The sequence below is a fragment of the Pistacia vera genome, unplaced genomic scaffold (assembly GCF_008641045.1).
Source record: "Pistacia vera cultivar Batoury unplaced genomic scaffold, PisVer_v2 Contig250, whole genome shotgun sequence".
Classification (NCBI taxonomy): Eukaryota; Viridiplantae; Streptophyta; class Magnoliopsida; order Sapindales; family Anacardiaceae; genus Pistacia; species Pistacia vera.
This window is the reverse complement of record NW_022196058.1, coordinates 780,643-852,731: the sequence shown is the minus strand read 5'-3', so window position 1 is coordinate 852,731 and position 72,089 is coordinate 780,643. Positions and strand designations below refer to the sequence as shown.

General features: G+C 35.0%; 4 protein-coding genes and 1 pseudogene across 4 annotated transcripts; all 5 read left to right on the top strand.

The window, feature by feature from the left end:
- The first annotated feature begins 19,283 nt into the window (after positions 1-19,283).
- On the top strand, positions 19,284-20,262 carry LOC116132299 (annotated as a pseudogene).
- Positions 20,263-30,211: 9,949 nt separating this feature from the next.
- Positions 30,212-32,332, top strand: LOC116132356 (adenylate isopentenyltransferase 5, chloroplastic-like). The gene is made up of 2 exons (XM_031417998.1): positions 30,212-30,604; positions 30,748-32,332. Exon 2 carries the CDS (start codon positions 30,759-30,761, stop codon positions 31,746-31,748), a length of 990 nt encoding a protein of 329 aa, XP_031273858.1. The 5' UTR covers positions 30,212-30,604; positions 30,748-30,758; the 3' UTR covers positions 31,749-32,332.
- A 9,182-nt stretch (positions 32,333-41,514) lies between these two features.
- Positions 41,515-43,342, top strand: LOC116132313 (organelle RRM domain-containing protein 1, chloroplastic-like). The gene is made up of 5 exons (XM_031417967.1): positions 41,515-41,522; positions 41,644-41,935; positions 42,044-42,112; positions 42,668-42,774; positions 42,868-43,342. The coding sequence occupies exons 2-5, from the start codon at positions 41,707-41,709 to the stop codon at positions 42,880-42,882; spliced, it is 420 nt and encodes a 139-aa protein (XP_031273827.1). The 5' UTR covers positions 41,515-41,522; positions 41,644-41,706; the 3' UTR covers positions 42,883-43,342.
- Positions 43,016-66,396, top strand: LOC116132311 (DUF21 domain-containing protein At4g14240-like). Its single transcript, XM_031417966.1, has 14 exons — positions 43,016-43,267; positions 60,715-61,134; positions 61,259-61,335; positions 62,262-62,345; positions 62,445-62,558; positions 62,708-62,791; positions 62,945-63,016; positions 63,416-63,483; positions 64,646-64,733; positions 64,853-64,926; positions 65,016-65,382; positions 65,478-65,524; positions 65,622-65,703; positions 66,173-66,396. Exons 2-14 carry the CDS (start codon positions 60,894-60,896, stop codon positions 66,257-66,259), a joined length of 1,485 nt encoding a protein of 494 aa, XP_031273826.1. The 5' UTR covers positions 43,016-43,267; positions 60,715-60,893; the 3' UTR covers positions 66,260-66,396.
- Positions 66,397-66,752: 356 nt separating this feature from the next.
- LOC116132333 (DUF21 domain-containing protein At4g14240-like) lies at positions 66,753-70,380 on the top strand. Its single transcript, XM_031417982.1, has 12 exons — positions 66,753-66,774; positions 66,881-66,999; positions 67,099-67,212; positions 67,362-67,445; positions 67,599-67,670; positions 68,070-68,137; positions 68,567-68,654; positions 68,774-68,847; positions 68,937-69,303; positions 69,399-69,445; positions 69,543-69,624; positions 70,094-70,380. The coding sequence occupies exons 1-12, from the start codon at positions 66,753-66,755 to the stop codon at positions 70,178-70,180; spliced, it is 1,224 nt and encodes a 407-aa protein (XP_031273842.1). The 3' UTR covers positions 70,181-70,380.
- Positions 70,381-72,089: the final 1,709 nt, after the last annotated feature.

The window sequence follows — 72,089 nt, the reverse complement described above, 5'->3', positions numbered from 1 at the left end:
TTTCATACTTTCTGTTTAACTCATACAACACACTCCTAGTTTTTCATTTTTGACAAAACTTGTCCAAAAACGTTTCCAAAATGGTTTCAACAATGGTTTAATTTTTTCGGTTTAAATGAAAAAATCTTTCCACCTTCGGTCTTGGAAGGATATCACTTGTTTATAAAAAATTTCAGCAACAGTGAAGACTCTTTACTAGCTTTTTCCAGCAATTTTTTAATTGCATGGATAATGAGTTGGCAGTTTCAAATCACTACTCCTCCTCCTCCAAAATTCCGAGAATTACAAAGAAAATTTCTTATTAAATGGTGGCCTAGTTTTTCCATCCAAAATATTAGTCCACCAGTTGTGCAGATGTGGATCTCTCAACACCCATAGTTATGTCAGCCTCAACAACAATCAACATTCTTAACGCAAAAATCAAGACTGCTTGCTGAGTTGGCTCAATGTCAAAACCCTCAAGATATGGACAAAATTATTATGGCCATTGGATCTTCAACATCTCAAAAAGCAGACTCGGACAGCACCAAATCACCAAGTGATCAAGATGAGGATGAATATTTTGTCATGTTCCAAAACCAAATCAATTATGACTTCAATAAAGGTTGATTCAGCATCATTTTTCAACACTTTCGGCGGATCCTCAAGATTTTTTAGCTTCTCTACAACACTTGTCAAGAAGAATTTCAATAAAGACTTTTACTACATGCTTGCATCACTTTCCTGCAGTAATAAATGCTTTTCAAGATAACCTGACTTTTTCAAGATTTTCAGCTAGCCTTCATCACGTGGTTTCTGCAAGAATTACAAATTTCAAGACTCCAAAGTTTGCAAGTTGCAATTGTCAATCTCCTCTGACAACAAGCAAGACTTTCAAGATATCCTTTAATGAGCCTTATCGCTTTGTCTGCCATTTTCAGAGCAGATCCTCAATAATTCAAGACACGTATCTAAGACAGCTCACCACTTATCAACAACTTTATCTTTTCCCTGTAATGTAATAATGTAACGGATTCAAATCTTTTTGAAATCCGGTATGTTGTAGTATAAATATAGATCACTTCCGTTGTAAGCGTCAAGTTTTTTCAAGTCACAAAAAAGTCATAAAAATTAAGTTTTAAGTTTTCAAACACTTTGAGAGAGAAAGTTTCCTCTCGTGTACAAATTATCAAAGCAATAAAGTTGTAAGTTTCTTCAACACATTCATTTGACTTAATTTACATTGCATTTATTTACAATAGTCTTTGCATTTACTTTTTGAACTTGACTTCAATTCATTTACTATTACTTTTTAATTCATTCATTTACATTATTTTGTTTCAATTACTTTGTTTTTAAAAGATCCTGCTTGATATGATATCAGAGCCAAGTTGTATCAATAGTAGTGATGATTAGAAATTAAAAACCGCACAAAACAACATCCATAACGTAGTTACTGTAGTACAGGATATTACTGTTCATCACTATTCACTATCACTGTTTATGCACTGTAGCAGTTACTGTAGATTACTGTTCATCAGTGCACTGTTCACAGCTTGATTGAATTAAGGGTTAGATAAATCTAGAGAGTTTTAATCTAGACGAACTCTAGAATTGATTCTAGGTTGCGCTTGGTCAGCCTGGAGGGTGCGTTGGTCAGCCTGTTAACCGTTGGGCATAATTTTTCTAATTTCCAATCCGTTTGTTTAATAATTTCATCCCAAGCTAATCTTTTTGGTGTAAAAGTTTTATCTTTAGCCATCAGCTTTTTTGGATCTGGCCAGAAAAGGCCAGATCGGTGAATTACCAGCCAGTTTCAATCGTTTGTAGGCTGTTGTGACAGATTCCGGCTACCATCGACAGTGGTTGTCGGAATATAGCAAGTATGGATGGGTGGGGGTGTTTTTGTTAATTTTTAAACTTTTTTCTGGGGGTATTTAATGAAATTAATAAACTTAGGGGGTCTAAAAATAATTAAAAAATATACTAATATTTCTCAAATAACAAAACAAACAATATTTTGGAAATAGGATTGAGAATATGGGTAGAACTAATGTGCCAAACAGAGCCTTTATTTTTTGTTAACAGGTGCCAGTTGGGGGCTATTTGTAAGTTTTTAAGGGTCTTTTGTCATTTTTAAACTTTTGGGGGGTAAAATGTAATTTTCCCATCTACTCGGAATTGGTGTTATAGGTTCCAGTTTCGATTCCAAATTTTAGGAATCGGCCGGTTCCGATTCCTTCCATACCCGCCCACCCCTAACACTAACGTTTACTCTTCCATATGATATGATGCTAATAAAATTTTCTAATGGATTGGGACTGTGTGGAAGTGAAAATATTGATTGGCTTTATGCATGATACCATGTTAAGTTGTCATCTCACCTAAAAGCTTAAGCTAGTTGGTGAGGGCTTAATATATATTAGACCAATAGTTCCCCTCACATCAAACTTGGATTTTTTTTTTCATTTTCTTTATCTAATTTGTATGTGTGGATTAGAACTTGAGACCTTTGACTCTAATTCAAATTTTATGAGCCTCACAAAAAATAATAGAGAAGAACACAAATTTAGAAGAGAATGAGCTATATTTGAGAATAGTATAACTCCTTACATAAAATAGTTGAGAAGATTACACTTTTTGCCTGCGCTTCATAGCTATTCTCCTCCTATTTAAATAAGTCCGGACTAACTAACTCCTATATTCCCGGAATTGACAGAAAACAAATTAGACAAAAATACAAATAACATAACCGAATGCCAAATGCAATAATGAAATGCAATAACGCGTACACCTCTACCCTGCCCTGTCCTTATACTATCATCACACTTGCCACCATTCTATTGTAGCGGTAAATTAATTTTGTGCCTAACAATTAGGAGATTCTTTAGGCTTAAGTATCACACTAGGTGAGTGTGAGATCTTGATGTGGGATCCTAACAGACAAAAGGGAAAAATTGAAAAGATTTTTATTTTCTTCTTTTTCTTCCTTCCAACCTCTTTTTTTTAGGGTATTTTTTGGTACCCAATTTGATTTTTGGTTGATTTGTGATTGTGTGTTAGTTCTAGGGTTTGGTTTGACTTTGACTAGGTTCTGATGTGGTTTGTGTTGCGGTTTTGATTATGTTTGTTGGTATAGAAAAAAAAGATTGATGAAAGGGAAGAAGTGTGTGGAAGAAGAGTGGGGAAGAAAATGAGACGGAAGAGAGAAGGGGAGGGGAAAAAGGAAAAGATACTCCCTTTGTTTCATTTTAATTGTCCCTTTTAGAAATTTTTCTGTTTCAAATTATTTGTCACTTTGTAAAGTTGAGGAAACATTAATTACGTTTTTACCAATTTTACCCTTATTTTATACTGAATAGTTGTACACATGATCTAGTAGTCAACCAATGTATTTTTTCTAGGTTCAATGAGTTCAAGGTAGTGTTTAATATTCTTTTCCTTTCCAAAATTTATTAATGACAATAGTCCACATATACACTATAAATTCAATTTCCAGAAAAAAACTTACGTATATCTCCAATAACAAAAAAAGGGACAAAGGTGAATAGTCCATGTATTTGGATTCTAAACCTTTACTTGATCCTACAATGATGTTTATAGAAAAGAAAAAAGTCGCACAAGGTTTCGACTTGAATGTATCTGCAAATCGTGAGTTTGATTTGAACAAGTTTCCTAATGAAGGAGAAGAAGCTTCTAAGGAAAAGGAATTTAATCAAGTGGTTAGACTTATGTCAAAAGTTTATATTCCTAATTTTATTAAGAGTATCATCTCTATTCATATGATTGGAGTACAAGAATAGATGCCATTTATTTTCAATTTTTTTTTTTTTTTTTAATATTGTAAGCCTTTTCAGTTTGGCTTATAGAAAATTCTACAATTCGTATGCAAAAGTTGTTTGTAAAAGATACTCTTCATCTGTAAAACATGCACCTCATCATCATAGGCATAATACCGAAAAAGAAAAACAAATTAAGTAGAGTAAATCTATAGAATTTTAAATGACAAGCAAAACTGCAAAAGTACAAATAAGTGGCTACTTTAATAGCCCGGCCACCATTGTAAGCTAAAAACAAATTTAACTTGAATAATTGAGAACTTCTTGTAACAATATAGGATCACATCTCATCTGAGTAGGAAGTTGGCCTTCACTTTCCAACATTGCTTTCTTAACATGCGGAATTTTATATTTACGGGAACCTTTTGCTCTCACGATTTCTATCAAACACATTTGCAATGTTAAAAATATGTAGTTAGACATCACTATAGAAAAAGCTTCAAATGAATTCACAACAGCATTAACTAGCTTGTCAACGGTTTTAGGTGACTCTTTAGACTGTAAGGATTGAATGGCACTAAAGAACCCAAGATCTAAAACATTCAAATCTGGAGAATTTGCAGGTTGACACATTAAACGAATATCAAATCCATCTTGTGTAGCTAATTGACAAAATTCATCATTGTTATGATTAATGTGTGTTCTTGCATTGTCTTGTTGAATAAATTTTGGATATTTGAAGTCTTCTCTTGGCCAGTTTGCCTTGATGGCAGGTAGGACTTTTTCAAGTAAGAATGATCTTATAACTTCTCTTTTGACTGAAGTTATTGGTTTTGTTTCTAATGTTCCTGGCTTCCTGCAACTCTATTAACATTTGTCCTTTTAGCTGGCTCTTGTGTGACAAAAGGAAACACGCCAATTTTTCCAGAGAAAAGTTCATTTCCTTGTGCATCAAACCTTGGACGAGCTAAAGCAACTAAAAACATAACTTTTCCCATAAAATTTTTGCTTTTACATGTGCGTAATGGATCTTCTTCATCTGGTAGCAAGTAGTAATTCTTAGATTTTTTTTGTCATGTAGAACCACTTCTCATCAATATTATGAACAATGTTATACATCCCCTCAAAAATTGGATCATGCGGTATGCTATTTTCATCAAGCATTGATATGCAAAATTGAAATCGAGATCTTTTATTTTCTTCCTTCAAAAAAGGCTTTATAGCATTTGAGTGTCGTCGTATAGCTCCTGACTTTAAAAGTCTAAATAATGTGGTCTTGGTCATGTTTATGGAACAAGCTAGAGAATCAAGAGTAGTCCATTGACGTAGAGGGATCTCAAGAAATTGAGTTAAGTCAATCTGAATTCTCTTACGACCACAATTTCCTGTCCTTTTATGAGACACATCAACATGCATACCACTGTTTTTTCCTTGTCTCCAAATACGATGAACAGTACGCACATCGTATATGTCTCTATGCTCATCATTGGACAAAATTTTCAATTTTCTTCTGTCACTTTGTGCTTGTGACGGTTGCACATTTACATTTCCATCACTTATATTTTCTCCTACTTAAAAAAAAAAAAAAAAAAAAAAAAAAAAAAAGCATATTCTTCACATGAGCATATTTATCGGCAGAAAACAAAATTAACAACCAATAAGTTTATGATGGTGGACTTTTCCATAATATTGCATTTGAACTTGCATGTGACATGCACATTCATGGAAAGAAATAAAATAAGAATTTAACAATATGAGAAATGAAATAAAAATATTCAAATCATAAACTAAATAAAATTACAAAAATATAAGAAGAAAATTTGGTACCAGTATTAAAGTGTGTATCATCTTCTACATATGGCTCATTGTTTAATTCCAAAAATAAATGGCTTGATGAAGATGTGTCAATTGTTGATTTGGACTGAGATTAAGGCCGAGAACAACATTTGCAGCATCAACATTAAGATCTGGCAAATGAATTTGTGACTCTTCTTGTAAATGAATTTTTGGCTCCTCTCGTCTATCTCCATCATCAACATCAGTATGTGTAAAATCCACATTTAAATCTGTTTCAAGTAAAGGTATTTGGTGGCTTTTCCTTGTAGCCATTTCAATTATATTATTTTAACATTCAAGAATTATTACTTCTTTTATAGAACAACTTTTGGTGGGAAATCACAAATATTTGTATTTTTCAGATTGAAATTTTTGGTGCAAAAAGAATAGAAAATTGAAAAAAAAAAAATGAAAAGTATTCCAAGATATGGAGGGGGGGATATAGAGAGAGAGTATTAAGGGATTAATGGAGGGAGAGAACGTTTCTGACTTTTGAGTAATTTAATAAAAGGGGAATTTAGTCATATGTACTAATTTTTTCCTAAAATTGATAAATTTCTTAATCTGTGTGCATTAGCTAAAAAGGACAATTAAAATGAAATGGAGGGAGTAAAAGCTAAAAAATAAAAAAATTATATTTTATATTCAGTCAGGCAAAATTTTGAAAAGACGATTTTAACCTTCACACCCTAACAGAGTTCAGATAGCGTCACAGTTTTGGTACTCGTTTGACGTATTTATGAAACTATGGGGGGCACTCTGATGAAAATCTGTATAAGCGACATAGGAATCTAGTGATTTAATCAGATTTCAATAGATAATAAGTTTCCGGTTCTTATAGGAACAAATGTGGCATCAACGAGCCACTGTTCATCGCTGTTGACCGATGGTTGACCACCCTCGATGATGGCAGCAGCCAGTCCTATTTCAATTTTTTTAAATTTACAAATAAACTATGAAATTATTTATGTAATAAAACAAATATTTATTTAATTAATTTTGTAATTTTAAATATTATACATGAGTATATTTGTCATTTTACACTATAAAATTAACTTTAGAAATAATCTGATTTTTAAAAGATACTTCTACTAGTTTTTGGAATCTTTTTATAAATCTGATTATAAACTTTAGAGTTTAGACAGTATTAAAAGTTATTTATCAAACACCTTTTTGTTGTAGTTTAAAACTTAATTGATTATTTATTAAGTTAGAACAATCCCAATACACTATTAGGATTTTGGTAGAATAATATTCTAAAGCTTTTTTTATGTTGGAACTGTTTTATGTCGTCCTACATGCAATTGTCCGGGTTAATTAATAACAATAATGTTATACTTACTCACGAGTTTACTAACCGCTTTACTACCTTTGTTAAAATTACATATGGTATCCGTATTATGCGTTATATTTACAAAGGATAGTAAGATGATAAATAAGATCGTGAGTAAATATAGCATTACTCAATTAATAAACCCACTATGCCCCAAATTAACAATTAAACCACGGTTATTTTAACATCTTTTATTATTATTATTTTTATAATGAATAAGTATAACGTTGGATTACAAAATCTCCTATTGCCATAAATTGAAGCTAGACAATATACATGATTTATCAAGGAAGTAAAGAATATTAAATTCATGTATTCAAATTCCCAAACTATTAAACTCCTAACATTATAATTTTAATATTTGCAAACTACACTGTTAGTGTGCAAATGATTTGTTCCTTTAAATTGAAATCCATTTGCAATATTGAAGTGGAGCTCGCTGTATGATACTCTTATACAGAATAACGTAACTATAAATATATGCGGTAATAGTGATATATACTCTTTGTGATTCTTTGCTAGAAGTGCAGAAAGGCCTCCTAGCTAGTACAGATGACTGTACCATAACAGGTAAGGTAAATTTGATTCCTATAGCTAAGTATTCTTGAGGAAGAAGCCAAACTCAGCTAATTAGCTAGAAGAATATTTATGAGGCTTGCTTTTCGATGGGATTGTTTCATGAGTGGCTGGCCACATGATTTAGAAAAACAAAAAAGAAAAAGAAAGAAGGGTTGGTAGCTCTTTTCATCCTTATATTCATGTATCTAGTTTAGAAAGTCTAAAAGGTAATTTCTGTGCACAAAGAATAGAATCTAAATGGAGATGTGACTAAACGAGAAAAATTAGAAACACTTAACTTTATTAAAAAAAAAAAAAAGAAAAAAAATTCCAGGTGAAAAGGGTTCCCAAGTGTTCGATCTCCAATTCGTGTCATTGTTTTAGTTGCTTTATAGCTAGACTTGATTGAATTTTCCCTTTCCCTTTCCTTCTAGAGAATATAGTAAAATTGTAGGTAGAGGGTGAGTCTGTGTTCATACTTCATTGAGATAGGAATTTACAGTTACTAGTAGTAAGGTTGATATAAAAAAATGAAGTGGGAACACAAAATTAAAAGGTTTTAGGTAGTAATATTAGTAGTAGGTTAAAAGGCTATAAGCATCCATAAAACGAATACAACAATAAAAACTACCAACTTTTAAAGGAAAACGACTTCATCAAATATTATAAATAATTCAAGGTGTGAAACAAACGTTTTCAACCCAAGTTTTGGATAAGTACATCAACAATTAAATTAATTACCTAATTAATTCATCGTTCAACACAAACACTCCCTACAAGAAAAACTACATTCTGCAATAAATTTTTTAGCAACTAACCAGAATTATTTGCAGAAAGGCTACATTTACCAACTAAACTGCTATTGGTCGGGCAAAGAGGATTAAAATTTTGGGGTCCACATGTTCCAACTTTTGCCGTCTAAAGTTAATTTGATTCCTATAGCTAAGCTTTAAGGGTTAGCTATAAGGGAGAAATGAGAGAGTTGCAGAAGTAGAGAGAATTTTGAGTTTAGGGAGAAGAGAAGTATTGAGAAGAGAGTTGAGGATTATTATTATTCACTGCCAAAATAAAAAATGACATCCCTTATAAATAGAGTCTCATCTATAAGCATCCCTTCTTACTTTAAGAAATAAAAATCAAGCATTGTCTTTACGTCAATCACATGGGAAATTAAAAATAAATCATCCTCTAATTAGTCTTCAATCTTCCTTTTAATCCAGCAAGCGAGCTGGCATCCTCAAATTGTGCTTGGTTCTTGTCGCAACACCATCCGAAACATCTGCTGGATGTTGAGAAGAATTGGCTTTAGGCTGTAGGTTTATTACACTCCCCGCCCCACGAGAAACAGCCTTGTCCTCAAGGCCATCAAGCAGAGCATCATCCCACGGTTCCCACGAAGCATCATCTAATGGTAAGTGTTCCCACTGAACCAAAACTTCACGAACAGGCACACCTTGACGCAAAATGGTCCTTTCCGATAAGAAGGCTAACAGCTTATGACAAGGCTTATTGGCATTAGAATCTTCCAGAAGTGGATGGATAGGTGTAGTTGATACTCCATAGAATGGTTTGAGAAGTGAACAGTGAAAAACAGGATGAATATGAGATTGAGCAAGTTACGGAAGTCGATATGCCACAGAACCAATTCGTTCCACCACCTCAAATGGCCCACAATATCAAAGACTCAATTTTTTGGATGACCAGTGTCCCATAGAAATTTGACGATATGGTTGTAGTTTGAGCAAAACTTTGCTGCCAACCTCAAAAGTAACCTCCTTGCGATGTTATCTGCTTGCATTTTCATTGCAGTTTGAGCTTTCAATAAATAATTACGAAAGTGGGAGAGAATTTCATCTCTACTACGCAAATCATGGTCCACCGCTGCAATGACACTCTCACTTGCACAATAATTGAACAAGGACGGAGGCTTCCTTCCACGTGTGATTTCAAAAGGAGACATACTTGCGGATGCCTGAAATGATGTATTATAATGATATTCAGCCCAACTCAAAATGTAAGACCAGCAGCCAGGTTGTTCATGCACAAAAGACCGAAGGTATTGCTCAAGACAACGATTCACCCTTTCAGTTTGGCCGTCAGTTTGCGGATGATAGGCCAAACTAAATTTTAATGTTGTCCCTTGTAATGTGAAAAGAGATCGCCAGAATTTACTGACATAGATTGGATCTCAGTCACTTATAATTGAACGTGGCATGCCATGCAACTTGCCCACCATATCCCAAAAATAACGAGCAATTGAAGCAGCAGTGTAATTAGTCAGAAGAGCAACAAAGTGAGCCCCTTTCGAAAAATGATCCACCACTATCAGGATTGCTGTGAAGCCATTAGATTTTGGAAGATGAGTGATAAAGTCCATAGAAAGATCTGTCTAAAGCATGTTGGGAGGAGTAATCGGCTGTAGCAAACCAAATGGAGAATGGTTTGTTGGTTTGCATTTTTGGCATATGGCACATTTTTTTACAAATTTTTTGACGTTCTTTTGCAATTTAGGCCAAGTGAAAGACATATTAATCCGTTTAATTGTGCGGCTAACACCCGAATGACCACCCTATAAGGAAGCATGTAATTCTCGCAAAATCTTCTGTATGAGTACAGAATTAGGAGGAATATATATTTTACCTTTGAGCAACAACAAATCACCAACGAGCTTCCAATTCGGGTGCCTACTGGGATTAAGTGGGAGTTTAGAGATCATTTTTTTTAGAGCTGCATTCTGAGATATTTCCTCCTTTAGTATAAGCAAGTCATCACTTGTTGGGTAGGAAAACACAAGGAACTTACTCGTTGAAGTAGATTCATTACACTCATGTGCCCTTGACAAAGCATCAGCAGTGTGATTTGAAATCCCAGGCTTGTACACAATAGTAAAACGAAACCCCAATAATTTGGAGAGAAACTGTTGTTGCTTTGGGGTCTGAATTGTTTGGGTCATCAGACTGTGCAAACTCTTATGATTAGTACGAATAACAAATTTTGTACCCAATAAATATTGACACCACTTTGCCACGGCAGACGTATTGGCAAACATCTCTCTAATATATGTTGATTTGCCTTGCATCATTTTTGATAATTTTTTGCTGTATAAGGCCATGGGGTGATGGTTTTGCATAAGAACTGCTCCAATACCAACCCCTGAAGCATCTGTTTCAAGTACAAAGGGTAAAGCAAAGTTTGGTAATGTTAAAACATGAGTGTTAACCATTGCTTCTTTGAGAGTTAGAAAAGCATTTCTTGTATCATCTGTCCAAATAAAATCATCCTTAGTCAGAAGGTCCGTAAGAGGGGTGGCAATTGTGGCATAATGCTTGACAAACCTTCTGTAATAGCCTGTAAGGCCCAAAAATCCCCTCACTTGGCGTTGTGTCCATGGTTTTGGACAATCTTTTATTGCCATTAGCTTCTCTGGATCTAGAGCGACTCCATTTTGAGAAATAAGATGGCCGTAGTTCGGGCAAATAAGCATTTGCTTAATTTTGCAAAGAGACAGTTAATACGGAGTACCCCAAATACAACCTTCAAATGTTCAATATGGTCACGAATGTCATGGCTATAAACTAGAATATCATCAAAAAAAATTACCACAAAATGGCACAAAAATGGTCGGAAGACTTCGTTCATTGTAGCTTGAAATGTTGCTGGTGCATTGGTGAGTCCAAAGGGCATCACAAGAAATTCAAAATGCCCATGATGAGTGCGAAATGCAATTTTCAGAATGTCAGCGTCATGCATCCTGATTTGATGATACCCTGATCTGAGATCCAATTTTGAAAAAATGGTAGCTCCATGCAATTCATCCAAGAGTTCATCAATTGGGGAATTGGAAACTAATCCCGAATAGTTGTGACATTAAGGGCGCGATAATCAACGCAAAATCTCCATGTGCCGTCTTTCTTCTTAACAAACATCCTTGGTGAACTAAATTCAGATTGACCTGGACAGATGATTCCCGAGTCTAACATCTCCTGTACCATTCGGTCAATTTCATTTTTCTGAAAATGGGGGTAACGGTAAGGCTTCACGTTAATGGCGAAAGTACCTTTAGTAAGCTGAATTCTATGACTAAAGGATCTGACTAGAGGTAACTGTGTAAGATCCTTGAAGATATCAGCAAATTCATGAAGAAGTGGTTGTACCTCAGACGTCACCTGCTCAGAGATATTCGTCACCTGTTCAAGCACCACATATAAGCACATAAAGCATGAAGAGACATTGTTATGGGCCATGAGCTTATGGAATTAAGAAGGAGAAACTGCCCTAGCACAAAGGTTTGGATCACCATGCAACACCACCTTACGATCTTCCCACTGAAATGCCATTGTCATCTCTGCATAATTTTTTATTATTGGTCCTAACATCTCTAGCCAGTGGACCCTCAATACAACATCTGCCCCTTGTAAATCCAGTACAAATAATCTAAGGAAAAGAAAGCAGACCGCAGCATCAATGACACTGATCGGCACACCTCGTGACACGTCAAAGAATCACAATTATCCACTGAACCTTGAATTCGATAATGACAGAGATTAGCAAGCTAATGAAATTAGTCATGCGACTAGTGATGAAGTTGTGGGTGCTACCACCATCAATTAAAACTTGTATCATAGTTGAGTTAATTGTACCTTGTAGCCTAAGAGATTTGGAAGAACGTTGTCCAAACAAAGCTTTGTAGCTAATTTCTGGATCTGAAAGAGGTGTATCTTTAGGTGGTTGATCACTCTCGATATCATCATCTAGTCTTTCCAGATAAAGCAATGTGGATTTTCCTTTGCAACGATGGCCAATGACAAATTTTTCGTCACAATTATAACATAATCCTTTCTCACGATGCAACTGAATTTCAGCTGGAGTAAGGCGACGAATGGGAAGCTTATCTGTCGTAGTGGAAGTAGGTAACTACCGATTCAGAGACACCGCAGAATTGAACGTAGGGGAATTCAATTTAGAATTCCATGGCCAGTTAACGAAACATTCTTCTGCGAATTGCTCTTTGAAAACACGAGCAAGAGCAAACACGACATGGAAATCTCTCGGACGTTGAGCCACCACTGCCCGACGAATGTGGGCTTTAAGTCCTAAGATAAAAGTACTATTCAAAAAACCTTCAAAAGCTGCTTGATATTCAAAAACCGATCCAGTTTGTGTAAGCTTTGTGAGACTACCAGCCGGATCATCATATTCAGAAGGCCCAAAACGACGATGTATCTCGGTCACGAATGTCTGCCAATCCCTTATAACACCATCATGTACTAAACCGTGATACCAACGAGATGTTGGGCTGTCCAGATGCATTGAGGCAATGAGCAAACGGTCATCATGTGGAGTTTCATAATAATTGAAATATTGCCCAACTGCGAGAAGCCAATCTATTGGATCTCCCGTAAAAAACCGCGGATATACCAATTTTAGAGATCGTGTAGGTTGGTAACCAGATTGTGTATTTTGAGTATGTGGAATGTGGTTCTGCTATGGCAAAGGAGCAGGTCTCAAAACGCCTGTTGACGTTGTATCGTGATGAGAGGAAGAAGCGGATAGTTAGTTGATCTGAGTAGCAATGGTGTTTGTGATTTGTTCGAGTAGTCGTTTGTCTCACTATTCAATAAGAGCCAACATGTTATCTCGAACATGTGCTAACTGACCGGCATGATCATCATGTTGTTGTTGAAGTTGGTGTTGAAGTTCCTTAAGTTGGGTCTGTACATCGCGGCTACGCGTTCCGTCAGCCATGGAGGTGAGGTCGAACGAGAGCACCAATTGTAAGGGAGAAATGAGAGAGTTGCAGAAGTAGAGAGAATTTTGAGTTTAGGGAGAAGAGAAGTATTGAGAATGGAGTAGAGGATTATTATTATTCACTGCCAAAATAAAAAATGACATCCCTTATAAATAGAGTCTCATTTATAAGCATCCCTTCTTACTTTAGGAAATAAAATCAAGCATTCTCTTTATGTCAATCACATGGGAAATTAAAAATAAATCATCCTCTAATTAGTCTTCAATCTTTCCTTTAATCCAGCAAGCGAGCTGGCATCCTCAAATTGCGCTTTGGTCTTGTCACAACACCATCCGAAACATCTGCTGGCTGTTGAGAAGAATTGGCTTCAGGTTGTAGGTTTGTCACATAAGCATTCTTGAGGAAGAAGCAAAACTCAGCTAATTAGCTAGAAGAATATTTAGCTTTTCGATGGGATTGTTTCATGAGTGGCTGGCCACATGATTTAGAAAAACAAAAAAGAAAAAGAAAAAAGGGTTGGTAGCTCTTTTCATCCTTATATTCATCGATCTAGTTTAGAAAGTCTAAAAGGTAATTTCTGTGCACAAAGAATAGAACCTAAATGGAGATGTGACTAAACGAGAAAAATTAAAAAACACTTAACTTTATAAAAAAAAAAAATTCAGGTGAAAAGGGTTCCCAAGTGTTCGATCTCCAATTCATGTCATTGTTTTAGTTATTGCTTTATAGCTGGAATTGATTGAATTTTCCCTTTCCCTTTCCCTCTAGAGAATATAGTAAAATTGTAGGTAGAGGGCGAGTCTATGTTCATACTTCATTGAGATAGGAATTTACAGGTACTAGTAGTAAGGTTGATATAAAAAAATGAAGTGGGAACATAAAATTAAAAGGTTTTAGGTAGTAATGTTAGTAGTAGGTTAAAAGGCTATAAGCATCCATAAAACGAATCCAACCATAAAAACTATGAACTTTTAAAGGAAAACGACTTCATCAAATATTATAAATAATTCAAGGTGTGAAACAAACGTTTTCAACCCAAGTTTTGGATAACTACATCGACAATTAAATTAACAGCAGTGCTAGTCTTACAAAGAAGCCTACAAAGGAGGTATACAAAGTTAACCTCCACCCTTCATCTTCATCATTTCTCTCTCTCTCTTTCTCTTTTTCCGTTTTTCCTTTGTTTTTTTCTTCACTTTGTAAGTTTCTTTGTAGAGTTCTTTGTAAGGATAGACTTATTCTTAAATTAATTACCTAATTACTTCATCATTCAACACAAACACTTATCGGGTCAAGTTATCCAAACCATTCTACTCTATGCCTTTTATCTAATAATTAACTTCATGTTCTTTTAAATAATATGACAAACTCATAATACATTAAAAATAAGGGCAATATTATACTTACAATCCAATCTCACAAACTTTTTTTTTCAATCCCGACGTGACAGTTTGTCATTAGTTTTTGATAAATTTTCTCATCTGATCAATTATGAGTTGTTATATCGGGATTATGAAATAGAATTTGTAAAACTGGGTTATTAGTCCATCTTTATTGTAAACATAAAGCTCAAATCACTTGTTCTTGAATATATATATATAAAAAATAACCTCAGCTTCTTTGAGCATAAAGGTGAAAACTAGATATGTTATTCTAGTGCTAAAAAGTTAATGAATTAGATTTAGAAACTACAATGAAGCCCACTTTAAAGTTTTTTTTTTTTATTCTATCGGAACAATACTCTACAAACTTTGGAAAGACCTAGCTAATGCTTTAAAGACATTTTTTTTTTTTCTGATGATCGTGATTTAAAGAGTGTACAACATTATCTAATAAGGTACCAACATACAAATAGTTTAAGCGTATAAGTTCAAAATTGATGAACTAATAAGAAAACATTAAGTGTCGAAAGACCAAAGAGTAGACTTTGAATTAATTTTATTTGTAATTAGCACAAACTAAATTTATATATATTTGACTTACATATGACGACATAGCTATGCCAAAACCAAACCATCAAAAAACAAAAATAATTATAAATTTATATAATTGTAATATATATATATATATATATAAGTCCATACATGTAAAACAAATAATATGTGGTGGCGCGAAAATATTTAAGGTTAGATTAATGCAAGTAATAATGAATAGAAGTGATGGGTGATGGAGAATCAAAAGAGGGGTGGGCTCAAAAGAAGAAACGACCCTTGAATATATAAATTAAGAATAAGATGTGTAGTGAATATGCCTTCTCAATAAGCTTTTTAAAAATTAATATACAAGAGGGTTTAGCAATGGGTAGTATTAAAATGTGGATTCTATTAAGAAAAAGCATATATTATAAAACCCACTATTGACTTCCCCATGATTGCTTTTTTTTTAAGGTTCTTTCTTCTATATATATATAATTAGATATGTGATGGAGAGTGATTCCTCAAATTATATTAACCACAAAATATTTCAAGGTGAAATAAGGAGTGCTTTTGGTGGATGTGATTGTGTTAAGGTGGATAAATATTGTGTAATTTAATTAAATATAATTTTCAATTTTTAACAATATATAGCACGTGCAAGTGCACACATGATAGATGAAATGGTGTGTTTTGAATTGAGGCATGCTAATGGGCTGTAAAGCTGACGACCCAATCAAGTTTATAGTATGGTTAATTAATTAATATTGAGTTGAGTTAGAACTTAGAAAAAGGACTTTTATTTAATAGTGGGAAAGTCCTTTTAATCACCCATTATAAGTATAAGTAAGTGCCACTTCCATTTGAATTTCATATATATCAATCAAAGTGACTTTTTTCTGATCCCACGCACGCTCATAACATAACCCATCATAAGCACGATTAATTATATTAATTTGCTATAAATGTACAAATCTCTAAACCCAATTTCATATCTAATTAACCCCCTTAATTAATTAATTTCATCTTTAAGTTAATCTATTGGTCAAGTTGGTTTGGTTGCTTAGATAATGTTATATATTATTCTCTCTTGCTAATCATTATTAGGACCCCGTATCATTGTCCATGAGTACTCCTTTTGATTTTCAAACCCATAAATATCATTACACTACGCAGATTAAGTGGGTCCACGTGTAACATTTCCTTTTAATCATTATAAACTTTCACAAATTCACACATCACATATCACAAATCAAAACCCCCCATCCCCACCCCACTTCCGCCTTTTTTATTTGGGTAAACGACTTTTTCTCACCCAAATAATGAGTTTATGGCACATTCTCATCTCCAAATTTTTAAAATATGCTAGATTAATCAAATTTATATTATATTTCTAATTTTGGCATTTATTGCGATTTCACACCATCAACATTCTCTTTCTCGATCATCACTTACCAAAACCCTTCAAACCCTACTCCCGTCAACCCCATCAATTGCCAACAATTAAGCTATTAAGATTTGTACAGCTGCCCTCTCAAGTCAAATTCTGATCAATTTCAACTACTAAATTTCAACTTTCCACCATCAAAAGATTCATTGGTCTCCCTTCTTCAAAAGCCCTAACATTTTAGACCGAGTTTATTCTCTGTTCGTGTCGGAATATAAACTTGTATAATAAAGTGGTATTTTAAAAATATGTGGATGGAAAAAGTCATTAAACCATTATTTGGGTTGGAAAATTAGTAAACTCTTTTTATTGCTACATCTTAAAGTTTCATGCGGGAATTCTATCCATCCAGCACTTCATGCTCCCCGGCCTGCACCATATCCCCATCCCATCCATTACAGAATATGCAAACTTACTCTTACCTCTTGTTTATATAGGCCACCATCTTGACACGACGAAAATCAAAGGTCCCAGATTCAAATCACTATTAACTAAGGAAATAAGGTTGTGTTTTTGATAGACTTGACGATAAGTGTCTGATCCTGATCACGACCACGACATCTTGTGCGTAATCCTGATAATACCCAATTATTATTTTCTACATTCATAAGCGCCAGCGAAGACCCCTTGTTCATATCTTTATTCTGGTCATTCATCATCTCATCCCATCCATCTCTTCTAACTTATCATGCTTACAAAAGTGTGAAAAGATGGGAAGATGGATCAATTACTACATATATATATGGTTATTACATGACTACATTTCCCTGTCAGTTGTCTTGTTCAGTACTGGGAAAATCAAGTAAACTATAGTTGCATAATAATTGCTTTAATGATAATGATCATGTTTAGAATAATAAATAGTTAAAGCTTAGTTTCTGTCAAATTTAATAACTTTAGTTATCCGTATTGTCACTTCATCGTTACATTCCACTTAGTGTGTGTATATATATATATATATATATATATATATATATATCCCTTTCAGTTGCGGAGTTGTCTAATTAGGAGTGAAAGATTTTTTTTATTTTATATTAATATATTTTTAATTATCTTGTTGTAATGTTGTTAAGTCAATCAAGTATTAATTTTTTAATTTGTTTTAATTACACATTCCAAGATCCCTAAAGCACCACACCGTCATTTATATTTAATTGTATTTTTATTCCCCTTTCTTTTTCAAGTCCCATATGATTCCTAAAGCTACTATTTTTAGCAAAACCCACTGTTACTGGTTAAAAATCAAAGATAACTTAAATTTCCTTTTATCAAATTCTAACAAAATACCAAAAGTCTACATTAGTGTTATGTTAAGGGTCCCGTTTAGGAATATTAATGTAAAATTGTCAAAAATCTTTTATTCAAAAACAAAAAATGAATTCTTCTTTGTTGAAAAATAGGACAATTAAGTTAATTAATTAATAAGATAAATTAATTATCTCCAACATATGAGGCTTCAAAAGAAAATTATATTCTCACGGAAAGCTATTGTTAGGATGTCATTTCACCTTATATATATATATTATTAATTAATAATTTTGCTATCAAAACCACTAAAAAGAAAATTCTCTTCTCTTGCCCACTGCTTTCTTGAAAACAACTTGCCCACCCAAATTGTTGGTTATGTGGGTGCTGTTTTTTTCTTCTTTTTAATGTTGATTAGGACATAACATGCCAAATTAGCAAATTAATTAGTGAGATTAAAATAAATATAATTGGGGGCCTCAGAGAGACTCCTCTTGTGAACTCTATATCCTAATTAAATTTAAAACACAACCAGCTTGTGACATTAACTGGTGATTCCAAAAGTATTTTTCATTATATATATTAACTTTGTCTTGGAATTGTGTTCAATCTGAAAAAAAAAGGGGGCAGAAGTTGTCCTACACTTTATAGGAGCCAAACTCAAGTCAACATACCCTAGATTGATACCTAAGACACTAATATATTATTGATTGCTGTAATTGTTGTACGTATTGAAGCTCCTAAAAAGTTACCCTTTGTGCCGTTTCTGATTATGTAATTAGTTTATTGGCATGCAGGTGGAGTTTACTTTACCTATTAAAAAATTACAAGTGTCTTGAGGGAATCCCAAGCATGGAAAACTATGCAACTCCTTGTTACGCTAACCTCATCCTGCTACCATAAATACCCAACCTGAGCGATGACTGAACTTGAAGTTATATTTGAAGCTGAAATCAGATCAGAGAGAGAATCGATATCTACCACCTTATTTTGTGTCATAATCAGTCTTTCACAAACCTCAAACACTTCATTTTCCCCTACAATAGTGCTATATCTTTTGTCACAATTCCCTTTTCCAAGTGCACATATCCCTATAGGAGCACCCTATATTTTCAATTGTCCTTAGAGTTAGCTTTGCATATACCTGATACACCCCCTCCTTTCCCCCCTACCTTTGCTTCATATTCGGTTCCAGCCATTCCATCAACTTTTGCTACACCTTAATCTTTATTTCTTTCCACAAAGGAGAGAGATTGTAGTGGCCATTTTTCCTCCCACACCACCCGCATATTTCATAGTAAAGGTATAGTGGTCCATCAAACTATGTGGAGTATTTCGATTTTTTCTTTTTTCTATATATAACTGTTCATGCTTGTAGTTTGGAGAACTTTACATCGGTGATTTCAGATTTCTGTGTTTTAATTTGTCATCAGGTTAACCGGATATGAAGCTTTCCATGTCTGCCTGTAAACAGGCTGTACAGCCGCTGGTGAATTTCCAGGTGTGCTCTCAACATGGAGCCTTTCTTTCGACGGAAAGACAAGGTTGTCTTTGTAATGGAGCTACGGGTACTGGCAAGTCACGACTTGCCATTGATCTCGCTACTCGTTTCCCTGCAGAGATTGTAATTCTGATAAAATACAGGTTTACAAAGGCCTCGAAATAGTCACCAATAAAGTTACTGAAGAGGATTGTAACGGTGTCCCCCACCATTTACTTGGCACGATAGACCCCAATTCAAATTTCACCGCAACTGACTTCCGAAACAAAGCTTCACACCACTGAATCCATCGTCGCACGTGAATGCCTCCCCATCATCGCTGGTGGCTCAAATTCCTACATTGAAGCTCTAGTCAACGATGATCCCGACTTCCGATTCAGGTACGAATGTTGCTTTCTCTGGGTTGATGTTTCATTGCCCGTCCTCCATTCTTTTGTATCCGAAAGAGTTGATCGGATGGTGGAGCTTGGCCTCGTGAGAGGTCAAAGTATATTTGATCCTCAGGCTGATTACCAAAGGAATTAGACGTGCAATTGGGTCCCCGATTAGACCAGTTTTTACGTGATGAATCCATTCTTGATGATGAAACTCGAATCAAATATCTACAAGCAGCCATTGCAAAAATCAAAGACAACACTTGTTCGCTAGCTTGTCGCCAATTACAAAAATCCGAAGGCTATATAATCAATGGAATTGGAACATGCATCGCATAGACGCCACTGAAGTCTTCCTAAAACGCGGCGCAGAGGCCGACCAGCTTGGGATGAGGTAGTGAGACGAACCAGTGCCATGATTGTTGAAAAATTCCTTCATGATGAAGACCGAATGACACCACCTTGTGTCACCCGGCACAGCGCCTACCTCCACCCTTATTAGTACTCCACCCATGCCCATCGCCGCCGTGGCAGCCGCAACTCGCTAGAGGTATGGACCCCACTCAAACCCCAGACGACACATGATGGTGCCACGTGGCATTCTGCCACGCGTGGAATTTCCCTTTTTTGGTTCTGGTAATTTTTATGTAGTGGTATATATTTACTATCTAATTAAAAAAAAAAAAAAAAACAAAAAACAAAAGGGAGAATTGTTACTTTTAGAGAGGTTACTGTCAGGTCGTTATATGCATACATTTGGGGCCGTACAGATGGGAGCATTTTAGAAATCCGTGCTGGCTGATGAAATCAACGTCACACACGCACACGAGGGGCGCCTTTGCCTTTGAATTTTCCGTACTACTATACTACTGTGTGGTGCACCTGCATCATCATTACAGTAAGTGTTGTGTGCGAGTGTGGTGGAATAGTCCAATAAGAAAAATGTAGGACCCAGCAGTTCTGTACATGATCGGAGGGTTGTGTTTTGGGTGTTTCGGTGTGACATGAGCTGTAACATTGGTATATAATAATAAATATATATTATTACTTTTTATATATAAATGATTGGAATAATATATGAGAGATGTGAGTGTTTCTCTCTAGTCTATTGTGCTTGTTGCAGTATCATATAAAGTATTTTTCACATGATGAATCAGTCACCATCCACTGGGGATCTAGGGTTCTGGAGAACCTGAAGGGTGGGACCAAAAGTGGTGTTGATTTGATGAAAGGTATATGCTTAATGGTTGTTGATCGACGGTGGTGATTAAATGAATAAATGTGTGGGAATCTTTAAAAGGTGAAAATACAAAAGGATGAAAACAGTGGTGAATGGGGGTCCAACCAGAAACCCTTGTCGTCTTCATGCCACATGATTCCAATCTCCAATTATATGATATGGAGATGAAGCCTTTATACCCCACTCACCACTCCCATATTAAAAGTCCCTTGGACCCACGTCACCACTCCTACGAATTTCTTTTTTTTTTTTTTTTTTCAACTTACCATAATAATATAATTTTTTTTTTAATAAAAAGATGGTTCATTCATCACTCACACTCTAATATCCTTTCTAAAGAGTTAAATTATCATTTAATCTATATTTATTTGACCCTTAAAGAATAATAATATATATTAATTAAGTTTTAGGTAAAAACTCAAATAAAATTAAAAAAAAAAAGTTGTTTTGATGTTAGCAAATACCAATTGGGTAAAGCGCTAAAGCCCTGGAGAAGCGAAATGTAGGCTTAAAAAACATGTATAATTCTGGATTATGATTAGTTTCTTTCTTTTCCATTAAAAAAAAAGAGTTTATAAATTGAAATCGATAATTAATGTGAGAGCATATAACAAATATAAGTAACCATAATAACAAAATACTAAGTGTTAAACAAAAACAAACAGTAAACAAAGAATTTAATACTCCTATTTACCCTGGTTCACTCCAATGTAGGCTACGTCCAGCTGATTCAATAGTATTGCAAAATTATGCTCACCTCTATCGTTTACAATGAATGAATTGTTCTCACATCACAGAACAAGAGAACAGAATGTTTATATACTAGTGTTTAAAGAGATTAAACCTAGTTTTACAGAATTCCTATTCCTAAGCCCACCCGAACGGAATTAATAACTTAAAAGGAATCCTACAGCGTTATACATTGAAAAGCCCCAAACCGTCTACTAGCTCAGGGGCCTGCCCCCCGCGACCCCCGCCCGCTCACCGGGGAGCGGGGCATCCGCCCGCTGACGGGCAGCGGACCCCCGAGTGTGTCGCCGTTACCCATTAATACTGAAGTAGTCAACAACTCCCACGACGAAGACATTCTAACTAACTAATAACTAAAATGGGTTTTAAGTATAGTGTGACTAATGTCACGAATTCAAAACTGGCTAAAAATAAAATTGGGTTTGGTATGATGAAGTCAACTTGATGACAAAATAATGCACGACTGGAAGATACCATTGCATTGGATGTAGATAATAAGGTCAATTCTCATGTGACACCAAGAATTAATCATCTAATTATTATGAAATTGCACGTCATTCCAAGAAGCACTTGGATAAAACTATTATTAATGTTAGTTGATGGTATATATATGGTGGTCAAACCTTTTCTTTTCATCAATTATTAAACCTCTCCATAAGAAAAACAACTTTAGAGAGGTATTCTAATTTATTAAAAACATCCCATGACACATTACAAAGGAGAGATAAAACAAAAACATGTTCAAATATTATCTTGTAGACTAGGCTTTTGGCAACTGCTTTTCTGGCAGTCAAAGGTTTTTATATATATAATATATATGTATCGTTGAATACTCTTCCCGAGCAAGAGAATATCCTTGGGGCAGTTTTAAAATTACATGCAATCGTTATTCACCCTTACCATGCAAACCTAAGAATCAGAATTTTTCTATATATATATATATTATGTGAGACTGAATTCATGATAATTGATAAAAACATATATAGCCAAAAGTAGCGGTATTTTTTTTTTTTTTTTAGTAAAACCATTGTTGATAATTTTCAGGAAAAGCAAACAGATTAGTGAATGAAAATGGCCATACGAGAACTGAAAACGAAATGTTCTAATGCAGTTATCCTCTGTTTTTCTTTCCTTTTATTGTTTGCTCTCTCATTTAATGGCAGACAAAGTTAAGTTTGAATAAGATTGAGAAGAGTTTCTTTAATAGAAAATGGTAATCACCGTTGATCACTTATCAACCCACTTCTTCTTTCGCAGAAAATACAAGATAAAGATCAATACTGCGCCATGTCTATCAATCACGATTTCAATTTGAACGAATACATAGATAAACCAAAACACAAATTTTGTTGCGTTCTCAGAAAAAAACGGGCGTCCGAAGAGACAGACTATCCTGATTTAGGTGGTCATGTAATTGCATGTGTATACTATAAACAGCGACCTCGACCTCCTCTCGCTCTCGGTTCTCTTTCAGTGCCCTCAATCCTCTGTAATTTAACCATAATTATAATATATGAAATCCCAGATTTGGTAATGATAATTACTAGCTTTCTTATGTGTATATATTATTTTGTTGAATTACATAGGTAAAAACTAGCATTTGGAAGTGGGAAGGATGATACTATTCGAGGTGGAAGTTCATGTGCCTGTTCAGATAGTCAACTATTCAAAAAACTGAATATTGTTAGTTTAGGTAATGAAGGAGTCACATTCTGGGCGGCATGAGGAGCCAAAGATGTCGAGGTCATTGGAAAGAATCTAAGCTCCCAGCCTTTGTACTCATTCCTTTAATTTATTATCGAAAGCAAAAGTTTTTTTGTATTCTCTTCAAAGTGCAGCTTCCAGGAAATTAACCAGACTCATTATGTTTTGCTTTCATGTTGTCTGTAGCTTAATTGGCTGTTTGTCCTTTGCTCTGGTCTCGCATATAATACAACAAACGCTAATTAGTAGACATTAACTGGTGGACAACTATCTAGAGAAGCATATTTATGGGCATGATTCAACGAGAGAGACGCACCTTGGTTTGGCTTATTGCTGAAAACTTGATTGCAGCAGCTTCACTATGATACATTAACCACACCATTAATGTGTCATTGAGGATTCTATCGTTCTACAGAGACTCCATTTTTTTTAGACTCTTAATATTTCTAATAAACAAATAATATATATATATATATATTTTTTAAATGAGTAACGTGAACTATCATATATTTATAATAAATTTCTGCAACTTTGATTCCATGGAGTTCACTCTCTGTTTATGTATTAACTGAGGTTAATTGATTATATTAGGCTTTGTAATCAGCTTGATGGTACCGAAAGATGAAGATAAGGAACCAAGCCTCAAGTTTCTTTTTAAATTGGGAATTTGACGCTAACTTTATATGAATACAATGGTCAAGAGATTTATTTAATATATAGATTAAGAATAAAGTGATTAACATGAAGATGATGAAATTTTCTTATTAAATTTTTGAACCCAAATTTTAGTTTGTTGTTTAGATGGGGTATATGGATCAAATAAATTTGCTCCACTTTATGGGAGAATTGTGTGTAATCATAAAGTTATAATATTAGAAAGTGCATGTAAAAATTCCTTTGAACTTTTGATGGTCAATTTAGATGTTATAATTGTAGTTATACTTAACTAAAGCATGCAAGCCCTTAATATATTATCTTATCTTATCAAGATAAGGAAATTCGTTAATATCTTAGAACAAGATGTATAGGAATTTTTTAGTAACTTTTTTATACTACTAAAGTCGTAGAATATCAAGCTTCACATGGATACTTTAGAAGAAGAAACCACAAAGTAATATGAAATGTCAAGTTGATAATTTTTGTAGATGGATTTGACCTTTGAGTGGAACCTATTAGTGATAGTCCGGGGCAAGGGCAAAAATGTTTTTAATAATAGAAATAGATAAAATAATTATTTTCAAAAAGCATTATCGGCCATTTCGATAAAATATAAAAAGTGCACAATTTGAAATACTCTGGATTAATTCAAAGGGGTTGGCCTAGCGATCAAAGAGGTTTGCTTCCTTCTTTGAGTTTTTAAGTTCAAATCTTTGGGTCATCAACCTCAATAATATTGTGGCTTACATAGTCTTTTGGCTTGTATGACGTTTAATAGATCATATGGATTAGTTGAGGAGCGTGCAAGCTGACTTAGACACCTCGATTATTAAAAAAAAATAATAATAATAATCTGGATTGAGTACTAGTATGATGAGAGGTTAGAGGTGTTAAAAAGAGGTTAACCGCTTTCTTGAACCGAATCGGTTTTTTGTTCAGGAAAATTCATAAATTGAAACTGAACCGGTTTGGGGGGAAAACCGGTTTTGAATCAAATTTCCCCTTAAATTGGATTAAACTTTAAAAAAAAAAAAAAACAATTTCTTGAATTAAATTGTAAGCATCAACAATACATATCCAAATAAAAATTAAACATTCATATATATCCATAAATCACAACTAACAATACATTAAAAATTGATACAAATAGAAGTCTGAAATGAAACAAAAATAAAACTTCATAATGAATGTTCATAATAAAACAACTAAATAACTAAATAAGTCTCAATGGAAAGCAACAAAAGAAATTATGCAAATACAACTCCACGAGTGGAAGATGGAAACCAACATTAAGTCAGTACGATTAGTTCTCCCAATTTCTGTCCAAATAAAAATTAAATGTTAGAAGTTTATAAAAATTAAATCATTGTTTTTCATTGCCTACAATAACAAAGCTGTTAAAGAAATCAAATCACAATTAATGTTGGGATTTAGGTTTAACTGTTTAGGATTAAGATTATTTTTATTTTTATTTAATATATATATATATATATTATCAGACCGGTTAGTGACACCGGTTTTCAATTTCACTCAAACCGAAAACCGAACCTAAAATCCGATTTTTTGAATTCTTTGAACTGTAACCAAACTAGTTTTTCAGTTAATCAATTTTTCAGTTCGGTTCAGTTTTGACATTTTTTTTAACACCCCTAGTCAGTGGAGCTTTTATCATGTCAGAAATTTTAGGGTCTTAAGAGATCAGTTAAGGTACACGTAAATTAACTCGAATACCCTCAATCTAAAAAAAAAAAGAACGTTAAAATATAAATGTCTGTATATATTAAATCATATTATAGATTTTTTTTCTACTCTCTTTTATTGCAAAAATGGATTGGATTAGTATTTATTGATTCAGTTTAAATTATTAGGTAAATTCATGAGTAAGGTAGTGATTGTTATGAGGTATTTAATTAATCTATGATTTTGATTGAAAATTTTAATCAAACTCACTTGAAGTTTTTGTAACCTTATTCGGATTTAAGTGATGAAAACGTGTTTATTTAATTTAATTTTGTTTTTACAAAGCAATTTTGGTCTTCTCCCTCAGTCCCTCTGTAGCTTGGTTTTGACTTTTGAGGGCTTTGGAATGGCACTGTTCGAACCCTTTCTTCAATCCCTCAAACCCTCGGCAATTCCAACACTTTATTACTTTTTATATTAATGATTGGAATAATATAAGAGATGGTGAGTGTTTCTCTCTAGTCATTGTGCTTGTTGCAGTATCATATAAAGTAATTTCATATGATGAATCATGTCACCATCCACTGGGGATCTAGGGGTTCTGAGAACCTGAAGGGTGGGACCAAAAGTGTGTTGATTTGATGGAAAGGTTTATGCTTAATGGGTTGGATCGACGGTGGTGATTAATATGGAATAAATGTGTGGGAATCTTTGAAAAGGGTGAAAATACAAAAGGATGAAAACAGTGGTGAATGCGGGTCCACCAGAAACCCTTGTCGTCTTCATGCCACTGATTCCAATCTCCAATTATATGATATGGAGATGAAGCCTTATACCCCACTCACCACTCCCATATTAAAAGTCCCTTGGACCCACGTCACCACTCCTACGAATTTCTTTTTTTTTTTTTTTTTTTTCAACTTACCATACAATATAATTTTTTTTTAATAAAAAGAGATGGTTCATTCATCACTCACACTCTAATATCCTTTCTAAAGAGATTAAATTATCATTTATCTATTTAATTTGACCCTTAAAGAATAATAATAATATAATTATTAAGTTTTTAGGTAAAAACTCAAATAAAATTAAAAAAAAAAAGTTGTTTTGATGTTTGCAAAATACCCAATTGGGTAAAGCGCTAAAGCCCTGGAGAAGCGAAATGTAGGCTTAAAAAAACATGTAATAATCTGGAATGATTAGTTTCTTTCCTTTTCATTAGAAAAAAGAGTTTATAAATTGAAATCGATAATTAATGTGAGAGCATATGAACGAAATAGAAAGTAACAGGAACAAAATAATAATAGTTAACCAAAACAACAGTAACAAAGAATTAATACGCGCGATTTACCCTGGTTCACCCAATGTAGGCTACGTCCAGCTGTACAATATTATTGCAAATGTCTCACCTCTATCGTTTACAATGAATGAATTGTTCTCACACACATAACAAGAGAAAAGAATGTTTATATACTAGGTTAAGAGATTAACCTAGTTTTACAAGAATTCTATTCCTAAGCCCAACCCAAAAGGAATTAATAACTTAAAAGGAATCCTACAGCGGTTATACATGGAAAAGCCCCAAACCGTCTACGAGCTCAGGGGCGCTGCCCCCGCGACCCCCGCCCGCTCACCGGGAGCGGGCATCCGCCCGCTGACCGGGCAGCGGGACCCCCTGTGTCTCCGTTACCCATTAATACTGAGTAGTCAAACAACTCCACACGATAGACATCTACCTAACTAATAACTAAAATGGGTTTTAGTTAGTGTGACTAATGTCACGAATTCAAAACTGGCTAATAATAAATAATGGGGTTGGTATGATGAAGTCAACTTGATGACAATAATAATGCACGACTGGAGATACCATTGCATTGGATGTAGATAATAAGGTCAATTCTCATGTGACACCAAGAATTAATCATCTAATTAATTATTGAAATTGCCGTCATTCCAAGAAGCACTTGGATAAAACTATTATTAATGTTAGTTGATGGTATATATTGTGGTCAAACCTTTCTTTTCATCAATTATTAACCTCTCCATAAGAAAACAACTTTAATAGAGTGTATTCTAATTTATTAAAACATCCCACCACATTACAAAGGAGAGATAAAAAAAAAAACTGTTCAAATATTATCTTGTAGACTAGGCTTTTGGCAACTGCTTTTCTAGCAGTCAAGGTTTTTCATATATATATCGTTGAATACTCTTCCCCGAGCAAGAATATACCTTGGGGCAGTTTATAAAATTACATGCAATCGTTATTCACCCTTACCATGCAAACCCTAAGAATCAGAATTTCTCTATATATATATATATTTATGTGAGACTGAATCATGATAATTGATAAACATATATAGCCAAAAGTAGCGATTTTTTTTTTTTTTTTTTTTTTAGTAAAACACTTGTTGATAATTTTCAGGAAAACAAACAGATTAGTGAATGAAAATGGCCACACGAACTGAAAACGAAATGTTATATGCAGTATTCCTCTGTTTTGTCTTTCCTTTATTGTTTGCTCTCTCATTTTAATGGCAGACAAAGTTAAGTTTGAATAGAGGAGAAAGTTTCTTTCTAGAAAATGGTAATCACCGTTCATCACTTTATCACACTCACTTCTTCTTTCGCAGAAAATACAAGTAAAGATCAAATCTGCGCCATGTCTATCAATCACGATTTCAATTTGAACGAATACATAGATACCACTTTCAACCCAATTTTGTTGCGTTCTCAGAAAAAAATCGGGCGTACGTGTACGGACAGACTATCCTGATTTAGGTGTTCATGTAATTGCATGTGTGATAACTATAAACTAGCGACCTCGACCACTATCGCTCTCGGTTCTCTTTCAGTGCTCTCAATCCTCTGTAATTTAACTATAATTAATATTAAATAAATCCCAGATTTGGTAATGATAATTACTACTTTCTTTATGTGTGATAATTATTTTGTTGAATTACATAGATAAAACTAGCATTTGGAAGTGGGAAGGATGATACTATTCGAGGGGAAGTTCATGTGCTGTTAAATAGTCAACTATTCAATAGAAAGACTGAATATTGTTAGTTGATATAATGAAGAGTCACATTCTGGCCGGCATGAGAGCCAAAGATGTTGAGGTCATTCGGAAAGAATCTTAAGTCCCGCCTTTTACTCATTCCTTTATTTTATTATCGAAAGCAAAAGTCTTTTTGTATTCTCTTCAAAGTGCATCTTCCAGGAAATTAACCAGACTTCATTATGTTTTGGCTTTCATGTTGTCTGTAGCTTAATTGGCTGTTTGTCCTTTGCTCTGGTCTCGCATATAATACACAAACGCTAATTAGTAGACATTAACTGGTGGACAACTATCTAGAGAAGCAATTTATGGGCATATTCAACGAGAGAGACGCACCTGGTTTTGGCTTATTGCTGAAACTTGATTGCAGCAGCTTCCACTATGATACATTAACACACCATTAATGTGTCATTGAGGATTCTATCGTTCTACAGAGACTCCATTTTTTTTTAGACTCTTAATATTTCAATAACAAATATTTTTTTTTTTTTTTTATGACAACGTGAACCATTCATATATTTATATAAATTTCTGCAACTTGATTCCATGGAGTTTCACTCTCTGTTTATGTATTACTGAGGTTATTGATTATATTATAGGCTTTGTAATCAGCTTGATGGTACCGAAGGCGAAATAAGAACCAAGCCTCAAGTTTCTTTTTAAATTGGGAATTTGACGCTAACTTTATAATAGAATGGTCAGAGATTTTATTTAATTAATAAATTAAGAATAAAGTGATTAACATAGATATGAAATTTTCTATATAAATTTTGAACCCAAATTTAGTTTTTTTTTAGATGGGGTATATGGATCAAATATAATTTGTTCCACTTGTATGGAGAATTGTTGTAATCATAAAGTTATAATATTAGAAAGTGCAGTAAAAATTCCTTGAACTTTTGATGTCAATTTAGATGTTTAATTGTAGTTATACTTAGCTAAAGCATGCAATTCCCTTATTAATCTTAATCAATTTAAAACACAAACCAGCTTGTGACATTAAACTGGTGATTCCAAAAGTAATTTTTCATTGAATATTTATTAACTTTGTCTTGGAATTGTGTTCAATCTGAAAAAAAATAATTTTGGGTGTTCAGAACGTTGTCCTACACTTTATTAGGAGCCAAACTCAAGTCAACATAACCCTAGATTGATACCATAAGACACTAAATAATATTATTGATTGCTGTAATTGTTGTACGTATTGAAGCTAACTAAAAAAGTTACCCTTTGTGCCGTTTCTGATTATGTAATTAGTTTATTGGCATGCAGGTGGAGTTTACTTTACCTATTAAAAAATTACAAGTGTCTTGAGGGGAATCCACAAGCATGGAAAAACTATGCAACTCCTTGTTACGCTAACCTCATCCTGCTACCATAAATACCCAACCTGAGCAGATGACTGAACTTGAAGTTATATTTGTGAAGACTGAAAGATCAGATCAGAGAGAGAATCCATATCTACCACCTTATTTTGTGTCATAATCAGTCTTTCACAAACCTACAAACACTTTCATTTTCCCCTAACAATTAGTGCTATATCTTTTGTCACAATTCCCTTTTCCAAGTGCACATATACCTATAGGAGCACCCTAATATTTTCAATTGTCCTTAGAGTTAGCTTTGCATATACCTGATACAACCCCCTCTTCCTTTACCCCTACCTTTGCTTCATATTCGGTTCCAGCCATTTCCATCAACTTTTGCTACACCTTAATCTTTATTTCTTTCCACAAAGGAGAGAGATTGTAGTGGCCATTTTTCCTCCACACCACACGCCGCATATTTCATAGTAAAGGTATAGTGGTCCATCAAACTATGTGGAGTTATTTCGATTTTTCTTTTTCTTTTTCTTTTTCTATATATAACCTGTTACATGCTTGTAGTTTGGATAACTTTACATCGGTGATTTCAGATTTCTTGTGTTTAATTTGTCATCAGGTTAACCGGATATGAAGCTTTCCATGTCTGCCTGTAAACAGGCTGTACAGCCGCTAGTGAATTTCCAGGTTGGTCTCAACATGGAGCCTTTCTTTCGACGGAAAGACAAGGTTGTCTTTGTAATGGGAGCTACGGGTACTGGCAAGTCACGACTTGCCATTGATCTCGCTACTCGTTTCCCTGCAGAGATTGTGAATTCTGATAAAATACAGGTTTACAAAGGCCTCGAAATAGTCACCAATAAAGTTACTGAAGAGGAGTGTAACGGTGTCCCCCACCATTTACTTGGCACGATAGACCCCAATTCAAATTTCACCGCAACTGACTTCCGAAACAAAGCTTCACTAGCCACTGAATCCATCGTCGCACGTGAATGCCTCCCCATCATCGCTGGTGGCTCAAATTCCTACATTGAAGCTCTAGTCAACGATGATCCCGACTTCCGATTCAGGTACGAATGTTGCTTTCTCTGGGTTGATGTTTCATTGCCCGTCCTCCATTCTTTTGTATCCGAAAGAGTTGATCGGATGGTGGAGCTTGGCCTCGTAGAAGAGGTCAAAAGTATATTTGATCCTCAGGCTGATTATTCCAAAGGAATTAGACGTGCAATTGGGGTCCCTGAATTAGACCAGTTTTTACGTGATGAATCCATTCTTGATGATGAAACTCGAATCAAATATCTACAAGCAGCCATTGCAAAAATCAAAGACAACACTTGTTCGCTAGCTTGTCGCCAATTACAAAAAATCCGAAGGCTATATAATCAATGGAATTGGAACATGCATCGCATAGACGCCACTGAAGTCTTCCTAAAACGCGGCGCAGAGGCCGACCATGCTTGGGATGAGGTAGTGAGACGAACCAGTGCCATGATTGTTGAAAAATTCCTTCATGATGAAGACCGAATGACCACCATTGTGTCACCCGGCACAGCGCCTACCTCCACCCTTATTAGTACTCCACCCATGCCCATCGCCGCCGTGGCAGCCGCAACTCGCTAGAGGTATGGACCCACACAATCAACCCCAGACGACACATGATGGTGCCACGTGGCATTCTGCCACGCGTGGAATTTCCCTTTTTTGGTTCTGGTAATTTTTATGTAATGGCATATATTTACTATCTAATTAAAAAAAAACAAAAAAAAACAAAAAAACAAAACAAAACAAAAGGGGAGAATTGTTACTTTAGAGAGGTTAATGTCAGGTCGTTATATGCATACATTTGGCGGCCGTACAGATGGGAGCATTTTAGAAATCCGTGCTGGCTGATGAAATCAACGTCACACACGCACACGAGGGGGCGCCTTTGCCTTTGAATTTTCCGTACTACTATACTACTGTGTGGTGCACCTGCATCAATCATGATACAGTAAGTGTTGTGTGCGAGTGTGGTGGAATAGTCCAATAAGAAAATGTAGGACCCAGCAGTTCTGTACATGATCGGAGGGTTGTGTTTTGGTGTTTCGGTGTGACATGAGCTGTAACATTGGTATATAATATATAAATATATATTATTACTTTTTATATATAAATGATTGGAATAATATATGAGAGATGGTGAGTGTTTCTCTCTAGTCTATTGTGCTTGTTGCAGTATCATATAAAGTAATTTTCATATGATGAATCAGTCACCATCCACTGGGGATCTAGGGGTTCTGGAGAACCTGAAGGGTGGGACCAAAAGTGGTGTTGATTTGATTGAAAGGTATATGCTTAATGGGTTGGATCGACGGTGGTGATTAAAAATAGAATAAATGTGTGGGAATCTTTAAAAAGGGTGAAAATACAAAAGGATGAAAACAGTGGTGAATGGTGGGTCCAAACCAGAAACCCTTGTCGTCTTCATGCCACATGATTCCAATCTCCAATTATATGATATGGAGATGAAGCCTTTATACCCCACTCACCACTCCCATATTAAAAGTCCCTTGGACCCACGTCACCACTCCTACGAATTTCTTTTTTTTTTTTTTTTTTTTCAACTTACCATACAATATAATTTTTTTTTAATAAAAAGAGATGGTTCATTCATCACTCACACTCTAATATCCTTTCTAAAGAGATTAAATTATCATTTAATCTATATTAATTTGACCCTTAAAAGAATAATAATAATATAATTATTAAGTTTTTAGGTAAAAACTCAAATAAAATTAAAAAAAAAAAAAGTTGTTTTGATGTTTGCAAAATACCCAATTGGGTAAAGCGCTAAAGCCCTGGAGAAGCGAAATGTAGGCTTAAAAAAACATGTAATATTCTGGATTATGATTAGTTTCTTTCCTTTTCATTAAAAAAAAAAGAGTTTATAAATTGAAATCGATAATTAATGTGAGAGCAATAGACATTCTAACTAACTAATAACTAAAATGGGTTTTAAGTTAAAAGTGTGACTAATGTCACGAATTCAAAACTGGCTAAATAATAAATAATTGGGTTTGGTATGATGAAGTCAACTTGATGACAATAATAATGCACGACTGGAAGATACCATTGCATTGGATGTAGATAATAAGGTCAATTCTCATGTGACACCAAGAATTAATCATCTAATTAATTATTGAAATTGCACGTCATTCCAAGAAGCACTTGGATAAAACTATTATTAATGTTAGTTGATGGTATATATATGGTGGTCAAACCTTTTCTTTTCATCAATTATTAAACCTCTCCATAAGAAAACAACTTTAATAGAGTGTATTCTAATTTATTAAAAACATCCCACGACACATTACAAAGGAGAGATAAAAAAAAAACATGTTCAAATATTATCTTGTAGACTAGGCTTTTGGCAACTGCTTTTCTAGCAGTCAAAGGTTTTTCATATATATATCGTTGAATACTCTTCCCCGAGCAAGAGAATATACCTTGGGGCAGTTTATAAAATTACATGCAATCGTTATTCACCCTTACCATGCAAACCCTAAGAATCAGAATTTTTCTCTATATATATATATATATTATGTGAGACTGAATTCATGATAATTGATAAAAACATATATAGCCAAAAGTAGCGATTTTTTTTTTTTTTTTTTTAGTAAAACCATTGTTGATAATTTTCAGGAAAAGCAAACAGATTAGTGAATGAAAATGGCCATACGAGAACTGAAAACGAAATGTTCTAATGCAGTTATCCTCTTGTTTTGTCTTTCCTTTTATTGTTTGCTCTCTCATTTTAATGGCAGACAAAGTTAAGTTTGAATAAGATTGAGAAGAGTTTCTTTAATAGAAAATGGTAATCACCGTTGATCACTTATCAACCCACTTCTTCTTTCGCAGAAAATACAAGATAAAGATCAAATACTGCGCCATGTCTATCAATCACGATTTCAATTTGAACGAATACATAGATAAACCAAAACGATCAAATTTTGTTGCGTTCTCAGAAAAAAATCGGGCGTACGTGTACGGACAGACTATCCTGATTTAGGTGGTCATGTAATTGCATGTGTGATAACTAATAAACTAGCGACCTCGACCTACTATCGCTCTCGGTTCTCTTTCAGTGCTCTCAATCCTCTGTAATTTAACTATAATTAATAATTATATGAAATCCCAGATTTGGTAAATGATAATTACTAGCTTTCTTTATGTGTGATATATTATTTTGTTGAATTACATAGATAAAAACTAGCATTTGGAAGTGGGAAGGATGATAATATTCGAGGTGGAAGTTCATGTGCGTGTTAAGATAGTCAACTATTCAATAGAAAGACTGAATATTGTTAGTTGAGATAATGAAGAGAGTCACATTCTGGCCGGCATGAGGAGCCAAAGATGTCGAGGTCACTTGGAAAGAATCTTAAGCTCCCAGCCTTTGTACTCATTCCTTTAATTTATTATCGAAAGCAAAAGTTCTTTTTGTATTCTCTTCAAAGTGCATCTTCCAGGAAATTAACCAGACTTCATTATGTTTTGGCTTTCATGTTGTCTGTAGCTTAATTGGCTGTTTGTCCTTTTGCTCTGGTCTCGCATATAATACAACAAACGCTAATTAGTAGACATTAACTGGTGGACAACTATCTAGAGAAGCATATTTATGGGCATGATTCAACGAGAGAGACGCACCTGGTTTTGGCTTATGGCTTATTGCTGAAAACTTGATTGCAGCAGCTTCGACTATGATACATTAACCACACCATTAATGTGTCATTGAGGATTCTATCGTTCTACAGAGACTCCATTTTTTTTAGACTCTTAATATTTCTAATAACAAAATATATATATATATATATATATATTTTTTAAATGAGTAACGTGAACCTATTCATATATTTATAATAAATTTCTGCAACTTTGATTCCATGGAGTTTCACTCTCTGTTTATGTATTAACTGAGGTTAATTGATTATATTGTAGGCTTTGTAATCAGCTTGATGGTACCGAAAGATGAAGATAAGGAACCAAGCCTCAAGTTTCTTTTTTAAATTGGGAATTTGACGCTAACTTTATATGAATACAATGGTCAAGAGATTTTATTTAATTATATAGATTAATGAATAAAGTGATTAACATGAAGATGATGAAATTTTCTTATATAAATTTTTGAACCCAAATTTTAGTTTTGTTTTAGATGGGGTATATGGATCAAATATAAATTTGTTCCACTTGTTATGGGAGAATTGTTGTAATCATAAAGTTATAATATTAGAAAGTGCATGTAAAAATTCCTTTGAACTTTTGATGGTCAATTTAGATGTTATAATTGTAGTTATACTTAACTAAAGCATGCAATTCCCTTAAATTAATCTTAATCTTATCAAGATAAGGAAATTCGTTAATATCTTAGAACAAGATGTATAAGAATTTTTTAGAAACTTTTTTATACTATTAAAGTCGTAGAATATCAAGCTTCACATAGATACTTTAGAAGAAGAAACCACAAAGTAATATGAAATGTCAAGTTGATAATTTTTGTAGATGGATTTGACCTTTGAGTGGAACCTATTAGTGATAGTCCGGGGCAAGGGCAAAAATGTTTTTAATAATAGAAATAGATAAAATAGTTATTTTCAAAAAGCATTACCGGCCACTTCGATAAAATATAAAAAATGTACAATTTGAAATACTCTGGATTAACCCTAAGCCCTAAGGGGTTGACCTAATGGTCAAGAAGGTTTACTTCCTTATTTGATTTCTTAGGTTCAAACCATAGGGTCACCAACCTCAATAATATTATGACTTACCTAATCCTTTGGCTTGTATAGTGTTCAATAGATTTAGAGATTAGTTGAGATGCGTGCAAACTAGTCTGTACACCTCGATTATCAATAATAATAATAATAATAATAATAATAATAATCTGGATTGAGTACTAGTATGATGAGAGGTTAGGGGTGTTCAAAAGCAGTTAACCGCTTTCTTGAACCGAATCAGTTTTTTGGTTCAGGAAAATTCCTGAACTGAAACTTTACCGGTTTTGAATCGGTTTTCCCCTTAAATTGGATTAAACATTTTTTTTTTTTTAAAAAAATTTGAATTAAATTGTAAGCATCAACAATACATATCCAAATAAACATTAAACATTCATACATATCCATTGATCACAACTAACAATACATTAAAAATTGATACAAATAAAAGTCCAAAATGAAACAAAAATAAAAATCCATAATGAAACGTTCATAGTAATACAACTAAATAACTAAATAAATGCCAATGGAAAGCAACAAAAGAAATTATGCAAATACAACTCCACAAGTGGAAAGCGGAAACCAACATTAAGTCAATATGAGTAGCTCTCTCAATTTCTGTCCAAATAAAAATGAAATGTTAGAAGTTTATAAAAATTAAATCATATATTTTTTTTTTCATTGCCTACAATAACAAAATTGTTAAAGAAATCAAACCATAATTAATGTTGGGATTTAGGTTTGGTCGTTTAGGATTAAGATTATTATTATTTTTATTATATATATATAATAATGGAGTAATCGGCCCCCAAGATTATAGAGGCCCCAACTCACCAGCCCTACCACAACGGCTACTATAGCAGTACTGTTCACTTCAGTCTTATATGCTGCATAGCTGGTATTAGAGCCATATGCCATCATACCTATGAATAATTGTAGGTAAGTAAGTGTACTGCTTCCTTCTAAAGATAGTTGGATTGAGTCATATTTTATTGGAAACTTCTTGTCAACAAGACTGTGTGTCTAAGGCGGCTGGTATTTAAGCAGGCCCTTTGTGCCTCTCTAGACTGCCTGGAGAATTTTTCAGTGAATATATGAAACTCTTCTTATCTTATAGATTGAACATTACAGTATCTTACTTCGCTGTGCCCACATCACAGCCTATTATGGTATTTGGATCTTTATGCTCTGTGAAATGTATTCTTGCCTATGTCTTGCTAGTGCATTTTTACTAGAATGAATTAATGCAGTTTCTAACCATAAGCAATGGATTAAAGAAACCTGAACTTTCTCGTTCTTCTTCTTTTTCCTCTCCAAGACCCTCTTGCTCTTCTTCTAGTTCCTCCACCGCTCTTTTGCGAACAGATCTCAAAGACAAAGTTGATTCCCTCTACGAACTCTCATACCTTGAAGAAGGTGATTCCACTCCGCTTGATAATCTTCTTATACCCTCTCCATATAAAAAAACCACCTAAACCGGTTGCTACCAGACTACGTACCTTGGTACATCCACCTAGATATCATACCAAGGAATATGTCTACAGTTCTCGCTTTGATCAGCATGGTGTACCTACCACCATGTCCGAGCATTTTTTTTCTTTGCATTTCCCTTAAGAACTTGTGATGCAATGGCAATCAGAAGACTAGATGCATCTTCACTTCGGTGTTGCATGTCTTGCCCTTACCTTTCATGGACGCAAAGACCTTCCAACCACAGCCCAAGTAGCCCTACTTGACACTCGGTTTGCTATATACATCAGTGTTTGCATCGGCAGCATGGAAACAACTCTCAATGTTGGTACCATTATGGTTACTTTTTATCCAAACTTTAATATGCTTCTTAAAGACAATGCTCTGTTGAATGCTCTTAAGGTCCAAGTTCAGATAGCTGGCGAAATTCCACTAGTGACTTCATGGCTACACTCCACTACTGACTTGTCTATAGAGTTCAGAATCATGCTTTTGATCTTGCTCCTTCTAGAGATCCAGATTTGGTGGACAAAGCCTTGTTTCTCAAATTCAATAGTCAATGCACTCCTAGCTGCACTTATGTTCCACGACAAATCCCACGACCAGAACTGTTGACTCTTATGCCAGAAAGATGGCTCACAGCCTATGAGACACTTCATCCTACCTTAGAAAAGAATCAGCCGATTCAAACAACATGTACCTTCAAAACCCTACCTGATGGTACTGTAGAAACCAAGTATGAAAGAGAAACCCCTCCCCAAGAAACTTCAGCTTGCTTCCCTACACAGTTTCTCTGTACCCCATTGCTCATTTCACCACCTCCACGGAGAAAGTATGAGGATGTTCCTATTACATCCTTTGATGCAGAAGGCGCTCCTGTCTATGCTTTTGCTAATCTAATAACAAGACACAAATATTTTGATTTATGTGATTGTGAAGAATGTCTTACAAAAGCAGAGTATGATATGCCTCACAGAAAGAAGGAATCAAAGGCAAACAACTCTTGCAAGAAGTTTAAAGATAAGTTTGACAGAGGTGATCTTACAGTTGGTACTCTAGGACAACCATCCGGAAAATATGACTATTTTGTCTCTTATGGTGCTCCCCTAGTAACACCAAATCCTTCTAGATCCATAGGATGGGATACACATGATTTAATCCTTATTATAATAAGGTTCTTAAACACATTTCTCCCCCAAGAGAGGCACTTACAACTGCTCATTGTGCCATGTACACAAGTAGGTCAACTCCTCCATCTTCTTCCACAAATCATAGCATTTTTCCACCTGAAGCCTTTCCTCCACTTACACCCTTTACTTCAGACAATACTTCCCATTCTTGAAAAATAAAAGATCCAACAATAGTTGATCCGGATGGAAAGCCTAAGAAACCTTCTCCTGCAGAAATAGTTTTAAACTGGCAGTCTCAAAATGCTTTGGCTCAAAATTCTTGTCTCCAACGAATTGAAGCTTAATTAGAGTCTAGACTTACTAGCCATGAGTCATCTATGGCAAAACTACGTGCTCGTATTGAATCCCTTCATCAAGAGATTCTTTCTCTCATCTCATATAAAAAATATTTTTCCTGTCAGGAACAAGAAATCAAGCATTTGAAGAATCAGTTGCAACATATTGAGCGGACTCAAACCCTTCTGACTCAATCAGCTTCCTATCCTACAATGCTCGGTCCCCACCAATAGTTGGCCCCTTTTCTATTTTCCATAACCCAAAAGTTTCACAACCACTCTAGAGCACTCCCTTATTTCCCCAAGGGACTCTCATACTTTGCTATACTACTAAAGTCGTAGAATATCAAGCTTCACATAGATACTTTAGAAGAAGAAACCACAAAGTAATATGAAATGTCAAGTTGATAATTTTTGTAGATGGATTTGACCTTTGAGTGTAACCTATTAGTCATAGTCCAGGGCAAGGGCAAAAATGTTTTTAATAATAGAAATAGATAAAATAATTATTATAATTATTTTCAAAAAGCATTATCGGCCACTTCGATACAATATAAAAAATGTACAATTTGAAATACTCTGGATTAACTAGAAGAGATTGGCCTAGCGATCAAGGAGGTTTGTTTCATTCTTTGAGTTCTTAACTTCAAACCATAGGGTCACCAACCTCAATATTATTGTGGCTTATCTAGTCCTTTGACTTATATGGTGTTCAATAGATCCTAAGGATTAGTTGAAGTGCGTGCAAGCTGGCCTAGACATCTCGGCTATTAAAAAAAAAATTAATAATAATAATCTGGATTGAGCTCTAGTATGATGAGAGGTTAGGAGAGTTAAGAAGCAGTTAACCGCTTTCTTAAACCGAATCGGTTTTTTAGTTCAGGAAAATTCATGAACTGAAATTGAACCTGTTTGGGGGGAAAACCAGTTTTAAATTGATTTTCCCCTTAAATTGGATTAAACTTTTTTAAAAAAAAAAAATTCTTGAATTAAATTGTAAGCACCAACAATAAATATCCAAATAAAAATTAAACATTCATACATATCTATAGATCGCAACTAATAATTCATAAAAACATTAATACAAATAAAAGTCTGAAATGAAACAAAAATAAAAATCCATAATGAATGTTCATAATAAAACAACTAAATAACTAAATAAGTCCCAATGGAAAGCAACAAAAGAAATTGTGCAAATACAACTCTACAAGTGGAAAGCGGAAACCAACATTAAGTCAATACGAGTGGCTCTCCCAATTTTTGTTCAAATAAAAATTAAATATTAGAAGTTTATAAAAATTAAAAAAAAAAATTCATTGCCTACAATAACAAAATTATTAAAGAAATTAAACCACAATTAATGTTGGGATATATATATATATATATATATATATATATATTAGCAAATCGGTTTTGGTTAATCCGTTTTCAATTTCCCCCAAACAGAAAACCGAACCTAAAATCCGGTTTTTTGAATTCTTTGAATCGTAACCAAACCAATTTTTCGGTTAATTGGTTTTGACATTTTTTTAAACATCCCTAGTTAGTGGAGCTCTTATCCTGTCAATAGTTCTAAGATCTTAAGAGATTAGTTGAGATGTACGTAAATTAACCCGAATACCCCCAATCTAAAAAAAAAAAAAAAAAAAGAACGTTAAAATATAAATGTCTATGGCTTTGTTTGGTTCACAATTGGGTGTTTTTGGGAAAAGTTTTCTGAAAAAAGTTAAAAAAAAGTTGAATGGGGCGGGTATTACGATGTAGGATTTATAAATTAATAAAATACCCCCTATATTTGTTTATTTACAAAACACCCCCTATAATAAAATCTTAAAAGTTAACAAAAACACTCCCAACCCAATGTCAAATACGGACAGCCGGCCACCACCGCCGGAGGGTGGCCGGGTTTACCGTATTGGCACATGACCGGCTGGATCTTGTCGGTCGTGCGCCGATATGGCCTTTGTCGGCCAGATCCACCGCGGTGGATCTGGCCGACAAAGGCCAGATCTACGGCCAGATCTGGCCGTATTTGCTTGTCAACGACGACCAATAAACGATCATCGTTGATGGTCAATGACGACCGTTTGTTGGCCGTCGTTATAAACTGTTATGGCCAAAGATCTGGCCGTCAACGGCCAGATCTTTGGCCTTAGATTTGGCCTTTTCCGGCCAGATCCACCGTGGATCTGACCGGAAAAGGCTAGATCGGCGCACTACCGGCCAGATTCAGCCGGTAGTGCGCCATTCTAACAGATTCCGGCTATTTTCCGGCAGTGGTGGCCGGAATCTAGTGAATATAAATTACTGGGGTGTTTTTGTAATTTTTTAAAAAATATTTAGGGGTATTTAATTAAATTATCAAATTTAAGGGGTTTAAAAAAAGTTGAATAATATTGAGAGTAGTATTCCCAAAAATCAAAGTTTTTGGGTATTTTACTGTTTAACTTTTTTGGGAATACTAAAAGTAGTATTCCCAAAACTGAAACAAACACAGCCCAAAGTTTTTGGGTATTTTACTGTTTAACTTTTTTGGGAATACTAAAAGTAGTATTCTGAAAATTGAAACAAACGAAGCCTATATATATTAAATCATATTATAGATTTTTTTTCTACTCTCTTGTATTGCAAAAATGGATTGGATTAGTATTTATTGATTCAGTTTAAATTATTAGATAAATTCATGAGTAAGATAGTGATTGTTATGAGGTATTTAATTAATCTATGATTTTGATTGAAAATTTTAATCAAATTTACTTGAAGTTTTTGTAACCTTATTTGGATTTAAGTGATGAAAACGTGTTTATTTAATTTAATTTTGTTTTTACAGAGTAATTTTGGCCTTCTCCCTCAGTCCCTCTACAGCTTGGTTTTGACTTTTGAGGGCTTTGGAATGGCACTGTTCCAACCCTTTCTTCAATCCCTCAAACCCTCGGCAATTCCAACACTCTTTCTCTCAAAAACCCAAATTTCCATAATAATAACTCACAACACTTCTTCAGTATCAGTTTCTGTTTCACCCACTAGCCGCTACCCATCTCTTAAGAGGTCTTGCTCTGCCACAAACTCTACCTCTTCAATGGAATCAGACGCTTCTTCTTCAACTGGGGTTTTCATCAAAGGTACGCATACCCCTCTCTAATTTGACTATGGGGATGTTTATAATTATCGATTATTCTTGTGGAAAACCTTGTTGATGATTGAAATGGATTCTGTTTAAATTGATGCAGGACTGCCGGAATCAACGACGGAGGGACGCTTGAAGAAGGCGTTTTCACAATTTGGGGAAGTTGTTCAAGGTGAATTTCTCTGCTCTGGAATTAACTTCAAGATAGAATTTACTTATTACTAGATATAACAATTCCATTTACTGATTTTCTTGCATTTAAATGTCATTATTTAGCAACACTGTTTAGTAATTATCTTTCAGTTTTAAACAAGTTTGTGGAGTCAACAATTTTAGGATCTTCAATTGGAAAAGAGTTAACTACCTCTGACTGATCGAGTAGTTTAATAAAGACTTTTTTATGTGTTACTTAAGAGGTTTTGACTTCGAATTCCTCCTCAGTTGATAATAGGGTAATCACTAGAATTTTTACCCGATCGGTAGTTTTACGATCCTAAATAATTAGTTGAGATGTGTGTAAGCTGGCTCGAACACTTTGAGTTATAAAAAAAATAAAAAAAAAAATAAAAAGGGGAAAAGAGTTCCAATTGTATAGTCCACCACGTATTCTGTTGAAGCTTTATTATCTCTGTTTCTGCTTAGTAACGCTAAACTGTGGCTGTTATGTTGTTGGCAAAAATTTAAAGCTAAAGTGATTCTGATTTTACATTTATGTCTAATCTTGCAGTTAAAATTGTTGTAGAGAAAAAGTTTAAGCAGTCTTTAGGATCTGCATTTGTTTGGTTCACAAAAAAAGATTCTGCCAAATTGGCCATCAAAGAAATGAACGGCGAGGTATCCATCTTCATAGTTTAATCTCCTTGGATATGCAATCATGCACCTTTAGATGCTTGTGAATCATTTTTCTGTTCAGTTTTTCGATGGCAGGTTTATCCTGGTTAAGATTGCAGAGCCAGGGTTGTCAAAAAGTAAAGGGAGGGTAACACCCTACAAGTTCTAGTTCAGTTTCCTTAGTACTTTTGTTGCCGAAGAAGTAGAGAAGCATATGTGGAGTAGCTAATGTAAATATATGAGTCATCTAAACTAAGATCAGGTAATACTTGATGAAGTTTTGGGATGCCAATTCTAGTACGGTGGAACAGTAAATGCATTTTCAGCATTTTTAGTTCCTTTTGAGGTTCTGTAATTTTATTTTATTTTTCCTTTTGCCATCTCTCTTTGCATAAAGTGATGGTTCCATTGAAGGTAAGATACTTGAAGAAATCATTAATTTGATGGCAACTTCAACTTCTGTAGCTTAGGCCAAGACCTTGAAAGCATGGAAGAGGTAAATTTTCTTTTGTTTGTTGGAGATGTTATTTTATTCATTTGTTACCGAGGAATTGAGACTTGATTTTTTTAATAGGCTTATGGTAAATGTTGAAATATTTTTAAACCATAGGTGGAGTAACAAAATTTATCTAGAATTTAAATACTAGAAAAACATGTGGAAACAAGAATGATGGTGTTCTATTTTCTGATTTGCATAAATTGTAGATGCTTGATGTGAACATAATACTAAAATCAAATTATAGTTAAACATAAAAATTTGTTGTGGTTAAATGTGAAGAATAATTTTTTGGTGTATTATTTAAGAGGTCTTAAGTTCGAGTCTCCTCCCCCTTTGGTTACTAATAGAATAGCCAAGGAGCACTTACCTAATTAATAGTTTCAAGATTTTGAGATTTTGGGGGATTAGTTGAGGACGTAAGGTGCACGTTAGTTGATACGGACACCTTCGGTCATAAAAAATAAAAGAATAAAAGAATAAATTTATATTCCAAACTTTTATATATTAATTCATATGATAATTAATTAGGCATTGCTCTGTCCAAATTTTTTTTTTTTGCCTAAACATTTATTATTTTCCTTCATTAATATTCATTTTAATTCACATATATAAACCATCATTTGTAGATTATATACATATATATACTACCCAGAATATATAAGGGAAAATAAAAAATGAAATTAGTATACGTTATAGTTATTAATTGTAATAATATTTGTTAGACTGGGTATAACAAATATTATGTGGGTGTAAATGGTAGCAGAGCTTTGGAAGACGGGGGGTATATGTCTTTATACCTGTTAACTTGTTGAAAGTTCTATAGCATGAATAATGATTTAAATGATGAAGTCTGTTTAAATAAGACTTGTTTTCATTTAGATCATGGTCTCGAGGGAAAACTGGAGATCGGTTTGTTAAATACTGTTGTAGATAAGTTAGAGCTTTTGACCAGAAGCTTGAAAACATAGATAGGAGAGTGAATTATACGGTGTATCGTATATTTGCTCTAAACGAAGAATTAACCCAGATCGGAAATCAGATTGAAAAGGTTAATTCTGTACTTCAAAAGGTCAAAACATTGGAACGTGTTTTAACTATTTTACTAAGTCGGTAAGATAGGAGATATCTCTGGTGTTGAGTGACATCGAACAAGTGTGGCCTATTGAAGGATATACGGAACCAGAGGTTTAATGGGTTGTGTTAGACCTCTGTAACGGCAACCCAGATATTCGAGAAGTATATTTGACTTGGCTAGGTGTAAAGCGACTTTTGGATGTTATTCAAAAGGCTTTTAGTCAAGGGTGCACAAAGGTTTTGTGTTTTATTTGTCGGATTTCCACCATTGAAGTCTTTGAGCTAGAGCTTCGGAATAAGTGGTTGGAAAAAGCTGAGGCGGTAATTCCTTACTGGTACGGCGAATCCCAATCGGATCCAGATCCTACACCATACAAAGAGTCAGACTTTGCAACTGAGTTGAGACCTGATTCAGATTGACCATGGGTGGTCAGGATGTTTTGGATCAGTTCGCGGCTAGTTTGCAGAAAAAATATCCTGGATTGCCTCCAGGATGTGCACAGTTTGTGGCCAAAGAAACCCAAGGTGATTGGGAAAAGGCGAAAAAACTCTTTATGAAAGGTGTCAAAGAAGAAGACTTTGTTTCTAAAGTGGATGGAAAACAGAAGGTTGATATTCCGAAAATTTCTACCTCAGATGCTGAACGAATCAGCAGGTATTATGAGGAAGAAATGAAGAAACAAAGGAAAGGAGACGAAACTGGAGGATTAAAACTTACTCTAGGTCCTAAAAAGGCGAAGCTCGATGAGCTAATCTTGAAACTCAGGGAATCTGAGTTTAAAGATGATCCCCTTGAAGGAATTCGTAATCCTTTAAATTCTTTTGAAGGATTCCTTAAGGAAATCTCTAAACCCGAATATAAATAAACTTATCCCACAAGGATAAGGTCGGAGTTTATACCTAGGGGAATACCTAGAATGGTGGAGATACCGTCTAGCGAAAGTTTCCTAAACATCGATTGTGTTATGAATATAACGGATGTAATCGAAGCATGAGAAACTGTTAACTGGGTTCATATACAAAACAAGAACTTTGGACTCAGTGATACTTACAAGTTTCTAAGATCCACACTGCATAAAGCTACAGGAAGCTTTTGGAGAAGTCTATAAACTGGTACTGGTCTGTTAGATACTGTAAGGGACTTAAAGAATGGAGAGGCTATCTTTGCACTTTTCAAGGATATGCTCTGTCGAGAATTTACTGGGATCACTATTACCAGTAGGAATCTTGCAGAGGTAGTTGCCTTAGAAGATTTAACAAAGCTTAGGCTTTGTGACATGTGTTTGTTTGAAAATTTCGTCTGTGAGTATAAACGATATTTTTATCAGTTGCCTGGTGGCACACAAGAAGTCATGAAGAATACTTTCTTTGCTAAGCTTTCCCCAGGATGGGATAAGGCAGCAAACGAGGCGTTTAAGCTTCTACTTGAAAAGAATCAGGTTGTTGATTCTTTGGGAGGACGAATAGAAGCTGTTAGACAACTTGTGAGGACAAGATGTTTGAATGTCAAGCTGAATAAAGAAGCTAAAAGGCTTGAGTTCAACGAATCTTGTTGTCAAAACTTTGATGGCGTGCTAGGACAATATGGCTATGAGTCGAGGAATTCGACTAAACATCAAGGTTGGAAAACCCATATAAGACGAAAAGGATCGTTCGGTAAAAGAAAATTTAAGCCTAAACGTTTTCGTAATATGGTAAAACGACATGTTACTAATAAACGGAATCTTTCGGATCATGGAAGGTTTATTAGGCGAACAGGGAAGGTAGACTTAACGCTAAGGAACGCAGAGCGCGTAAGTTTTGTGCTACCTGCCCATCCAGCAAAAACGCAAAAGATTGTAATTGTTGCTGGATTTGTGGTGACAAAAATCATTTTGCGGACAAATGCCCTCATAAGGGAAAAAAGAAGATTGCGGTACGATTTTTGGAAGTCAACGCGGAAAGTCAAACTTATGAATTTGAGCCAGTTTGGGGATACGAAATTGATTCAGATGATGAGGTTTATGAATTAATTTCGGATTACTCTGATGATTCCGATTCTTCAGAGGATAACTCAAAAGATATGACTTTTGAGGAACAATCTTCAAATCTTCAACGCGTAGGTATATTCATGCAACGGACTAGAAGTCTTAATGAATATCCTAGGATTAGCGGCATTGGTGATGAGGATGATCTTATCCTAATTAGAAATGAAGATGAAAATCCTAACTCGATAATTAGTTCATCATCTAATTATGAGGATCACTAGGGTAACCCTGATAATTGGGTAATTCCGAGGTTAACACCTAGAGAGGTTTTTGAGAAATGCTCTAAGTGGTTATTTAAAACTGAAGGCTTGGAAGATATACACGAAAAACCTGTTCGTGTAGCTTTGTCTAAATCTCGAGAGGGAGAACTAGTACTCTCGAATGACAAGTGGCTATGGAAGGTTCGAAATCTTGTCAAACGGGCAAATGGCAAGTACAATTATGTACAACTTGGTGTTGTACAGATTTGTGTGCAGTGACTATTCCGTGGAGGAATGAATGTACTTGTTCAGGTCGCCTTACTGGACAGACAATGGCTTACGTTTGGTAAAGCTCTAGTTTGCGGTTTTCACGCTAACTTAGCTTTGGGAGATGCCTACGGAACTATTAAACCAGGATATATGGTTAGTCTCCAGGATCCAAACCTCAAACGGATTATGGTTCTTCGAATTTATTTTTCCGGACTAGAAGACTTGATGACTTCTAGTGATGGAATAGCAATTCAGTATAGGTTAATTTATCGCTTGCTAAATTCTGTTAATCCTATACGTATGAACTCCAGTGCAGATACTGAGGTTCATGGCTCGGGACAAGATTCTGTAATTCCGATTCGACCTACGGTAGTCAATGCTAAGGCTCTTATGTGGCCGAAACGATGGGTTTTGGAATATTCCACGCAGCCCAGCGTGGTGGAATTAAACCCAAATCGGGGAATTCAAATCCAGGAACTTGATAATGAGGTTGAGTTACTTTTCTTACGCCTAGAAATTCGATGTCTCTAGAGCGGAATAAGAAAATTCAACATATTATATCAAGTAAAAATATACTGAAAACAGATGACACTGCTAGTGATGCTGGAAGTAGCAATAGCAGGAAAATAGTTAGGTATAAATCTGTGCAAATCCCAGTATATGAAGAAGAGACTCCAAGCACGAAAATGATGATGAGTCATGAAATGCATTGTCATGCAATAGTTCAGGGGACTATTGACACATGCATACATGCTAAACTGTGTTTTCCAGAATATGAGGAATATACTCTGGATATTCTTGTAGACACAGGAGCAACCAAATGTATTGCAAGGAAGCAATGTTTTCCACAAGAGCTTTGGAAACCATTGGAAAAACCTATCCTAAATACAGTTGCAGATGGAGGTCAAAGTATGATCACGGATGTGGTAGAAAACGTGGTTGTACTGTTAAACGAGAAAAAAATCACTCTAAGGGAAGTCCTAATAGTGGATTACTTGGAGGTAGATTTTATTCTCGGAAATAGCTTTCTGCGAGGTCAAGCAGAAGGTAGGCCATTTACTCAGGATAACGACCACATTATCCTTGGAGGACATAAAATCCCTATTCTTGCTAAGCCTGAACTCTCTGAAATGAGAAACGGTTTTAAACCGATGAAACTAAGGCAAGAAGAAGATCACATTGTTTTCCAAGTTTTGGAAACAAAGAATTGGTGGTTGAAATCTTCTGATGCAGAAGAAGTGGATGAGGCTTGTAATGTTTTCTTTCAAAGGTTGTATCATAGTTATCATACAGACCGGATCGCACGAGGTATATCGCAGGAGGATAATCCCTCTGGTGCATGCCTTGAGAGCACGGATAAATTCATACATACGGAAAAAATCTTGAAGGTTGAAAACGAGAGCCAAAAGAACTCTTTAAGGATTGAGGCATTTGTAAAATCCTTTAAAGAGGAACTTTCTCCATGCTTTGATGATCAACCATTAAAGTTATGGGAAAGGAACGGTATATATGCTTCACTTGAATTGAAAAGGAAGGATGATAAAATAGTAACTAAATCCTATCCTTATACTCCTAATGCAGAGGAGGAATTCAGTAAGCAAATACCGGAATTGCTGGAAAAGCAATTGATACGCGCTAGTAAAAGTCCACACTCTTCGCCAGTATTCATGGTCATGAATAGAGTTGAGTAGTTAAGAGGTAAAGCGCGGATGGTTATCGATTATAGGCAGTTAAATGAAAAAACCATTGATGATGCTTATAAGATACCAAACAAATCAGCTTGTTTGAATAAAGCTAGATTTGAAAAAATCTTCTCCAAATTTGATTTAAAGTCAAAATTCTGGCAAATCAGAATGGAGGAGTCAAGCATTCATTTGACGGCTTTCACCTGTCCGAAATGATTGTTTGAAATGATGGTTATGCCTTTTGGGCTTAAGCAGACACCATCAATATTCCAAAGGAAAATGGATAAAGTCTTTGGAGATTTATCTAACTTTTGTGTAGTCTATATTGATGATGTTCTGTTTTTTAGTAAAACCATGGAAGAACATGTAAATCATCTTAGATTAGTGATAAAAAGGTTCCTTGATAATGAAATGATTCTATCTGAAAGAAAGGTAGAATGGTTTAAGAACAAGGTGAAGTTCTTAGGCGTTGAGATAGGTGAAGGAGGTATTCAACTCTTAGAACATATCTCAAAGAAGTTGCTAGAATTTCTAGATGAGCTGGAAGATAAGTACATGCTACAGCAATTTTTTGGATTAGCCAATTACATGCGTGAATATGTTCCTAATCTCGCTAATGTAATTAATGGCTTGACGCTTAAGGTTACTGATAAAGTGCCCTGGATTTGGACACTTGAAGACACTAATTGTGTTAAGCGGACCAAAGCCTTGACAAAACAATTAAAACCTTTAAAACTCCCGGAAGATGAGGATAAACTTATAATAGAAAGTGATGCATCTCACTTGTATTGGGGAGGTGTGCTTAAGGCTAAGGGTACTGATAATATTGAACGGATTGTTCGATATGCTTCAAGAAAATTCTCTCCTGCTGAAATAAACTATCCTATCCATGAGAAGGAAGTTTTAGCAGTGAAAGAATGTATTGACTGATTTCGATTGTTCGTAATCAGTCAGAATTTTACTTTAAGGACAAACTCTAAATATTTAAAAACCTTTATGAAACTGTCTTTAAAGGATGACAAAGCTAGACTAATCAGATGGCAGATTTGGTTTGCAAATTATAGAATCAAATTTGAATATATTTCTGGTAAATCTAACTTTGTTGCTGACTTTTTGTCCAGACATTTTGCAGAAGAATTACAGGATAATGGCGGACAAGAAGGAAACTGGAAATCACTTATCATGCTCCAAGTGTAAGCAACGAGGACACTTGAGAAGGAACTACCCTTTGAAGGTTACTTATACTTCAAAGGTTACTGCTAAAAAGGCGAAAACTGTGAATAAGCAGGTGGCTTCTTCTTCTAAGCAGGTTGAAGGAAAGAATCGTGACTATGATTCTGATACTTCGGATAGAAGAAACCCAAAATTTCAACGATTGAAGGGTGAAACTTCTACGAAGGAAAATACTTCTGAAAAGAGGGTTACTCTTATGAAGGACACGACTTAGAAAAAGACAATAGTTTGCTGGTCTTGTAAACAGGAAGGACATGAATGGGCTAATTGTCTACTGTCAAAGATAAAAAATTCTGAGGAATCATCGTCAGGCGCTACAAGTGTGGTGACACACACTCCACAAAAAAAAGCGGTTAATTGACGCATATTTTTGTGAGAGGTTTAGCTTTCCATAAGGCGTAAGATTAACTTCTGCAAGTCAAACACTCTGGGAGAATCTGGAAACCCAAATTAGGATCGCAATGGTGACAGGACAAGGGGAAGTACAGCTGCAGAGGTGTTTAGAAAAGCTAGCAAAAAGGTTAGCTTGGCTGGAAGCTGACAAACTGTTTTATGAGGATGAGGAGTTCAAGGGAACTGCTTTACTCTACGAAGCAGGAATTCAAAAACTTGAGGTAATGAGAAAATGTCAATTCATTTGACATGTCAACACTCAAACTCGAGAATTTGAATGAATTGATAGTGAAATTGGGAAAAACTGACTTGACGGATGTGGTTCAAGGATTAGCGATTTATCCTAATGGAGTTATGGAATTGTTCGTTCTATGGAAAATCTTTTGAAAAGGTTTCTGTAGAGATCTTTTGACTAAAGGATGGATCGATACAATGCAAATTGACGTACAAGAAGCGATGATGGATCCGAATATGCCAGATGCTGTTAAGCAAACGCTCTGTGTATTGAATCCGAAAGTTGACATATTCACTTGCATGATTATTTCCTCATTGCAAGAGAGCTATGATGTTCATCCTGTACAGATATGAGAATTTCTTGCAGGAGAATCATGGTATCGAATTATGCTCGATAATGAGATAAAAATGGGTTCTTATGCACTATAAGAAATTCAAAAGAAAGAAGAGGAAGATTGGACCAGGTTGCATATGGCCAAATTGCTACTAGTTAAATCCAAACTGGAGGAGCTTGTTAAAGCAAACGCTATTGTCCATATCCAACATGGGATAGTGGTAGTTATATCAGATAGGTACGCAGTGATCTAGGATACTCTTTTCCAACATAATCAGACCCAGTTAAGAACGCTATTAGAAGGGTTCGATTTAGCCCATTTATCAAAGCAGGCCTTGATGGAAGGAACTATTGATCTTCTAAGGTTGGTCTTAGCCCACGACCAGGAAGCCCAAGAAGATGAGACTCTAAAAGATTTTATTGATCTTATAGACGTGGATAACTTCAAAGATTGATAAAAATCTGGAGGATGGAGATTTGGACAATCGAAAATGTCCAACACGTAATACATTGACGTTTATCCAACAAGCGGAAGCAATACGTGGACAGCCAAGATTTTGTCGACAAAATTTAACGAAGCATATTTAAAGAAAATCTTGAATGTTGTGTCGTATTGTCTCATATAACATGCGTAAATTGTAATAATTTACTTTTGTTTAAAACATGAGAGACATGTGGACCCCATGTCATTTTTTTAAGATAAATGTTAGTTTTTCTTTAGGTTAATAGTCAAATCACATGTCTTTTGTGATTGACATGTTATTTTGTATATTTTGTTTTATTTACAGATTCAAGTATTTTGAAATCCGAACTTCTCTATATAAAGAGAAGCGTTGTATATTTGTAATCAGAGAAAATTAATAATACTTTCAGTTTGTGAAAAATTCTCTCAATCTCTTGTTTACTTTTAATTGTACACTTGAGATAAGAAAAATATTTATTCAAGACGATTAATATCCAGGTATGAATTAATCTGTTAAACTGAATTTATGTATTTTCTCTCCAATTAATCAACTAGATTAATTAGTTATTAATTGTAATAATATTTGTTAGACTGGGTATAACAAATATTATGTGGGTGTAAATGGTATTACCTATTAACCTGTTGAAAGTTCTATAGCATGAATAATGATTTAAATGACGAAGTCTGTTTAAATAAGACTTGTTTTCATTTAGATCATGGTCTCGAGGGAAAACCGGATATCGGTTTGTTAAATATTGTTGTAGATAAGTTAGAGCTTTTGACCCAGAAGCTTGAAAACTTAAACAGGAGAGTGAATTATACGGTGTATCGTATATTTGCTCTAAACGAAGAATTAACCCAGATCGGGAACCAGATTGAAAAGGTTAATTCTGTACTTCAAAAGGTCAAAACATTGGAACGTGTTTTAACTATTTTACTAAGTCGATAAGATAGGAGATGTCTCTGGTGTTGAGTGACATCGAACAAGTATGGCTTATTGAAGGATATACGGAACCAGAGGTTTAACGGGTTGTGTTAGACCTCTGTAACGGCAACCCAGATATTCGAGAAGAATATTTGACTTGGCTAGGTGTAAAGCGACTTTTGGATGTTATTCAAAAGGCTTTTAGTCAAGGGTGCACAAAGATTTTGTGTTTTATTTGCCGGATTTCCACCATTGAAGTCTTTGAGCAAGAGCTTCGGAATAAATAGTTGGAAAAAGCTAAGGCGATAATTCCTTACTGGTACGGTGAATCCCAGTCGGATCCAGATCCTACACCATATAAAGAGTCGGACTTTGCAACTGAGTTAAGACCTAATTCAGATTGACCATGGGTGGTCAGGATGTTTTGGATTAGTTTGCGGCTAGTTTGCAGAAAAAATATTCCGGATTGCCTCCAGGATATGCACAGTTTGTGGCCAAAGAAACCCAAGGTGATTGGGAAAAGGCGGAAAAACTCTTTATGAAAGATGTCAAATAAGAAAACTTTGTTTCTAAAGTTGATGGAAAACGGAAGGTTGATATTCCGGAAATTTCTACCTCAGATGCTGAACGAATCAGCAGGTATTATGAGGAAGAAATGAAGAAACAAAGGAAAAGAAACGAAATTGGAGAATTAAAACTTGCTCCAGGTCCTAAAAAGGCGGAGCTCGATGTGCTAATCTCGAAACTTAGGGAATCTGAGTTTAAAGATGATCCTCTTGAAGGAATTTGTAATCCTTTAAATTCTTTTGAAGGATTCCTTAAGGAAATCTCCAAACCCAAATATAAATAAACTTATCCCACAAGGATAAGGTCAGAGTTTATACTTAGGGGAATACCTAGAATGGTGGAGATACGATCTAGCAAAAGTTTCCTAAACATCGATTGTGTTACGAATGTAACGGATGCAATCGAAGCATGGGAAACTATTAACTGGGTTCATGTACAAAACAAGAACTTTGGACTCAGTGATACTTACAAGTTTCTAAGATCCACACTGCAGGGAGCTGCAGGAAACTTTTGGAGAAATCTAGAAGCTGGTAGTGGTCTGTTAGATACTGTAAGGGACTTGAAGAATGGAGAGGCTCTTTTTGCACTTTTCAAGGATATGCTCTGTCGAGAATTTACTGGGATCACTATTACTAGTAGGAATCTCGCAGAGGTAGTTGCCTTAGAAGTTTTAACAAAGCTTAGGCTTTGTGACATGTCTGTTTGAAAATTTTGTCTGTGAGTATAGACGATATTTTTATCAGTTGCCTGGTGGCACACAAGAAGTCGTGAATAATACTTTCTTTGCTAAGCTTTCCCCAGGATGGGATAAGGCAGCAAACGAGGCGTTTAAGCTTCTACTTGAAAAGAATCATGTTGTTGATTCTTTGGGAGGACGTTTGGTAAAGCTCTAGTTGGCGGTTTTCACGCTAACTTAGCTTTGGGAGATGCCTACGAAACTGTTAAACCAGGATATATGGTTAGTCTCCAAGATTCAAACCTCAAACGGATTATGGTTCTTCGAATTCATACTTCCGGACTAGAAGACCGATGAAACTAAGGCAAGAAGAAGATCACATTGTTTTCCAAGTTTTGGAAACAAAGAATTGGTGGTTGAAAATCTTATGATGCAGAGAAGTGGATGAGACTTGTAATGTTTTCTTTCAAGGTTGTATCCTAGTTATCATAAAGATCGGATTGCACGAGGTATATCGCAGGAGGATAATCCCTCTGGTGCATGCCTTAAGAGCACGATAAATCATACAAAGGAAAAAAATCTTGAAGGTTAAACGAGAGCCAAAAGAACTCTTTAAGATGAGGCACTTGTAAAATCTTGTAGACACAGAAGCAACCAAATATATTGCAAGGAAGCAATGTCCTCAAGTTTTTCCCAATTTCACTATTAATTCATTCAAATTCTCGAGTTTGAGTGTCGACATGTCAAATGAATAACATTTCTCATTACCTCCAGTTTTTGAATTCATACTTCGTAGAGTAAAGTAGTTCCCTTGAACTCTTCATCCTTATAAAATAGTTTGCAGCTTCAGCCAAGCTAACCTTTTTGCTAGCTTTCTAAACACCTCTGCAGTTGTACTTTCCCTTGTCCGTCGCCATTGTGATCCTAATTTGGGTTCCAGATTCTCCCAGAGCGTTGACTTGCAGAAGTTAATCTTATGTCTTCTGGAAAGCTAACACCTTCACAAATATCGTCAATTAATCGCTTTTTTTTGTGGAGTGTGTGTCACCACGCTTGTAGCGCTTGACGATGATTCCTCATAATTTTTTATCTTTGACAGTGGACAATTAGCCCGTTTATCAAAGCTAGAACTTTCAACAGGTTAACAGGTAAAGACATATACCCCGTCTTCCAAAGCTCTGATACATTTACACCCACATAATATTTGTTATACCAGTCTAACAAATATTATTATAATTAATAACTAATTAACCTAGTTGATTAATTGGAGAGAAAAACATAAATTCAGCTTAACAGATTAATTCATACATGGATATCAATCGTCTTGAATAAACCTTTTCCTTGTCTCGAGTGTACAATTAAAAGTAAACAAGAGATTGAGAGAATTTTTACAAACTGAAAGTATTATTAATTTTCTCTGATTACAAATATACAACGCTTTCTTTATATAGAGAAGTTCGGATTTCAAAATACTTGAACCGTAAGTAAAACAAAATATATAAAATAATAGTCAATCACAAAAGACTGTGATTTGACTATTAACCTAATGAAAAACTAACATTTATTTTAAAGAAAATGACATGGGGTCCATATGTCTCCATGTTTTAAACAAAAGTAAATTATTACAATTTACACATGTTACATGAGACAATACGACACAACATTCAAGATTTTCTTTAAATATGCTTCGTTAAATTTTGTCGGCAAAATCTTGGCTGTCCACGTATTGCTTCCGCTTGTTGGATACACGTCAGCGTATTACGTGTTGGACGTTTCGGTTGTCCAAATCTCTATCCTCCAGATTTTTATCAATCTTTGAAGTTATCCACTTCTATAAGATCAAAAAATCTTTTAGAGTCTTATCTTCTTGAGCTTCCTGGTCGTGGGCTAAACCAACCTTAGAAGATCAATAGTTCTTCCATCAAGGCCTATTTGATAAATGGGCTAATCGAACCCTTCTAATAGCGTTCTTAACTGGGCCTGATTATGTTGAAAAAGAGTATCCTGAATCACTGTGTACCTGTCTGGTATAACTAACACATCCCATGTTGGATATGGACAGTAGCGTTTGCTTTAACAAGCTTCTCCAGTTTGGATTTAACTAGTAGCAATTTGGCAATATGCAACCTGGTCCAATCTTCCTCTTTTCTTTGAATTTCTTCTAGTGCATAAGAACTCATTTTTATCTCATTATTGAGCATAATTCAGTACCATGGTTCTCTGCAAGAAATTATCATAATGTACAGGATGAATCATAGCTCTTTTGTAATGAGGAAATAATCATGCAAGTGAATGTGTCAACTTTCCGATTCAATACACATAGCGTTTGCTAACCGTATCTGGCATATTCGGATCCACCATCGCTTCATGTACGTCAATTTGCATTGTATCGATCCATCCTTAGTCAAAAGATCTACAGAAACCTTTTCTAAAGATTTTCCATGGAACAAACAATTTTATAGCTCATTAGGATAAACCGCTAATCTTTGAACCACATGTCAAGTCAGTTTTTTCAATTTCACTATTAATTCATTCAAATTCTCGAGTTTGAGTGTCGACATGTAAATGAATGCATTTTCTCATTACCTCAAGTTTTTTAATTCCTGCTTCGTAGAGTAAAGCAGTTCCCTGAACTCTCTCTCATAAAACAGTTTGTCAGCTTCTAGTCAAGACAACTATTTGCTAGCTTTTCTAAACACCTTACAGCTGTACTTCCCCTTGTCCTGTCACCATTGCGATCCTAATTTGGGTTTCCAGATTCTCCCAGGTGTTTGACTTGCAGAGTTAATCTTACGCCTTATGGAAAGCTAACCTCACAAATATCTGCGTCAATTAATCGTTTTTTTTTTGTGGAGTGTGTGTCACCACGCTTGTAGCGCCTGACGATGACTCCTCAGAATTTTTATCTTTGACAGTGAACAATTAGCTCGTTCATGTCCTTTCTGTTTACAAGACCAGCAAACTATTGCTTTTTTCTAAGTCGTGTCCTTCTTAAGAGTAACCCTCTTTCAGAAGTATTTTCCTTCGCAGAAGTTTCACCCTTCAATCGTTGAAATTTTGGGTTCTTCTATCCGAAGTATCAGAATCATAGTCACGATTCTTTCCTTCAACCTGCTTAAAAGAAGAGCCACCTGCTTATCCACAGTTTTCTCCTTTTTAGCAGTAACCTTGAAGTATAAGTAACCTTCAAAGGGCAGTTCCTTCTCAAGTGTCCTGTTGCTTACACTTGGAGCATGAGAAGTGATTTCCAGTTTCCTTCTTGTCGTCATTATCCTGTAATTCTTCTGCAAAAGTCTGGACAAAAAGTCAACAACAAAGTTAGATTTACCGAATATATTCAAATTTGCTATAATTTGCAAACCAAATCTGCATTGATTAGTCTAGTTTGTCATCTTTAAAGACATTTCATAAAGGTTTTTAAATATTTAGAGTTGTCCTTAAAGTAAATTTCTGACTGATTACGAACAATCGAAATCGGTCAATACATTCTTTCACTGCTAAAACTTCCTTCTCATGGATAGGATAGTTTATTTCAGCAGGAGAGAATTTTCTTGAAGCATATCGAACAATCCGTTAATATTATCAGTACCCTTAGCCTTAAGCACACCTCCCCATACAAGTGAGATGCATCACTTTCTATTATAAGTTTATCCTCATCTTCGGGAGTTTTAAAAGTTTAATTGTTTTGTCAAGGCTTTGGTCCGCTTAACACAATTAGTGTCTCAAGTGTCCAAATCCAGGGCACTTTATCAGTAACCTAAGCGTAAAGCCATTAATTACTTAGCGAGATTAGGAACATATTCACGCATGTAATTGGCTAATCCAAAATTGCTGTAGCATGATTATCTTCCAGCATCTAGAATTCTAGCAACTTCTTTGAGATATGTTCTAAGAGTTGAATACCTCTTCACCTACTCAACGCCAAGAACTTCACCTTGTTCTTAAACCATTCTACCTTTCTTTCAGATAGATCATTTCATTTCAAGGAACCTTTTTATCACTAATCTAAGATGTTACATGTTCTTCCATGGTTTTACTAAAAAACAGAAACATCAAATATAGACTACACAAAAGTTAGATAAATCTCCAAAGACTTTATCCATTTTCCTTTGGAATTTGATGGTGTCTGCTTAAGCCCAAAAGGCATAACCATCATTTCAAACAATCATTTCGGACAGGTGAAAGCCGTCAAATGAATGCTTGACTCCTCCATTCTGATTTGCCAGAATTTGACTTTAAATCAAATTTGGAGAAGATTTTTTCAAATCTAGCTTTATTCAAACAGCTGATTTGTTTGGATCTTATAAGCATCATCAATGGTTTTCATTTAACTGCCTATAATCGATAACCATCCGCGCTTTACCTCTTAACTACTCAACTCTATTCATGACCATGATACTGGCGAAGAGGTGGACTTTTACTAGCGGTACAATTGCTTTTCCAGCAATTCGGTATTTGCTTACTGAATTCCTCCTCTGCATTAGGAGTATAAGGATAGGATTTAGTTACTATTTTATCATCCTTCTTTTCAATTCAAGTGAAGCATATATACCGTCTTCCCATAACTTTAATGGTTGATCATCAAAGCATGGAGAAAGTTCCTCTTTAAAGGATTTTACAAATGCCTCAATCCTTAAAGGTCTTTTGGCTCTCGTTTTCAACCCAAGATTTTTTCGTATGTATGAATTTATCCGTGCTCTCAAGGCATGCACCAGAGGGATTTATCCTCCTGCGATAACCTCGTGCGATCCGGTCTGTATGATAACTATGATACAACCTTTGAAAGAAAACATTACAAGCCTCATCCACTTCTTCTGCATCAGAAGATTTCAACCACCAATTCTTTGTTTCCAAAACTTGGAAAACAATGTGATCTTCTTCTTACCTTAGTTTCACCGGTCTAAAACCGTTTCTCACTTTAGAGACTTCAGGCTTAGCAAGAATAGGGATTTTATGTCCTCCAAGGATAATGTGGTATTTATCCTGAGTAAATGGCTTAACTTCTGCTTGACCTCGCAGAAAGCTATTTCCAAGAATAAAATCTGCCTCCAAGTAATCCACTACTAAGGCTTCTCTTAGAGTGAATTTTTTCTCGTTTAACAGTACAACCACGTTTTCTACCACATCCGTGATCATACTTTGACCTCCATCTGCAACCGTATTTAGGATAGGTTTTTCTAATGGTTTCTAAAGCTCTTGTGGAAAACATTGCTTCCTTGCAATACATTTGGTTGCTCCTGTGTCTACAAGAATATCCAGAGTATATTCCTCATATTCTGGAAAACACAGTTTAGCACGTATGCATGTGTCAATAGTCCCCTGAACTATCACATGACAATGTGTTTCATGACTCATCATCATTTTCGTGCTTGGAGTCTCTTCTTCATATACTGGGATTTGCACAGATTTATACCCAACTATTTTCCTGCTATTGCTACTTCCAGCATCACTAGCAGTGTCATCTGTTTCCAGTATATTTTTCCTTGATATGATAGGTTGAATTTCCTTATTCCGCTCTAGAGATACCGAATTTCTGGGCATAGGAAGAGTAATCTCAACCTTATTATCAAGTACTTGGATTTGAATTCTCCGATTTGGGTTTAATTCCACCACGCTGGGCTGCGTGGAATATTCTAAAATCCATCGTTTCGGCCACGTAAGAGCCTTAGGGTCTGCTTGGGAGTTTTAGGGTAGCGGTTATGAGGATAAACCATCGTAGCAGTTTTGAGGGTAAACCACTGTAGCGGTTTTGAGGGGTTTTTAGTAGCGGTTTTTAAAACACCCAACCTGTGCTTGGGAGTTTATTTTCCAATGGTTCTGACAGTTTTTTAAATGATAAATTTATGTAAATGCCCATAAAGTTAAAACACTCTCTCTTTTGCTAAATTAACTTTAAAGTTATAAATTTGACTTGCATATTTTTAGCTACTCAGTCTTGTGAAAAAGGTGTCATTACAAAGTTATACTTATGTTTCTTATTTAACACCTGGTTTTGGGTTTTACTTCCATTATCATTAATTTGTGTCATGGTTATCCAATTTAGTAAGAGTAGAAGACACTATAATTATCAAATTGGAATGCTGGACATAGTGGTGGTTTGCTTGAGAGGCGTTCAAAATGGTGCGACTCTTTTCAATTGTATGCTCAAGTTTCTGGATTAATATATATATAAAAAATTGACTTCTCTCTTTTTGCGTCATTGAAAACGAGTTAATCTCTCCCTTAAAATCTGCATCAGATCTCGTAAACCATGTTTAACCAGACTCCCTATCACAGACAAATTAGCATGCACAAATACTTGTGAATGATAATGTATTTAATGGGAATGAGAGAATGTGAAACTTGTATTATAAAATATTATTTGAATTATTTATCTTTCACTTCCACCACTTCAATAGTTAATCTATACAAAGACAAGACAGTTTTAATGTTATTGAGCACATGTAAAGATCCTCTCAACAAGTTAGTCTTTTAATTTCCCAGTTTATTAACAAGAAGAAGAGTGCACCATTAATGTTAACTTTACCATCTTCTCCCCACTTTTACAGTTATTAGAGGGCTATTGGTCTTGCAGTTGCAGAAGTGGCTACCAAAATTCTTGGCTTGTTATCTCTTGTATTCACAGAGAACAAAAAGACAGGAAAGGTTGATGCCAAATCTAATTAAACTCCCTCCACATATAATATCAATACCTAGTTATATAATATCCAAACAATATTATTTGATAGAATTGAGAGAACAAGAGATACAATTAAAAAGAATCGTAGCATGTGTGAGAGATAATTTTAAGTTTTTTCAAGCCAAACAGTAAAAAAAAACTAGCAGCAAAGGGAGTGGAAAGTGGTTTTTTTGGGATAAAAGTTTTAAACCAGTTAAAACATCTTGATTTTAGGTGTTTTATAAACCCCTAAAAAATATATTACACTGGTTTTGGGAGGTTTTTAAATCAGTCAAAACCAGTCTATTAAAAATCTGATAAGTGAGGGTTTTTAAACACCTCAAAATCAGTCTAATTAAAAACTCCCTAAAATCAGTGAAAAAAACTCCCAAGCAGACCCTTAGTATTGATTATCGTAGGTCGAATCGAAATTGTAAAATCTTGTCTTAGACCATAAACTTCAGTATCTGCACTGGAGTTTATACATATAAAATTAACAGAATTTATCAAGCGATAAATTAACCTATATTAAATTACATGGGACGATCAGATTCGTTATAAAGGAAGGGAAACCAACTATGTTACATATATAATTATATTATACTAATATTAAATATATGAATGTTCAATTTATTATTATAAAATGGATAAATAAAATGACTCAACTGTTTCTAAATTAAAGCCCAAACATTTTCTGTCATGCAGATGGCCTTCAAAGAATCTACCAGATCTCGCCACGTGTGAAAAAACTATTAATTTTTGGTCCGCATTTCAACAGACGCCTAAAAAGAACAAGTGACACACACAGATAATAGATTCAAGTTCAACTTCCAATAAAAAAGAGAGAGAAAAGGAGAAGGATCATCACTCACGAGAGATCCAAGATGCATTTAATTAATGCCGTGGTGGCGACGAGGATGTTGACCATGATAGGCCAGTCAAACGCCGTCGGAGATGGCATTCCGTTTGGCTCCGTCTGGTGGTTCATCTATGCTGGAGTTTCTTGCTTCTTGGTGCTTTTCGCTGGTATTATGTCTGGTCTAACCTTAGGTCTCATGTCTCTTGGACTCGTCGACCTTGAAATTCTCCAACGTAGCGGTACTTCTACAGAGAAAAAACAAGCAGGTCTCTCTCTCTCTCTCTCTTTTCGCTTTAATTCGTGATCCCGTAATTCAATTGGATCTAATTATTAATGTTCTCAAAATCGATCTATTTATTTATTTTATTGTGGCGGTATGTTTGTTTTCAGCTACTATTCTTCCGGTGGTTCAAAAACAACACCAACTTCTTGTAACTTTGCTACTGTGTAATGCTGCTTCCATGGAGGTATAAAGTTTAATTCTCTCTGTATCTGTTGGCTATGACTTTAGTAACTTCTACTTGTTGAATATGGCAGTAGAATGGTATCCATTACATTGAAACTAGAAATTTGCAATTTAATTCAGCAAAGATTCAGTGTTGTCATACATATTTCATGATCTCATTAAATTTATGTGCACTATCTTAATAGATATGGAGATAAATCTTGAAAACATATGGTATTCGACCTACTTATAGGAGTAAAAAAGTAAGATATTGGCATGATTTCGAGGGCAACATTTTGCAGATCAATAGGTGTTTAGGCTTCCATATTTAATTTTTTTTAAACAGGTTAACTTGTAGGAAGCATTTTCTGCACACACACACACACATAAAAAAAATAAAAAAAAAGTCGTTTTCAGAGTAGACGGGAATCAAACTTGAATTTTGTTAATAACTTGCAGTTTCAAAGTTTGTAAATAACTCATTTTCCAGTAGGTTCTGTTGAAATTCTCCATGTCAACATTTGACTTCCTACTGTCATCACCTAATTAATAACCTCTGTGATTGATACTTCTTACCAACCCTGTCATTTGCAGCAGTTGTTAATCGTGTTTGTTCAATGGTGACTGTCGTCCAAGGCTAGTGTGGTCGCAGATATATGAAACAAAGTGTGGTCGCAGATATATGAAACAATCTGTTCCTTTGTGCTTACTTGTACAAAGAAAATATCTCTGTGATTTGAGATGTTGATATTATATTCGAGAGAAAATGCTGCTTATGTAGCTTAATGCCAAATGAAGACGCTGAAAGTATTGAGTTTAACTTGTTATCTTAATTCGAATCACTGTGGCACTGTTGTCCTTCAATTAATATATATTTGTAGATTTAGTTGTTGGAAATATGCATAATGTTTAGCTACAGCTAATGGCTTTGATGCTTGCAACCTGCAGGCCCTTCCTATATATCTGGATAAGCTTTTCAATCAGTATCTTGCTATAATACTCTCTGTGACTTTTGTTCTGGCTTTTGGAGAGGTATACCCTCTTGAATTTCATTCTTTAGCAGTTGAGTTTCAACCTTTATTTCTTTGACTTAAAAGGAGTTTGGTTTTCATGATTCCTTTTACTTGTCAGGTTATTCCGCAAGCAATATGTACAAGATATGGTCTTGCTGTAGGTGCAAATTTTGTATGGCTTGTGCGAATTTTAATGGTTATTTGTTATCCAATAGCTTATCCCATTGGAAAGGTAAATTCTATGACTGATTCTTGGATTTCTTTTGGCATCATAGCTCTGATAATATATTTTTGTTGTTCACTCATGGTGATCTCTAAGAAAAATTCTTTTTCTACTTGAATTGATTTTTCCTGTTGTTGCTAATGAGATATTTACCCCAGATTTTGGACTGGGTACTGGGACATAATGAAGCTCTATTTAGGCGAGCTCAGTTAAAGGCTCTCGTCTCAATCCACAGCCAGGAGGTAAAGTAAAGCAATTCAGATGAAAATAACACAACAATTTTAAATATCAACTTTTTAGTTGGGCAAAGTGTTCAGTTCTTAATGTATAGTAATGTTATGGAATTTGCTTTTGGCTATTTCATCGTTATAAAATATTTTTTTCATGGCAATTAGGCTGGTAAGGGAGGTGAACTGACACATGATGAGACAACAATTATCAGTGGTGCACTAGATTTGACTGAAAAGGTATGCTCTGTGATGAAACTAGAATGTTGGGGCAGTTTATTTATTGTTTCCAGTCACTGTAAAACCTCCCATACTACAGCCTTATGTTTTGCTAAAATGAATATTCAGGAATGCAGCTGAAATTGTTCAATTTACTTATATTTTATCTTTGTATGGCTGCTTGTAAATGGATTGTGGTGAAGAATCTCAACTATTCAAACCAAAAATCTGTTGTTAGTTTGGGGTGGCAAGGGTTTCAATGTTTGACAGTACTTTCCTTGTTGTATATGAGTTCAGAAGGTCCTTTCTTCTTTCTTATCATCATGCTTGCTTGCGAAACATGAGTTGGAGTCAATTGATATTATTTGCAGTCATCATTTCAACTCACTCTTTTTGCTACACTTTTTTTGTGTGGAATAGACTGCTGAGGAGGCTATGACACCCATTGAATCAACTTTTTCCTTGGATGTCAATTCAAAGTTGGACTGGTAAGTCTTGATCCTGAAAAATGTTGACATGCTTATTACTCTTCATTTTCCTATTTTTCTAGAAAGAATGAAGTCCACATAAATTTTGGCATGTTAATTACTAAAGATAGATTCCTCCTTATGTAGTTATCTTCTATTACAATAACTTTTATGATATCGTTACTACTTAAGGAAATGATTGTTCCGTCACTTCTGATATGCAACATGCATCTAGAGTTATGTTTTTTTATTATCTTATNAGTGGTGCACTAGATTTGACTGAAAAGGTATGCTCTGTGATGAAACTAGAATGTTGGGGCAGTTTATTTATTGTTTTCAGTCACTGTAAAACCTCCCATACTACAGCCTTATGTTTTGCTAAAATGAATATTCAGGAATGCAGCTGAAATTGTTCAATTTACTTATATTTTATCTTTGTATGGCTGCTTGTAAATGGATTGTGGTGAAGAATCTCAACTATTCAAACCAAAAATCTGTTGTTAGTTTGGGGTGGCAAGGGTTTCAATGTTTGACAGTACTTTCCTTGTTGTATATGAGTTCAGAAGGTCCTTTCTTCTTTCTTATCATCATGCTTGCTTGCGAAACATGAGTTGGAGTCAATTGATATTATTTGCAGTCATCATTTCAACTCACTCTTTTTGCTACACTTTTTTTGTGTGGAATAGACTGCTGAGGAGGCTATGACACCCATTGAATCAACTTTTTCCTTGGATGTCAATTCAAAGTTGGACTGGTAAGTCTTGATCCTGAAAAATGTTGACATGCTTATTACTCTTCATTTTCCTATTTTTCTAGAAAGAATGAAGTCCACATAAATTTTGGCATGTTAATTACTAAAGATAGATTCCTCCTTATGTAGTTATCTTCTATTACAATAACTTTTATGATATCATTACTACTTAAGGAAATGATTGTTCCGTCACTTCTGATATGCAACATGCATCTAGAGTTATGTTTTTTTATTATCTTATCTTATCTTATCTTTTCTTTATATTATTTTATTTATAAAAGACAAGCTATTATTTTTGTTTGTCATGGAAGTTTGAAATTTCAATCATCAAATTATGCGAGTTTCATTTTGATTGCATTAGTCATGGAACAAATTCTATGCAATTTATCAAGTACTTACACTTCTATTTCTTTTTCCAAATTAATAAATCAGGGAAGCAATGGGTAAAATTCTTGCTCGGGGTCATAGCCGGGTACCTGTCTACTCTGGGAATCCAAAAAATGTTATTGGACTTCTGCTGGTGGGTGTTAGAACCTGCAGCATTTGACAAACTTTTTTCTACATGCATTCCTGGTTTGAAATGTTTCCTGCTTTTGTTAATTTAATTTCTTCCCTTTCTCTTCTACTGGTTGCAATTAGGTGAAAAGTCTTCTCACTGTGAGACCTGAAACAGAGACTCCAGTTAGTGCTGTTTCCATCCGAAGAATTCCCAGGTGTGATTATTGGTCTTTAAATTTGCTATAATTTCTCTCAGTATGGATAAACAAATAGTGGATTCATCTTTGTGTGAGATTTGTTCCAGGGTACCATCAGATATGCCTCTTTATGATATATTGAACGAATTTCAAAAGGGTAGCAGTCATATGGCGGCAGTCGTGAAGGCTAAAGGAAAAAGCAAGACTCTTCCACCAAGGATCGATGGAGAAATTAAAGCCAATGGTGGGGATTCTGAACTGACGGCTCCTTTGCTATCCAAGCAGGATGAAAAGACAGAAAGTGTTGTTGTTGATATTGACAGGCCTTCGAAGCCTAACAATTTGAGTCGACAGACCTCTTCACAACGTAGTGATGCGGCAACAAAGGGATTAGCATATGCATATGAGGATATTGAAGACGGTGAAGTGATTGGAATCATCACCCTGGAAGATGTATTTGAAGAACTTTTGCAGGCAAATCAGGGCTCCTTGATATTTCACTTCCTTTTAGTTGGTGTTTCTTCATTTTCCGCCAGACAATATTTTGATGATTTTCATGTCAAATGCAGGAGGAGATTGTGGATGAGACAGATGAATATGTTGATGTACATAAAAGGTAGTCCAGAGTACTTTGCAGGACTTAGTTGAAGTAATGTATGCTCATTGTAAAAACAGAAACATTAAACTGGATGCTATTTAATTTGCTTTTTCAGAATCCGTGTGGCTGCAGCTGCTGCTGCTTCATCTGTAGCACGAGCTCCATCAAGTCGCAGGTTAATTGGCCAAAAAGCAGCTGTGAGTAGAATTTATTTTTCCTATTATTTGTCTACTTTACCTTGTTCATATATGACCTAAAAAGTATACCAACTTTGACACTTATGCAGTAAATGAAAACCATGAAATAAGGAGAATTTCTTCTGAAAATAGATTTCAGTGCTTGATATTTTGGAATGGTCAAATTTTTTGGTCCAAGTCAATATGATAACATTAGGGCCGCATTTGATTGAACATGAAAGTCATTTTACTGGTTTAAGAACAAATAAGGTCATAATGACTCATTTTGCACGAGTGCAAGATTATATCTGGATGTTATGGACACAACTCAATTTATAGCAGCTGCTGTTTCAGAACATAATAGTTTGAAAGGAAGTTGCGTCATTGGTGTAACTTAAGGGGTTTAGCAGTCTCAATATAGTATTTATGATATCTATGACCATTTTCCTTCTAGTGGCTGAAGCTCAAGTATTTCCTTAAATGTTTTTAGGGAGGCCAAAGTAAGCAAGCGCCAACGACTCCAAAGAAGTCTGCTGAGAATGATTCAATTTCAACGAAAGGGGCTCCCTCATCTTGAGAGCAAGTGTCGTGCTATGTGGTCCGAATGGGAGAGGAATTTTGTAAACATACATAGAAAATGAACAATAATGCGACGTAATGTATTTGAAATTTTGAAGTTCATTTAAGTAGATTCTTTATTGCTTCTCAACTAAACTCAAGAATCCATTATGGATAAACTTGCAGTTTCAAAGTTTGTAAATAACTCATTTTCCAGTAGGTTCTGTTGAAATTCTCCATGTCAACATTTGACTAACTACTGTCATCACCTAATTAATAACCTCTGTGATTGATACTTCTTACCAACCCTGTCATTTGCAGCAGTTATTAATCGTGTTTGTTCAATGGTGACTGTCGTCCAAGGCTAGTGTGGTTGCAGATATATGAAACAAAGTGTGGTCGCAGATATATGAAACAATCTGCTCCTTTGTGCTTACTTGTACAAAGAAAATATCTCTGTGATTTGAGATGTTGATATTATATTCAAGAGAAAATGCTGCCTATGTAGCTTAATGCCAAATGAAGACGCTGAAAGTATTGAGTTTAACTTGTTATCTTAATTCGAATCACTGTGGCACTGTTGTCCTTCAATTAATATATATTTGTAGATGTAGTTGTTGGAAATATGCATAATGTTTAGCTACAGCTAATGGCTTTGATGCTTGCAACCTGCAGGCCCTTCCTATATATCTGGATAAGCTTTTCAATCAGTATCTTGCTATAATACTCTCTGTGACTTTTGTTCTGGCTTTTGGAGAGGTATACCCTCTTGAATTTCATTCTTTAGCAGTTGAGTTTCAACCTTTATTTCTTTGACTTAAAAGGAGTTTGGTTTTCATGATTCCTTTTACTTGTCAGGTTATTCCGCAAGCAATATGTACAAGATATGGTCTTGCTGTAGGTGCAAATTTTGTATGGCTTGTGCGAATTTTAATGGTTATTTGTTATCCAATAGCTTATCCCATTGGAAAGGTAAATTCTATGACTGATTCTTGGATTTCTTTTGGCATCATAGCTCTGATAATATATTTTTGTTGTTCACTCATGGTGATCTCTAAGAAAAATTCTTTTTCTACTTGAATTGATTTTTCCTGTTGTTGCTAATGAGATATTTACCCCAGATTTTGGACTGGGTACTGGGACATAATGAAGCTCTATTTAGGCGAGCTCAGTTAAAGGCTCTCGTCTCAATCCACAGCCAGGAGGTAAAGTAAAGCAATTCAGATGAAAATAACACAACAATTTTAAATATCAACTTTTTAGTTGGGCAAAGTGTTCAGTTCTTAATGTATAGTAATGTTATGGAATTTGCTTTTGGCTATTTCATCGTTATAAAATATTTTTTTCATGGCAATTAGGCTGGTAAGGGAGGTGAACTGACTCATGATGAGACAACAATTATCAGCGGTGCACTAGATTTGACTGAAAAGGTATGCTCTGTGATGAAACTAGAATGTTGGGGCAGTTTATTTATTGTTTTCAGTCACTGTAAAACCTCCCATACTACAGCCTTATGTTTTGCTAAAATGAATATTCAGGAATGCAGCTGAAATTGTTCAATTTACTTATATTTTATCTTTGTATGGCTGTTTGCAAATGGATTGTGGTTAGGAATCTCAACTATTCAAACCAAAAATCTGTTGTTAGTTTGGGGTGGCAAGGGTTTCAATGTTTGACAGTACTTTCCTTGTTGTGTATGAGTTCAGAAGGTCCTGTCTTCTTTCTTATCATCATGCTTGCTTGCGAAACATGAGTTGGAGTCAATTGATATTATTTGCAGTCATCATTTCAACTCACTCTTTTTGCTGCACTTTTTTTGTGTGGAATAGACTGCTGAGGAGGCTATGACACCTATTGAATCAACTTTTTCCTTGGATGTCAATTCAAAGTTGGACTGGTAAGTCTTGATCCTGAAAAATGTTGACATGCTTATTACTCTTCATTTTCCTATTTTTCTAGAAAGAATGAAGTGCACATAAATTTTGGCATGTTAATTACTAAAGATAGATTCCTCCTTATGTAGTTATCTTCTATTACAATAACTTTTATGATATCGTTACTACTTAAGGAAATGATTGTTCCATCACTTCTGATATGCAACATGCATCTAGAGTTATGTTTTTTTATTATCTTATTTTATCTTTTCTTTTCTTTATATTATTTTATTTATAAAAGACAAGCTATTATTTTTGTTTGTCATGGAAGTTTGAAATTTCAATCATCAAATTATGTGAGTTTCATTTTGATTGCATTAGTCATGGAACAAATTCTATGCAATTTATCATGTACTTACACTTCTATTTCTTTTTCCAAATTAATAAATCAGGGAAGCAATGGGTAAAATTCTTGCTCGGGGTCATAGCCGGGTACCTGTCTACTCTGGGAATCCAAAAAATGTTATTGGACTTCTGCTGGTGGGTGTTAGAACCTGCAGCATTTGCCAAACTTTTTTCTACATGCATTCCTGGTTTGAAATGTTTCCTGCTTTTGTTAATTTAATTTCTTCCCTTTCTCTTCTACTGGTTGCAATTAGGTGAAAAGTCTTCTCACTGTGAGACCTGAAACAGAGACTCCAGTTAGTGCTGTTTCCATCCGAAGAATTCCCAGGTGTGATTATTGGTCTTTAAATTTGCTATAATTTCTCTCAGTATGGATAAACAAATAGTGGATTCATCTTTGTGTGAGATTTGTTCCAGGGTACCATCAGATATGCCTCTTTATGATATATTGAACGAATTTCAAAAGGGTAGCAGTCATATGGCGGCAGTCGTGAAGGCTAAAGGAAAAAGCAAGACTCTTCCACCAAGGATCGATGGAGAAATTAAAGCCAATGGTGGGGATTCTGAACTGACGGCTCCTTTGCTATCCAAGCAGGATGAAAAGACAGAAAGTGTTGTTGTTGATATTGACAGGCCTTCGAAGCCTAACAATTTGAGTCGACAGACCTCTTCACAACGTAGTGATGCGGCAACAAAGGGATTAGCATATGCATATGAGGATATTGAAGACGGTGAAGTGATTGGAATCATCACCCTGGAAGATGTATTTGAAGAACTTTTGCAGGCAAATCAGGGCTCCTTGATATTTCACTTCCTTTTAGTTGGTGTTTCTTCATTTTCCGCCAGACAATATTTTGATGATTTTCATGTCAAATGCAGGAGGAGATTGTGGATGAGACAGATGAATATGTTGATGTACATAAAAGGTAGTCCAGAGTACTTTGCAGGACTTAGTTGAAGTAATGTATGCTCATTGTAAAAACAGAAACATTAAACTGGATGCTATTTAATTTGCTTTTTCAGAATCCGTGTGGCTGCAGCTGCTGCTGCTTCATCTGTAGCACGAGCTCCATCAAGTCGCAGGTTAATTGGCCAAAAAGCAGCTGTGAGTAGAATTTATTTTTCCTATTATTTGTCTACTTTACCTTGTTCATATATGACCTAAAAAGTATACCAACTTTGACACTTATGCAGTAAATGAAAACCATGAAATAAGGAGAATTTCTTCTGAAAATAGATTTCAGTGCTTGATATTTTGGAATGGTCAAATTTTTTGGTCCAAGTCAATATGATAACATTAGGGCCGCATTTGATTGAACATGAAAGTCATTTTACTGGTTTAAGAACAAATAAGGTCATAATGACTCATTTTGCACGAGTGCAAGATTATATCTGGATGTTATGGACACAACTCAATTTATAGCAGCTGCTGTTTCAGAACATAATAGTTTGAAAGGAAGTTGCGTCATTGGTGTAACTTAAGGGGTTTAGCAGTCTCAATATAGTATTTATGATATCTATGACCATTTTCCTTCTAGTGGCTGAAGCTCAAGTATTTCCTTTAATGTTTTTAGGGAGGCCAAAGTAAGCAAGCGCCAACGACTCCAAAGAAGTCTGCTGAGAATGATTCAATTTCAACGAAAGGGGCTCCCTCATCTTGAGAGCAAGTGTCGTGCTATGTTGTCCGAATGGGAGAGGAATTTTGTAAACATACATAGAAAATGAACAATAAAGCGACGTAATGTATTTGATATTTTGAAGTTCATTTTAGTAGATTCTTTATTGCTTCTCAACTAAACTCAAGAATCCATTATGGATATGGGGCAAATAGTAGTTCTGATTTAATTTGCAAAGTAATTTGTGGGAATATCCATATAAGAGAAAGCTATCCAGTCCGAACGTCGAATAGAAAGTTGTTGGATGCACCAGGCCAAAACAGACGACCAAGAGTCAATCAATTATTATTATTATTTTGAAAATTTTGTTGTAAAAAGATAAAATTAAGACAGGATTGTTAAGAGTCTAACTTAAGACCCTGTGACACAGAGAGAGAGAGAGACGTAGTCGTAGACCATTAGAGAAGGTCGTCTCAATTGTCATGGGTTCTAAACTCTGAATAATAAATAAAATCAGAAATACCATTAGGCGTCTAAACTTATTAAAAAGAGAGAGAAAAATAAAAGGAATGGGTCGATTAAAACCCGACATGAACCCAATTGGACCTAATTTTGCCAGATCCAGTTGGGACCTTAAGCTTAAGATAAGACGAATAGAGGTATAATTTAAATGGGCCGGGATACCGCGTATACTTTCTTGGCGATGCCGGGCTGTGTACGTACGCGGTTGTTCCTAAACCTCAAGGCTTTATTTCTTGCACAAGTTTTGTGTCAGGAAATAAACCTTTTTCATATGGACAAAAACTGGATGCTTTTATCCATTAATTTGAACTAGTTTTGCTCAAGAGAGAGAGAGGAAGATTTAATATCTACATTTTGCTCACAAAAGACTATAATTAAAAACGTTCTTAATTTACAAAAAAATTTACAGTACTCTCTAAATACATGGGCGATGGTAGATTGAGCTAGCATATTGAATTTACACAACTCTGTACGTTCCAACCTCATGGCTCTTCCCAAAGAAGAAGAATGACTGTGCACTTCCATATAATGTAACAACGAGTTCGCTGTTCCCGGAAAACCCTTGAACATCGTTGCCATGACCCAAGCTTTGGGTTCCCTCCTTTTGAAGTCGACTCATCATCTCTTTCTCTTCCCATGTAGAAGAAGCCAATTTTTATACGTAACTTGTAATGCTATAGGAAATTAAGCTTATGGAAAAACATGGATGGAGCTTAATTTATATGGAGAAATAAGGTTTGGGGCGGGGAGATATGGGACAATATGTAGTGGGTGATAATTGTTGTAAAGGTCCCAATGACCCGAAAATGACAAGGCACAGTCAGCAGCTTTGTCTCCCTGCCAAATCACCTGGAAAATGACTTTCTCTATAACTAATCCTAATTCCAATATCATCCCTTTCTCTATAGATGGCTGTAATTTGTCCTACACTCCGTAATACATATACCCTCTACCAACACCTGACTTTCTGCATGTGTTTCCATATATGCTTCCAATCTATTTATTTAATAACTAAAACTATATTTAACAGGTTTCACACTACAGCAGAAAGAGGGTTTACCTGTATAGTTGTTTAAAATTTTAAATATAATAATTGAGTTTTGCATAACATGTTGTGTACGTTGCAGCAAATTTTAGCGTGTTTCCATTTACAAAACGGCGTCTAATCTATCTTAAATCTAATCAACTTGGTCGACTCTTTCTTTACTTCAAAGCATTGTTATGACATAAATTTCGCCAAATTATATACTAAATTAGCCACAGAAGATGGTCACTTCAAAGTACAGTATTAATGCGTAAGCCTAGACCTTCACTTTCACAAGAGCCAATAAAGCTGCTAGCAAGCAGCGCCCTCGACGCACTACATTGATTAATATTCCATTCCATTGCAAACGATCACACATGAGCCACCTGGCTCCAAGTAAAATCTCAA

Bases quoted from the DNA above. Each gene is read 5' to 3' on its own strand.
- LOC116132333 (XM_031417982.1), top strand. From the start codon at position 66,753: ATGCCAAATGAAGACGCTGAAA. The intron at 66,775-66,880 runs GTATTGAGTTTA...CATAATGTTTAG, and splicing joins GCCAAATGAAGACGCTGAAA to CTACAGCTAATGGCTTTGAT. The intron at 67,446-67,598 runs GTAAAGTAAAGC...CATGGCAATTAG, and splicing joins TCTCAATCCACAGCCAGGAG to GCTGGTAAGGGAGGTGAACT.
- LOC116132313 (XM_031417967.1), top strand. From the start codon at position 41,707: ATGGCACTGTTCCAACCCTTTCTTCAATCCCTCAAACCCTCGGCAATT. The intron at 41,936-42,043 runs GTACGCATACCC...AAATTGATGCAG, and splicing joins AACTGGGGTTTTCATCAAAG to GACTGCCGGAATCAACGACG. The intron at 42,113-42,667 runs GTGAATTTCTCT...CTAATCTTGCAG, and splicing joins ATTTGGGGAAGTTGTTCAAG to TTAAAATTGTTGTAGAGAAA.
- LOC116132311 (XM_031417966.1), top strand. From the start codon at position 60,894: ATGCATTTAATTAATGCCGTGGTGGCGACGAGGATGTTGACCATGATA. The intron at 62,792-62,944 runs GTAAAGTAAAGC...CATGGCAATTAG, and splicing joins TCTCAATCCACAGCCAGGAG to GCTGGTAAGGGAGGTGAACT. The intron at 65,704-66,172 runs GTGAGTAGAATT...AAATGTTTTTAG, and splicing joins TAATTGGCCAAAAAGCAGCT to GGAGGCCAAAGTAAGCAAGC.
- LOC116132356 (XM_031417998.1), top strand. From the start codon at position 30,759: ATGAAGCTTTCCATGTCTGCCTGTAAACAGGCTGTACAGCCGCTAGTG.